Genomic DNA, 72,089 nt, shown 5'->3' with positions numbered 1-72,089 from the left:
TTTCTGCAGATCTTGTCTCACATCTCCTACTATCTATGCAGTATCTTGAATTAGATGTCCCACAGACACCTTAAAGTTAACATGTGTTAGAACTCATGTACCCCCCCAAATTGTTCCTTCTTCCACAATTCCCTTTTAATGTTAAGGGTACCTCCCCCAAACATCTAGGCTTGCAACTGGGTTTCATCCTCAGATTTCAATCTCTTACCCCATATTCAACTAGAATATACCAGAACATACCATTTCATTGTCTGTTCCTAAGATCTGCTCATTTTGTTTTTGCAACATCTCTTGTATATGCCCTCTTTTCCTCTCCAATATTGGCATCATCTTGGTAAAGGTTCTCATGACTTCATGCTTAGACTAATGCAATAGGCTTCTGCTTGATATCTATGCTTTCTCTACTTCACTCCATCTTCTACTCAGCTATAGAGGTGATCTTCCTAAAGCACAGAATTGACCATGTCACCCTAACCCAATAAACTTCATTGCCTCTTTACCACCTTTAGGATCAAATATCCTCTTGTGTTCAAAGATATTCATAATCTTCTCTCCTTCCTTCTCCACTCTTCTTATATAACTCTCAACCTTGTACTCTTCTATCTAATAACAACGACCTTCTGGCTATTCCTTGAATAAGACACTCCATTTCCTCCATATCTGGAATGCTCTCCCTTTTTATACTTTCCAGGTTTCCTTAGAGTCTCAGCTAAAAATTTATCTTCTATGGAACATCTTTCCCAATCCACCTCCCAACTCTACTGCCATTATTCTGTAGATTATTTCAAGTTATCTTGTATAATCTCATTTGTCTATAGTTTTTTTCCCAGTTTTCTCTCCCATTAGACTGCAAGCTCTTTGAGAGCTAGGAATGTATTTTATGTTTATTTGTATCTTCAGGATTTAGCCAATGGTGCATGACATATAATAGCTCGTTCATTTAGTCATTGAGAAGGCCTAGGGGTGACTTTATTATGTTTTGATCATCTAAAACAGATGAAAGAAAAGAGAGAGGAAAAGAAATGTTAGAAAAGAGAGGGTAGGAGAACTTATATCACATAATTGGGAGTACTCTCATCTAAGGCTATACAAAATAAGGAGGAAAGAGTAGTGGAAAGCAGTTGAGACTTGAATCTCACTTTCATCTGAACTGTCAAAGGAAGGAAGACTAGAAATATGTACGTAAATTGATTACTTACTAAGGAAACCAGAATGAACATGGAGAGTGTAGAAGGAAAAATAGGAGGGTAGAATAAAGAAGGAATTAGTTATAAGTAAAATAAAATTTAGCCCCAGAATTTGGACCAATAAGAAAGATTTAAAAGAAAAGCAAGAAATGGTAAGAATCTGTGATTTGGGTCTGAATCAGGAAAAGTAAAAAGGGGCAGGGTAACATAAATAGTTTGGAATAAATTATCTGCTGCTGAGCACACTCCTCTATCAACAATTTTTCAGAAAACACTTTGTATAAAACTTTTAAAAAATAACAAAGGAGCCTACAATAATATTAAAAAAAGATTGCATATTTGAGCACTTTGGATTTATGCTAGGAATGCCAGGTTGATTCTGTATTAGAAAAAACTGTAAACATAAGACCATATGAACAAAAAAAGAACAAAAAACCCCAATTATTTCAATAGATACAAAAATTGTTTTTGACAGGATATGACACTCAATAAAATGTTAGGAAATGCAAAAATAAATGGAGCTAGGGCAGCTGGGTAGCTCAGTGGATTGAGAGCCAGCCTAGAGACAGGAGGTCCTAGGTTCAAATCCGGCCTTAGACACTTCCCAGCTGTGTGACCCTGGGCAAGTCACTTGACCCCCATTGCCTACCCTTACCACTCTTCTGCCTAGGAGCCAATACACAGAAGTTAAGGGTTTAAAATAAAAAAAAAAATAAAAAAAAATAAATGGAGCTTTCCTTAATATAAGCAAAATCTATATAAAACCAAGAGCTATTATTATTTATAACTGGAATAAAATAGAAGTGTTTCCACTAAGTACAGAGATAAAGGACAGAATTATATTTTCATCACTAATCTTTAGTATAGTTCTAGATATTCTAGAAATAACAACAATACAAGGGGGAAACCCTAAAGGAATAAGCATAAGCAAAGAGGAAATGCAATTATTGCTTTTTGTAGATGTTATTATGGTGTACTTAGAGTACCCAAGAGAGTAAGTAAAAATTAATTGAAATAATAATTTCAACAAAATTTCAAGAACTAAAATAAATCCATGTAATTCTTTAGGATTTTCTATTACTAATAAAACCCAACATGAAGGGGGATAAAGAAAGCTTTCATTTTACATAACTACAAAGAATATAAAAACATTTTTAAGACATATATGCCAAGATATAGGCAGATATTACATGAATACAACTACAAAAGATTTTTAAAATAATACTGTATTTAGGGGGCTAAGAGGATAGAAAGCCAAGCCTGGAAATGGGGTGTCCTAGGTTCAAATCAGGGCTAAGACATATCCTAGCTGTGTGACGTGGGCAAGTCAATTAATCCCTATTGCCTAGCTCTTTCTGTTCTTATACTTTAGAATGAATGTGCAGTATTGATTCTAAGATGGAAGGTAGAGGTTTAAAGACACAATAATAACAATGCTTTATTTTGTTCCTCAATTATTATTTCTGCTCTTTTGCATTTGTTTGCAATGATTCTATGCCCTATAACATGGTCGATCTTTGTGAATGTGCCATGTGCAGCTGAGAAGAAGGTGTATTCCTTTTTGTCCCTATTTATTTTCCTCCACATATCAATTAGATCTAATTTTTCTAGGACTTCATTCACCTCTCTTACCTCTTTCTTATTTAACTTTTTTGCTGTCACCAATTTGCTCTCTTTGAGACAAATCCTCTATTTCTTTTTTTTAATGCATTAGGTCTCTTTATTCAGTTACTGAGATACATTTACATAATTTACTTCTCTAAGAACCAACAACTAATTGTTCTGTTCCCAAGTACATCATTTTTCCGTATTTTTATATTATGAAAAAGAACTTAAAGAAACTAAAGAAAAATGAAGAAATAAAATAAAATATAGTATTCATTCAGATTTCTTCAGTTCTTTCTCTGGAGCAAGATGGCAAATTGTCCTTGGCAATTGTCTTGTATGATACTGTGTACATTCTTACATATACTTATTGTCTCTATCTTTAGAATGCAAGTTCCTTGGCCATACGCATTATTTTATTTTTTGTATTCTGGCACTGGCACAGTTCTTAGAACACAGAAGGTCCTTAATAAAATAATTGATGATTGAAGAATTGATTATGAAGATTATGGCTATCACTTTTTTCTCTTTATAAATATTTCAAAAGAAATATTACTAATGACAGAATCACTTACATAGGAGTTAAATCTGGACTGTCAAATAACATATAGAAGATATAGTGAGGGGGCAGCTGCCAAAGATGGGAGGTCCTGGTGGTTCTGGGTTCAAATCTGGACCTAGACTTATTCTAGCCATCTGGGTAAGTCATTTAACCTTCATTGCAGAGCCCTTACTATTCTTCTAACTTTAGACTAATATATAGGATTGAATCTAAGATGGAAGGCGAGGATTTTTAAAAGGCTTATTGAATAACAAGCAAAAGGTATCTCAAAACCAGAACTTGGCAAGAGGCCACCAGCTTGAACGACTACATGCATCTGTCTGAATCAATTTCCCAAAAGACATAATACCATTCTGTTCAGGTGACCTATTGCACAGACAAGCTAATGAGCTATCATTGCCTGACAAGAATCCCAAAGCTAAAAAAGTATTCTGGAATGGACTGAACTCTGCTACTGATTTAATGAACTGTAAAAATGACTTGGGCATGAAGCAACAGCTACAGGTGGCCTTCAAATCAAATTGCCTCCCTGAGTTTCAGTTTGAATGATTGATATTTCTCACTCATGACCTATAGAATCATAGATTTAGAGAAAGAAGGGATCTTAGAGGTCATCTAGTCTAACCACCATCATTTAGCAGGTAACAAAACAAAGTTTTACAAGATGTAAATAATTCACCTTAGGGGGAAATTGTAGGATAAATATAAGACTTAAGATAGTAGATGACAGCTTGAAGAAATCTTGGATTTCATGGACATTCTATAATAGAATGAAGTCAGGGTTTTGAAAGAGACAGTGTTTTTTGATCAAGCTGAAGGGAGGAGGGTTTGGCTGTGTGGTCCTGCTTTGCCAAATATCCAAGGAGCTGACAGAGTGGGATATCACTGAGAAGATACTTCAAGCAAGTATTGTGGCCCAGGGAGAGGGAAGGTCTTGGTTATCTGCTGGTGGACAGCAGATTTATCTACCTCACTCCCTAGAGTGTTTGAGGATTAACTGTCTGGGTGTTGGACTTGTTCCTGGTTCCGTGACATCTGTGAACATCTTGGAGCACCATGGATCAGTGTAGTGAGCAGCCCACCTCTCCAGCCTCCTCTTATTCTAGTTAGAAGTTTCACTTAGTTTAGACCTTAGTTTAATTAAATCATTTGGGTTACTCCATAGTGTAGTAAACCCTTCTCTTCAACTTCCCTTATTTAATATCAATAAACCCAATTTGTTTGTACTTCCTGTCTCCTCTAAGCCATTAAGAACCCACATCTTGAAGTTACCCACATCACTGGCTTTCCCTGGTTGATAGATTGTCAGTTAGCTGACCAGTTGTCATTCCCAAACCTCCCATCCCCATTCGGTTTCCCTGTATTTACCTGTCAGTCCTTCCCTTATGAGGTGTGGGAGTGTCCCCACTTTGTCTGGCATCTAGTTATTCCCCTATCTCTGGTATTTTCTTTTTCAAGAAGCAGAGCTGAGATTTGAACTCACATCTGGTTCTTCCCAGGTCTGCACTCTTTTAACTATTCTAGACTTCCTCTAGCATAATTGCTGAAAAGCAGAGTTCAGGCTTTTTTAAGTTGGAGTAATCAAACAATGATGGCTGAACTTGGCAGTTCCACTGAAATTGCAGTCATGTGTAGCCAGGCCTAACCTAAATAAAACCAACTAAATGGAGGTAAAATCTCATTATCACAGACAAAAGGGTGGATATTTTGATTAGGCATGGCCTTCTCAACTTCATAAACTCCAGATGATCTTGCCACTTTATAACATCCCTATAACCTTAAAAAGGAAATTATTTGTTCTTTTTCTTTTTCTGTCTGATTTACTTTGATATTATTTTAGGGAAAGAACATTTAGAAAGTATGTAAAAAAAGAAGTCTCAGGAAGACTGTTTAAATAATTTAAGAGCAGGAGGTATTTCCAAGGACTCTCAGACATTTTTGGAAGAAATAATTTGAATTTTCCCTTTATATGACAGGAATAAAAGAACATAGATCTAGAACTAGAATTGCAGTTCCAGGGGATTCTGTATCTACAGGTAGAATAGTGTATTTCTTACATCTATTCACTCCACTTTCTTTTTCACTTCATTGTTTTTGTTGTTATTGCCATCAACTAAGGATATTACAATAGGGTTCCTAATAGATATTCCTATTTTAATTTTCTCTGTACTGTAATCCATTCTTCCCATGGCAGCTAGATTAATTTTCTATATGCAATTATCCAAACATGCCTATTTTCTGCACAAAATCCAAGTGGTTTCTTATTAACTACACAATAAATTTAAATTCCCTAGTTTGACGTTTGAAACTGAAGACAATCTCAAAACATTCTACTTTTCCAACACTATTCCATGGTCTGTGGCATATACTATGCCATAACCAAAATGGAAAATCAGTATCTCTTAAATATTTCTTGCTCCTTCTTCCTTCCATGCTTTTCAATAAATTTAAACCTCTTATCAAGTAAATGCCTACCGTGTGTGTGCCAGCCACTTGGAAGATATTAAAAATATAAAAACAAAAATAAGGCTGTCTCTGCCTTCAAGAAGTTTATATTCCACTAAGAGCAGATCTATAGAAGAATGCTGTATAGGGAAGGAAGTTTTGGTTTGAAGAATTATAGAGATGACTAATGGAAACACAGAACATATGATATGACTGATACTTTCCCAAAACAATCATTGTATTTATGTTATTCATTTTCCCAGATAATTATTGCTCTTTATACCTGGATTAGCACTTTTCTGCTATTGAAACATTACATATTCTTTTAAAAACTCACATGCCACCACCTGTAGGAAGAACTCACAAATTCCTATAATCCATAGTTTGCTTTTAAATAATTGGAACACAAATAGCACTCTCTCTCAGTCTCTCAAAATATTTATCAGCTATTCTCTTATCATATTTATTAACCTGTCTATAATATTTTCTTTAAATTATAAAATTCATGAGGGCAGGAAGTGTGAACTGTCTGAACTTTTTATCTGATCCCATGCATACACATGCAGGAAGTACTTTGAAATATTAAACTAAATCATATCTTATGTACTTATGACATCTTACTTTGTATTATAGTTAATGAGGTAAATGGAAAAAATTATGATGGCATTATTATTTTGAAAGAATGGGAGAGGTAATACCAGTAACTATCTACTCAATTATTTTTCCCTAAATTTACCTTTTCTCCTAAAATCACATTCTTGTCAAAGGAATCATTATTCAAAGGAACCCATGTTCTCCAGCTAGATGGCCATCCTTGACTCTTCACTCTCACTCACACTCCCTATATCAATCAGTTTTGAAGTTTTAATTATTTTACTTGTGCATCATCTCTCATACCAATCTCCTTTCTTTTCACATCACGGCTATCTAAGTCCAGGTCCTCATTATCTCTGACCTAAAAAATTGTAATAGCCTTGTAACTGTTCTCTCACATTCATAATTCCCTCCCTTCAATCCGTCCTCAACACAAATACTAAACAAATATTTTTAAAAACACAAGTGTAAACTTGTCACACTTCTGCTTAAAATGTTCCAGCAACTCCCCATTGCCCTTATTTTAGAAAAGAAGCTCCTTTGTTATTACCTTCACTAGCTGACATGTCTTTATTTCTTTGTTGATAAGACATTGTCCCTCCTCATTCACTCTACTCTGACCAAACTGGCCTACTCCATTCATTAACAATATTGCCCAGAAATTTTACTTTGTAATAGCTTAAATTTATAATAATTTTTATATTTATATATTTATATTTACAGAAATTTTATATTTGTTTATATTTATATATCATATAATTATATAACATTTTAGGATTTGAAAAGCCTCATGTGAACTTTGCAATAATCCTGAATTATACCCATTTTCCAGTTAAGGAAACTAAATTTCAGAAAGATTAAATGACTTGTCAGTTTCACCCAGCTATAAAGGAGCGTAGGTGAAATTCAAATCAAGGTCTTCATAACTTTAAGCTGAGTGTATCATAAATTCTGTCATTATCTGTGACAATAAGTGGCTTCAATAATACCAATACTGAGATGGTGATAAAAGAGAGATTTTTGAGGAGCATTAAAAGAATCTTGGCTTATTTAAAATATAGATCAGGAATTCTTAACCATTTATGTGTCATGGATCACTTTGACAGTATAGAGGAATCTATCAAGTCTTTATCAGAATAATGTTTTTAAAATTATAAAATAAAATATATAAGAATTCAAAGAAAGTAAACTATGCTGAAATAAAGTTTTATTAGAATATTTTTTAAAACAGGTTAAGGATTCCTTGGGTAGAACATGTTATGCATTTTGGTCTAATGTTTCACCCTTCAACTGCCACAGTCAGCTTCTCTGTAAAAACAAAAATACTTCTCCCAGTAAGGGGAGTCATTACTGTCCAGTGAAACTAAGATATTATTCCATCACAAAGAATCTCACAAGGGCTAAATAAATAATTAATCTTCCCATGAAAATGCTTTTCTGGGTATTTGATGGTTTGAAGTCAACTAGAAGAATAAAGCAATGTGGTTTTTTTGAGACATGAATCATTCTAAAAATGAGAGTGGCAAAATTTCTCAGACTGATGGAAAAGACAAGTATAAAATGATAGGGGACTCACTTAAACTGCATGAATAAAAAATTTATGAGTTCAAATCAAAAGAAAGATCTTTATTCATAGCAAAGCACCTATGAGTTACTTAAGTAATATTCTACTTGATAAAAACAACAAAAGGACAGCCAGCTTTTTAAAAAATGGCACCTTTTGTCTTGTCTAAGACCATACAAGTGTCAAGATTTCCTCAACAAAGCACATTGTTTAAATGTGTTAGGATAGTGTTCCATTAAATATTTATCATTAAATCCAATCCTAACAAATTAATTTTCTCCTCATTTGCTGTATAGTGGCATAGCAATCAAGGGTCTTTGTTTCTCAATAATCACTGCATCAGCCATCTCTAATTGGGTAGAGAGCTCCTGAAAAAAATTTAAAGTGAATAAAGAAATACCTCCTTCCATTCATAGTTCCTCTTATTTCCTTTCTAGGACTCAAAAGAACACTGGAAAAATCGAGCATTCTGAAGTGATGGTCTACTTTAAAGAGGAGGTTGGAGATTCTCTCCTCATTTGGTAAGTAAATGTGGTTTTCTTAATAAAGGATCAAAGAAGATAGTGTGTAGGTTGGTTTAAAGTGGAGTGAGATTACCAAGATTTTTAGAGAAACACTGGTGAAACTGGATCATTTTTACAATGAAATGCAAATCAAGAATGTTTATCCCTCTTGAAAAAGACATTATTCATCATAGAACATATAAGCAATGAATGTAAAATTTTCCTTTTGAGGGAAAAATACAACCATTTAGAACCATTTTCAAAGCTATTTATCTTCATTTTTGGTATCCCAGAATTTATAATTTACCAGGAGAAATAAAATTTCCTTTTAAATTTATTGACAATATACAGGCCATGTGATTTTGCTTTTGTTAGCATTTCAACTCAATCTACTTTATATCTGAAAAGTTCTGGCTTTAAGAGAGAACAAATCCTCCACTGGACTGAGAAAGAATAAAATGCAGGATAACATGTCCACTAAGTGGTTTGAAATAATTCTCCCTTACTCTAACGGTAATGTGCCAGTTTTTAGTGCAACCATACACTCTCCCAAATATAGACTGGAAGAAGAGTCCTGTTTTTAACAAACAATCTAAAAAGGTGCTGCCCTAAGACAATAGGTGTCTTTTTCATCTGACTCCAAGAGTTAATTGAAAGGAAGCTGCTAAATTCTGGAGTTCACCACAGCAGTTGGATTCTAATGTCATGACTGAGATTTGGGTAGGTCAAGGCTCTGAAAAACTACAGATGCCTTGATCTTCATTCCTTCTCCTCCAGCAGAGCAGCCCTATTTTGGATTATGCTTTCACTGGTCTGCTTAATCTCTTCATAAGATGATGAAGTTTTGTTGTCTTTCCAAGGGAAAATGCCGCCAGAAATTCAACCACTGAATGGAACTGATAACTTCTTTTTCCAAAAACAATAAGCAGATGGGCAGATGTTTGTGAGAAAGAAGGAAGGTAAGAGGGAGAAGAGTTTAGAGAATTACTTTGACCCTTGAAAGTATTTTGTTCTTCATAATTTTTTCTTTTTGAACTTTTCTGCAAGAAGATGTTGAGAATTGTTAGTGTATAGACATGGTAAAAAATAGGGGATAGATTTCCTGGAGAAATGAATCATTATATGTTTTCCCCCCAGACAAGGCCAGGCCCTGTCAGTATTTGTTAGTTGTCCTCATTGACACTCTGAGTATTTTTAGTCCTGTTGTGCTATGTGAGACAGCACATACCCTGCAGGGATGCTGGTGAAACTCTCAGGAGCTGAGAAACCTTCCGAACCCATCTGTCTTTATGCCTTTGATAATAAAATGTCCATGTTTCATAAGAAAAAAACAATGTCCTTTAAATTTTTGACATTTATCAAACTCTCTTAAGGATTTCTGTACCAAGTGAAATCCAAAATCATTAGGTAGAGGTGAAAAGATTAAGAAAAGTCAACAAGTATTCACTGAATGAGAAACTTCCTTCTAATCACATTCTCTTACTCTATGGGACCACAACCACGATGGATCTTTCCTTTCTCACACCCCATACATTATGGCTGCTCAGCAGATATTAAATACTGATGATAATGATAATATTTCAAACCTGCAAATATCTACAATCCACTTTCTATGGCAAGCAACATGAAATATGGTACTAAAAGCTTCCTAGAAGGAAACAGGAACAATAGTTTGACTTGCAAGAGGCATAACTCAATCACCTTTAAAGAAGAGGAAATAAAAAGACTGACAGAGTGAAAATATAAGGCATATAATTAAAGTAAACTCCTAAATCTCTTGAGATTTATTCTTACTCAGGCAGATCCTCCTACTACATAACTTATTTCCAGAGTGTATGTTAGGCACTTTTCAATAGAGCATTAACTCATTTAACATATTTCTGCTTCACTATGGGAGAAATCAACAAAATGATGCTATCCCAAAGCTCACAAGAATGATCACAGCTTTCAGAAATATCTTAAAGATTATTAGTAGGAGCCTAAGCTAAGAATAAGTGATTTCGGTCCACCAATTGGCTATTTTATTTATATCATGTGAGACAGCTGGTTAGTATGATTTTTAAAAAATAAGTTCATAAACTGAGTCAGCTATTTATATACATACAGCCTCAGGACAGTCAATCAACTACCATTTATTAAATGCTTGAAATGCACCAAACACTTTTCTAAGCTTTAGAGATATAAAGAAAGACAAAAATACCAGCCTCTTCCATGAAAAAGTATCCATTCTAATAGGAAAGAAGGATGCAAATAACTAAGTAGAGAAGATAAAGGTAATATGAAAGGGGAAGTCATTAGTAGTCTGGGAAGAAAAAACACCTCCTACAGAAAGAAGGTAAGATTTTAATGAGTCTCCAATTATCCTTTTGGTCAGATGGGTTCACAACCTCAGAGGCATCTTTTACCTCTTAACTTGCTTTGACTGATTATTTCCAACTGATTGCTAAGTCTTATTAATCTTTCTTTTATAACAACTCTAACATCTTTCCCCTTCTCTCCATTCCCTGTACTGCCATTCTAATTTAGGGTCTCATCACCTTATCACTAGACTATTGGAAAAACCTTCTAATTAATCTCCCTGTTTGTGGCTTCTCTTCCTTCTAATTCATCTTCTTCAGAGCTGACCAACTCCTATCCTTCAAATATAGGTTGACAACATTACTCCTCTACTAAAGAAGCATCAGTGCTTCCCTAACACTACCAGGATAAAATTGGCCCTTTGCAATTGGTCTCCAATCTCTTTTTCCAGATGATTTCAATTAATAATTGTATTAAGAATTGGATAGGGGAGGGATGAGGAGAGCCCTTTTATGGGAGGGTCACTTGAGATAAGTCTAAGGACGTTGGGATTCTAAGAGGGAGACATGATAAGAGAAAGCATTGGAGGCATGAGAGAACAACATATTGGAAGAATGAATATGCAGAGAACATCAAATAGGTTAGTTTGGCTGGAAATTAGAGACTTTGAGGGAGAATAATTTGAAATTAGTCATAATGATAGGTTGCAGCCAAACTATGAAATGCTTAACATGCCAAATTTCTCTTTTATCAAAGAAGAAATAAGGAACCAATGAAGCTTCATGAACAATGTAATAGCAGTCAAATCTGTACACACAATAAAAACTGAATGAATATTTGTTCTTTATGGTACAAATGGTACTAGAGCATGTAAAGACTTGAAAGTAGGGAACCTGCTAGGAATTTTTTCCCAGCATATACACATATTCATTAACTGGAATCATGTTTACATTTCTATTGTCAGCTGCAATTATTGTCCTAAATTCATTAGTTTTTATAGTTTTTAGTGCCTGACACAGATAAGATGCCTTCTTATCAATAAATATGTCTGAATTTTGTCAGGCATGCTTTAGTAAGGGTCCACACTTAACGAAATATCTTCACAGTAATGACAGCTGTAGTCAAGGCATAGGGTCTTATTTTAAAAATAATCATCTTTCACAATAGAGAAACTCTAATACTGAAAGTGTTAATTTGTCTTCCATATTTTTGGACATAAGTGTCCTCCTCTTAAAAACACACAGGTACATCCCTATATGAGGATCAAAGTTGATCAAAATATATTTGCAATCAAAGCCTTTTCTCAAAATTTATTTTTCTCATCAGTCATCTTTATAGATTCTATTTACATTTAAATCACACAAGAATGAACCATCACTTAAGCAGAGAGTATCATGTAATCATAAGAATTCTAGTGGCAAGTAGCATTCATGGAGGCGGCATGGTAGAGTTGCTCAGAAACCAGAACTCAGTTGGAATCACAATTCTTTTTTGTTTGTTTGTTTAATTTGAAAATCCTTATTTAATTAATTAATTTAGAGTATTTTTCCATGTTTACATGATTCATGTTTCTTTCCCTCCCCTCCTCTCACCCCCCTCCCATAGCCAATGAGCAATTCCACTGGGTTTTACATGTGTCATTGATCAAGACCTATTTCCATATTATTAATATTTGCAATGTGAGTGGTTGCTTAGAGTCTACATCCCCAATCATATCCCCATCAACCCATGTGATCCAGCAGTTGTTTTTCTTCTCTGTTTCTGCTCTCACAGTTTTTTCTCCTAGGTCTCTCATAGTTGTCCTGGATCATTGCATTGCTGTTAGTACAGAAGTCCATTACATTTGATTGTGTCACAGTGTATCCATCTCTGTGTACAGTGTTCTCCTGATTCTGCTTCTTTCACTCTGCATCAATTCCTGGAAGTCATTCCAGTTCACATGGAATTCCTCCAGTTATTATTCCTTTTAGCGCAATCGTATTCCATCACCAACAGATGCCACAATTTGTTCAGCCATTCCCCAATCAATGGAAACCCCCGCATTTTCCAATTTTTTGCCACCACAAAGAGCACAGTTATCAATATTTTTGTACAAGTCTTTTTCCTTATTATCTCTTTGGGGTACAAACCCAAAAGTGGTATGGCTGGATCAAAGGGCAGGCAGTCTTTTAAAGCCCTTTGGGCATAGACAAATCACAGTTCTAAAGACTTAACCTGCCTTGACCTCAATTTTCTCATCTTTAAAATGAGAGATTTGAACCACTGAGCATCTGAGGTCTCTTCAAGCTCTTTATCTCTGATCCAAAGCTTTGATTTTACAGATGAGGAACCAAGCCCCAAATGATGACATTAGCTTCAGGTGACAAAAAGAGCCCATGTCAGGATCAGGATTCTAAACCAGGTGATCTGACTCCAAATCCTTTGCATTTTCTATGGAAATCCATCCAAATAAACCATGTGCCTTAAATGTTTGACCACTTCAGTCACTACTTCAAGAGCCCGTGATATCACTGCTCTGGGAACTCCCTCCAAATCAGACTGGAAGTCACCTCAGAAAATTCAAGAGATTTATCTGTAGACACACAGCTTCTATGTGCCATGCTCTGAACAGAAACACTCCTGATGACACATTCACAAATCTATTCATCATACCTTGGTGTCTCTAATGAACTTTTTATCATAAAATACTACACACATGGTGGGGGGCAGCTAGTGGCTCAGTGGTTGAGAGCCAGATCTAGAAATGTGAGATCAAATATGACCTCAGACACTTCCTAGCTATATGACCTTTGGCAAGTCACTCAACCCCAATTGCCTAACCCTTACTGCCATTCTGCCTTAGTACCAATTAATTTAATCAATATTGTTCAGAGATAGAAAGTAAGATTTAAAAAATAATATATATATGTACTCATACATAAACACACACATATATGTTATATATGTAAAATTCTATAGGTACATGTATGTATATGTGTCCATGTATTATCTTTCCTCCCAGATTAGGTGCCCCTTAATGACAGTGCTAATATTTTAGTTCTCTTTTTATCCTCCTAGATTTCTGCACCCAGTAAAGGCCTAATAAACAAATGTTCAGTGAACTGGGTTGAACTTTCAGAATGATCATGGTCTGAACTATCTAATTCTAGAGTCATGTAACCTATCCAGAATGGCAGTGTTTGGGGTTTTTCAAACAACTGAAAGGAATTTAGCTTGATGAGTGATAATGCATTTTAAGATAACACTTAAAAGGAGCATGACAGCAGCTGTAAAATCTTGGAGTTTCTCCCTTCTCCTCTATGACACCTTGATAAGGCAATTATACCATAATTACCTTAACAAGTGGCATTACAGGAAATTATTGTCATTCTCCTGTTAAAATAACACATAATCATCAGCAAGTGAATTCTAGAATCTCCAATCAGCATCTCATTACCTGTAGTTGGCTCTGAAAGGAGAGCAATTGGTAGGCAATAACTGGCAAGATATTGGGGGAGGGAGGAAATATCCCAGAGAGGACTCTTTGGGAATTCAGCAGGAATACACCCAAGTTAACCCCCAATGATCAGATTTCCAGTTAAACAGCAACATTTATTGGTAGTTAGCTCACCCTGTAAACCTAGTGTTTCCTTTTGTTTTCCATAAATATTTCTGCCTTGCCTCTCCTGCCATTTTGATTTTTTTTCAAGACAATTGTGCTCATGGAGCTAACTGTAAATTGCAAAGCTCTGTTCTATAAATGACAACATTCCCAATCTCATGTCACCTCAATAAAAACATTTATTTTATAGCAGCCACTTCTCAATAATTGGCTTTCAAGAGCTGCTCTAGTAGAATAAGGGCAGACAATGGAAAAATAAATCCCTATAAAACATGTCTTTTCTTCTAAGAGCTAACTTTTTACCAATTATTTTAATTTATTTTTACTAGCAAAAAGGTTATGTGAGTAATGTATAATATAACAGTATTGTGGTATTTTCATTGAAAAATAATGCATAATGAACAGATAAATTAAGAATTTTTATTACAAATATTGGAGATGTGCTCCGTGTCCGATAATGAATCTAAAAACATGTAGCTTTGGATTGTTTATAATTAACAAATGAGGTAGAGAAAGCACTGAAATAGTATAGGAAACCCCAAAAAAGGATAAAGTTCTGTTCAATACCTGAAACATAGAGTTGGAAGTTATAGATTTCGACAGGCTCTTAGAGATCATCTAGATCATCTCTAAATCCTCACCTATGAGATAACTGAGATTCATAGAAGGAACTTGACTCACATCACAGAGCTCAAAGAAGAAAGATTAGAATTCAGATCTTTTCCAACTCATGTTCCTTTTACTTCAACCAAAAGGAATTTAGCAACTATAATTTGCCAGGTGCTCTCCTAGGTGCTAGTAACATTTGATCTTCGCTCTAATCATTCTCTAGTTAAACATTTAGTCTCAGGACTCCTTTACAACACTTAATAATAATTATTATTATGTAAATCATTACCTTCCATCTTGAAATCAATATCACATATTGATTCCATGGCAGAAGAGTGGTAAGAGCTAAGCAACCGGGGTTAAGTGACTTGCCCAGAGTCACACAGCTATGAAGTGTCTGAGACCAGATTTAAACCCCATATCTGGGTATGTTTGATTCTCGATCCACTGTCTGCCCCCACTTAATAATTATTGAGGACTCCTTCCTCAAAGATATTTCATGTGGACTATGTCTATCAATATTTAAAATGGTAGAAAATAAAAAAAATGGTAGAAATTCAGATATTACGGAAATAATTTTGAATACAATGACCCCTGAAACATACTTTGTGATGAACCAAGAGAATTTTAAATTTTTGTCCCCTAGAGCAAAAATAAATGACACTAGTTGTACCTACACACATAAATAGGTCTGGGTGGGTAACATTTATTAGCTTCCACAGGTGACCACAATGAAAATGTCTAGACTTATTTAATTAAGCAAGTCATACTCTCTTGGTCAAAAAAATCAGTCTCATTATTATAGTTACTCCTTGTATTTATCATCAAGATCATCTCCCTTTAAATAAAATCTCTTGCATTTCCCAAACTCTCTTCCTCCTCAGATAGGCATGCCTTGCAACAAGGAATTTTTAAAAGGGAAAACAAAAACAAAATAAAATAAAAATATTTTTAAAAAAGAAAAAGAAAAGAAAAAGAAAAAAAAAGAAAAATTAACCTAGATATCTAACAAGTCTGATAATATTGCAGTGCTCCACACCCATAGTCTTCCACTTCTGCAAAGAAGGAATGGAAGTGCCTTCTCACCCCGCAACCCCCTTTTCAACATGTTCCCTATAACCTTGATCTTTACATTAGCATTTCATTTGTCTCTTTGCTGAATAGCTGGGGACTTGTTGTCAAGGAATGTTCAGAGCCCTGTAACCATATTAGCAAATCAAGTTTCTGAGTAAAATGGGGGATAGGTAGTGACAAGGCCACTCTCCTTCCTGTCTGAGGAGATTTTTCTCATGGTGGCTGGTTGTGTGACTTTGCTCTTGTCAAAACAAACTATTAATAGGTAAAAGAACAAACTGTCACGTACAAAGCAGAGCCTGAAACTTTTCCAAATATATAGGTTACATCAGCTCTGGAGGCTGCCATAGATGGAAGGGTTGAGAAAACTGTGGAAACTAAAATATGAGACGTGACAGGAATGGCGACACTGAGCTGTGAAGGTTAATCTGCAGCCTTACAGGGCTTTCAAGGGGGAAAGCATGACTTTACACTAACCAGGGTCAGGGTTTGACACATAAAAAAATATTTCATAAAGAAGAAAAACAGGTTAAAACCCATCCTGAGTGTTCACTACAGGAGCTTGGTGGGGAAAAATTTATTAGCAAGCAGAAAGAATACAAATTAGAGCAAAGTTCAAAATTCATCCCTCATCACCCTTTTAAAAAAAATGCCTTCTATGAATTGATGAATTATGAATGAAAAAAAGGAAAAGGAAACATGAAAAAATAAAAACAAAAAGAAGACCCATCCCTGCCTTGAAGGAGCTTTTATTCTGCTTTGGGGTCTATTAAACATATATTTATGTATGGATAAAATCAAGAGAAGGCTAGAAATAAAGGAATTGTCAGGTAACTTTTTAAATTTGCCATCTGACAAAATTAAAATTTTAGAAGGAAATAAGATGTCAAGGTCAAAGTAAATAACTATAGTTCTCATACTGGTATATTGAATCTTGTTTACAGGATTCTTCATTGAGCAAACAAATGATCATAAGGAACTTTCAGTTGTGATTGGTCTTATTATACAGAGAATTGCTACCACCAAGACTGACTGAGTGCCAAGTCCTCAAAGGGAATTTCAAAAATTATCCTGTGCCAGGAAACAGCAGTTACTTGATTTAAACTCAATTTCAGGTGGAAAGATATTTGCAAATAAGCAGAGGAAAAATTACTTTTATTCTCTGAGCTCTGATTTTGTTCTGACATTACAGGAGTGAGTCACAGACAGTCATGTCAATTAGGTCCTATTTGGCTGTTTGTAACAAGACATCCACTTGCAAACAGCTACAGAAAAGAATTTTCATTCACTGTGCATGCAGGCCAAGAAATGCTGACCAGTTCTATTCCCATATCCAAATTATTTCAGGGCTGGACTATGTGACCTCCAACCCCAGAGGTGAAGGAACACCATTTATACCGCTCCTATTATCATCAGTGAATGAGGAATCGATTAAATTACTTTTCTGAGAAACCCACAAGGCCTAGTAAGTGCTTTCATAGTGAACACTTTGAAGAATTCTATTTTATGATTAAGCCTTGCCAAAGTAATGCCCTAGAGGATGTGTCTGACATTATAAGCAGATGGGGGAAAGAATGGGTGACTTTACACTGTGAACTTGGAAGTTAGTTCCTTCACACATCTTTTTTTTTTCCTTTTCTTTTCCTTGTTCTGTGGCCAGGATCCATTTAAATTATTTTTATCAGATTGTTTTAAAATGATGTGAGCATAGAATACAAACAGTTTGGAGAACTTCCAAGGCCATAACCAAGGCAAGACTTGAGAGAATTTGCCTAAGGGGCTAACATTCGAAAGGGTGCAAATAGCAAGCTTAGCACTTAGCAAGAATAATTAGTAAAAATTGGAAGCTAAGACATGATGACTGGATCCTCTTCTCTCTCCTCCAATGAAATTGTCTTCCTCTAGGTAGGTTTTATGATATTTATCTTAACTTTTAGAATTCTTTGCTGTCTTAACAACTTGTATCTATGAGTTCACTTATCACTAACTCAAAGCATATTCAGTTCAATATCCAAGATGAACGTGTATTTGAGTATAATGTGCTTTTTACCCACCAACTGTCCTTTTGCATTAACAAAACAGCAACTATATACTTAACCTAAAAGTAAATGTATGCCCTATAATGAGACAGAATAATAAGGGGGAAATAGCATCTTTATTGTTTTTAAATTGATGAACAAAACATTTTGATTGAGCTCTTTGGGAGTAACCATCTCATATCAGTCTCCCTTTATACCTCTGTCATTTTAAGTTAATAATTTTGAAATAAAAATCTTCTTTAGCAATTTGTAGGATGAATAACTTAGAACTACCTGAGAGTTTAGGTATCATCTAGTCCAGTAGTGTCAAACTCAAACAAAAGCATGGCTCAATAAACCATATATAAGGATCCCAGCTAGTTTTATATTAACTTAGAAAACCATAGAATATGTTTTAATGCGTTTTTATTTATTTTTGTTAAATATTTAACAATTACATTTTATTTGGATTCTGGCTGCACTTAGGAGTATTGCAGTGATCATGAGGCCCCCATCCTGCATGTGTGACACCTTGGATACAGTTCATCCCTTTCATTTTACAGCTAAGGACACTACACTCAGAGATGTGAAGATATTTCCCCAAAGGTACACAGGCATTGACATTAGAGCTGAATTTCAAATTAAGTTCTCCCTTCACATCAACCATTCTGTCCAATGCACCATGCTTCTTCTATATAGAAAAGAGCCTAGTAGTAACAAGACTTGGGGGGGAAAGGAGAAAATATTATAATTACTGAACTCACAATGGTAGTTATGGTAGTTTCTTTTTTTAATTTTTCCAGATAATATGTAGATGCAATTTTAATAATGATTCATTTTATTTAATATTTGTTTTATTATTCATTACATATTTATTCATTATTCATTATCTAACATATAGCAAAATATTAGTTATATAACAATATATAATAAACATTATTATTGTATTATAATATAACACATACTAATAAAATATTTTATTATATATTAACAATTTTAGCTATCACTAAGAATCATGAAATCCATAACCTCCCTAACTTCTACCCCTTCCCCTCCCTGAGATGGCAGGTATTATGATATAAATTGGAGATGTGCCATTATGTGGTACATAATTCCATGTGTGACATGTGAAAGAAGATACATATCATTTATACTAGAGAAAAATTCATGGAAGAAATAAAGTGAAGAATGGTTTGCTTCAATCTGCATTCAGAGTCCATCAATTCCTTCAATGGCTGTGACACAATTGGGAGTTTCTAATGCTATCTGGAAACTATGCTAATCTCAGGCTCCTCCAGCCTCATCCTCTTCCATTTTTTACAAGTAGAATATTTCCTATTGTTATGGATCCTCATGATTGCAAAGACCTCTCTGTTCAAGGAATATATATGTATATACATATATATACATATGTGTATATATATATATCCCATGGAAGGTTATATATATTCATAACCTTCCATAGTCCTCTAATTTGTCTTTCTAGATTAGTAGTTTCCTCATCAGGAGTTCCCTCTACCAATGAAATCACATCTACTCTTTTATAGATTTATTCTCTTCTATTGGATTCCCATGTTTTTAAAGTGTTATCTTAGATGATTTTATCATGAGAAAAAAAATTAAATAGCAGATATGGAAAGAAAAAAAATAATAAATATTCTGAACTGTTTAAATTAGCATTTGGATCTTTTTTTTTACCAAAGTGTGGTTCCTTTGTATGTAGCAAAAAATGATGAATAATAGGAAAAAGTGTACAGATATCAGAATTCTTTATATCCTATAATTTAACTACAAACATTTAAACAAATATGCTGCTCTTCTTTGAAATTCTTTTAGTTGAAAGTAATAAAATTTACTTACTTATTAAAGGGCATATCGGAACCCTAATACTTCAGATTTTCTAAAGCTGTCATAGGATAATATATGCACCCAGGGCCTTTTGAAAAAGACATGAATCATTGAAGAACTTTATTAGCCCATTGTGATCCATGATGAGCCAATATTTACCATATAATTATTTACACCTCTGCTAATAACATAGGAAGTAATAAAAATATCTTTGTGTAGGCAGAAGGATTGCAATAGGTCATCTTGAAGATTACATTTTAAGGTAGCCTCCTGCAGGTGTTCATTTCATCAAATTTCCTATCATTTTCCATACATTTATTATATTTCAGCAAAGTATAGTAATTATATGGTAAAGTAAGTTTCATAGAATATTATAAAATGATAATCATATGATTTGTGAACATGTGAATAAGGTGCTTCCATCTTTACTCAGGTTATAACAAATATTTTGGAGAAGTTCTTTATGAACATGATGATGATGATGATAAGCATTTATATATAGTATTTTAAGGTCCACAAAACACTTTTCATATGTTAATTTATCTGATTCTCACAACAATAAGGTGAGGTTAAGTGCTATTGTTATCCCCATTTTACAGATGAGAAAAGAAGTGTCAAACACCAACTTTACAACCTTAAGAGAAAAACATAATCCATTAACAAACTTGGAAGCTCAAAGTTATCCTTCTTTTTGTGTCAAATGACTAGATGGAGCCAGTAAGTACCCTCAATGGAATGGATAAGAAGAACATTTTTCTTTGACTTGTTTTAAAAATATCTACTCTATTTCTACATACTTTTTGCGCTCATTCTCACTGTGTGTGCATTTGACATATAGTATAGGGAACAAACAGAAATGTATTCTCAAAAAAATAAATTCTTCACTGAAATAACTGCCAAGAAGACACCATTTTGTGTTTTATTTCAGATTCATTTTTTGGCCATTATGTTGTCAGCAATGCATCTTGCTAGTAAAACAGTGAGATTTCCTCTTATTTCTACAGTGTTGTTGTCTTATTTCTTTCTTACTGGTATTTTTAGTGAGTGGGTAGCATTCTTAAATGCCTTACTAGTATCTTCAACTTGGAAAAACACAGAACTACTAAAGTAGTCAGAAAAACCAAGTCTTTAATCAAGAAAGAGATAGGTCCATAATAATTGGCTGCTGTCACAAAGCCAAGCACTAAAAACTACACAGAGTCAAAATCCTAGGGCTCTAGAGACAGTACCTGACAGTTCTGGAAGGAACAATATGCTAGAAGATTCTCCAAAGAATAACAGAACTTGGGGATCTTATATACTTTTTTGGGGAACTAAGGATTGGGAGGAATGATTGATTGGCTTTATTTACCATGGCTACAAGAAAATGAGAAGGATTATTAGGGAGAGGCTGATGCTTTACAATGGATACAAAAGGAAAAGGTCCAGTCAAGGGCTAGGCTAACTGGGAGAGGACTTTGATACAATGGGAGAAACTATTAGGACAAAAGGGTACTAGTCCTACCTGAACTGGGACCATTAAATACTTTAAAGTTGTGGTTCCATCTGAAATGGGTGACTCTGGGACTTCTCTCAGGGTGAGTTTTCGGATTGGGGTTCCCAAAAACCCATTTGGCGGTATTGTCAAATAGGGAAGCACAGGATGTCTGTTGTAGATCAGATTTGTCAATTATCACTTTTTCAACATTTCCACCCAAAGTGTTTCCAGAGACCATCAGAACTGTTGATTATAAATTTTTCTAATTTCAGAAGATAATAGTTTGCTTTTTCTTAATCAACATACCTTTAATAAAATATGAAAACAAAACTAGTTCCCCTCCATTTGACTTCCTTCCTTGCCCTTCCTCACAGAATGGATTTTTTGTGAGGAAATAGCTTTATGAACTAGAAAGTTCCATGGAAATGTGAATTGTTAAGCAGCTAAACAGATCAAATGTAAAAATCCCTGTTGGTTTCAGTCAGTTGATCAATAAACCAAGAAATGTTTAATGAATTCCTACTATGCACCAGGCACTAATGTTTCAGAGGACAAATGGTGAACTACAACTCCAATGTAATCATTTAAAAATTACATGCCTATTATTTTCTAGGCACTGAGAAGATATGAAGACAAAACAACTAAATGCCCCCTCCGCTCAAGGAGTTTAGATTTTGCTGGAGCTATTTGACCTCTAAAGATAACCTGAAGAATAAAAGAGGAAAACACAGAAGCCATTAAAAATATGAGGTGGGGAATGGTAGTCTCAGGAAAGATTTTATTCCCTAAGTATGCAGGAAGAATATGGATGAGACTTCTGATATACATACAGTTGATCACCTGGCTGCTCTTTCTCTAGGATTTAAAAATGCTCCTTTCTAATCATGGTCATTATTTGCTCTCTATTCCATTTCAATATCTTTAACTGGTTCAACATCTGCATAATGCCCACTAGCCATAAGTATCTTGCTAAGGATCTCTCTTCTTCCTTCTTCCCTCTATCTAATATTACTTTGATGATTTCATCAGTTTCCACAGGTTCATTGGCCTTCTCTGTGCAGGTGATTCCCAGGTCAGTATATCCTGCCCCAGTCTATCTCCTGAGATCCTGACCTTTCTCCCCAATGGTCTCCTGGATGTCCCACAGACATCTCAACCTCAATATGTCCAAGAGAACTCATTTTCTTTCCTCACAAACCTTATCAGCTTTCCTTCTACATGTCCAAAATGGAACCCATTATCTTCCCCCCCCCACAAACATTACTTTCACCTTCCCAATTACAATATAGGGCAACATTATCCTCCAAGTCACTCAGGCTCAAAAATCGCAGTGACATGTTTGACTCTTTATTCTCACTCCCCCACCAAATCTAATAAGCTGTCAAATGCTGTCATTTTTACTTTCACAGCATCTGGTCTCCTCTCCACTCACCCAGCTATAGACTTTGTGTTAAGTCCTCACTTGCTCTTACCTGAATTATTGCAGTAGGCTCCTAATTCAACTCTGATTCAATCCTGTCCTTATTCTCAGCAAATCTCCACTAAACTGCCCAAGTTATCTTTTTAAATCATAGGTCTCACCCCTCTCCACCCCATCCTCTACTCAACAAAATCTTGCCTTTCCTGATTACATTCTGAATCAAATATAAATTTTTCTGTTTTGAATTCAGAACTTCAACCTGGGACCCTTCCTATTTTTCAGGTCTTCCAATTCTTTATGATTACTTGATGGTCCAACAAAACACTCAATCTCATATCTCCATGCTTTCCCACTTGCTATTCCCAGTGCCTGGAATATTATGTCCATTTTCTTCTACCTCTTTGTTTTCCAGGCATCTTCAAGACTTGTATCAAATCTTACATTCTATAGGCAGCCTTTCCTTGTTCCACTGATCCCACCATGTACCACCCTACCACTGCTAGTGTCTAACACTTTCAGATTACTATATAAATGGATATTTTGAACCTTGGACTTCATCCCCATAAGTCCCTTAGTATTTCCCCAAATTCCCTTTAATCTCTCCTGTACCTCCACATTTGCATGCTCACGTTACTGTTTTATAAATTCCGTTCTCTCTCTCTCTCCCTCTCCTTCTTTCTCTCTCTCTTCTCCACGAGTGTGGTCTGGGAGCCTTGCCTTTACTCTAACTTTTTGTTTTAATAAATCTTATTAAATATAATAATTAAAGTATTGAATATTAATTTTTAAAATTCATATTACCTCTGATATTTCTGTTTATATCTTGAATGTATCTAGTTATTTACATGTTGCCTACCTCATTAAAGGTAGACAGGTGGCAGAATGGATAGAGTACTAGGCTTGGAGTCAGGAAGACCCAAGTTCAAAGTGAACATGCCACTTAACGCACTTTGTTTTCTCACCTATAAAATGAGCTAGAGTAAAATGTGCAAAACACTCTTTGCCAAGAAAACCACAAATTGGGTCACAAAGGATCATACACTATTGAAAATGATTGATCTACAACTATCAAAATAGAATGTGAGCCCCTTGAGGGCAGAGACCATTTTTAAAAAACCTCCAGCACTTAGCACAGTGTCTCACATATAGTAAGCACAAAATAAATGCTTATTGTCTGATTAGCTGATTTGATTATGCCTTTTATTTTCATTTACCAGTTTTACTTTGTTACAATGGAAGATTTTATAAGGAAAAGAAGTAGCAAATCAGAAAATGTTTGAAAAATTATATCAATGACTTGTTTATAAATGTATTTATAAAAAATTTAAAATGCTATTACAATTATTGAAGTTTTCTGTAAATATACATATATATATATATTTATATTTAAAACTATATAGCAAAAAGACAAGAAAAAGGAGCTAGTTCCATGTCTACATACTAACACTGATATGATACAGTCCTTTGATTTGCCTCAACTATGTCTCTAAAACTATTAGTTTCCACTATTTTTTTAATGACCTTTAACATTTGATCATGGTAATTATGGACATTCCTGTTTCAATCAAGCTAAGCTTTCTTGGTCTGGATAGAAATAAATGATAAAAAGACTTGCAGTACTAAGTCATGAATAGTTTATTTTCAACAAGCCTTGACAAATGTGTCCCCTTAGGTTAAGATATGGGGAAAACAATGGCTTCTAAGAGTAATAGGCATCAAATCCCAATTGTGATACTTATTAACTGAGTGACCCTGAAGAAGTCACTTAATTTTTCTCAGTTTCCAAAAGCCTATCTATACAATGGGACTAACAATATTAGCACTATATATCTAATAAGGTTTATATTTGGGATAGGTAAGGGGCTTTATAAACCTTACAACTCTAAATAAACATAATATTATTAAACCAATATTTGCATTTCTACATGTAAAAACATACACTTCCATTTAAACTACAATATAGAAACATTTTTGAAATTCCTTTTTTCTCCTAGTCACTTCTCTCTCCTTTTTTCCCTGACACAAAAGACAAATTATTTATTCCAAAGAATGATCTAACCACACCACTTCACTATATCTAAAGCCTTCCCTATCTGGGCTCCTGTGTATCTTTTCAAATTAATTCTTGAACTCATTAGTCCAACCTATTCTTACAGAGGAATCCTTTATGTAAAATCCCTCAGAAATAGCCATTCTTCAGGCCTAGAGATGGGAGGTCCTAGGTTCAAAGCCAGCCTCAGACACTTCCCAGCTGTGTGACCCTGGGCAAGACACTTGACCCCCATTGCCCACCCTTACCACTCTTCCACTTACGAGCCAATATACAGAAGTTAAGGGTTTAAAAAAAAAGAAAGAGGCATTCTTTTTCCATCTGATAACCTCCACTGAGTGAGAAATCTTATATAAATCCCATATATAAATCCCTCAAATACTGAGTGACTTTTATGTATTAATTAGAAATTTTGTACCTTTAGACTCCATCTCCCAGAATTCTTTCCCCGTCCCAAAATTCCTTTAGCCTTTTCTTTACCAGAGTCTTTATGCTATTGTTTATATAGTTCTACAATCTCCTCCCTCTCTCTCTTCTCCCCGAGTGTGCAGTCTGGGAAAGCCTCTCTTTACTGAAGGTTATTTTCTTTCCTCTGCTTTTCAAGTGATGTTTTAATAAATCTTATAAAATATATTACTTGGAGTATTGGTTAAAATTTAATTCTCACATTCCTCTAGATCTGGAGTTCTTAATGGTTTGGAGTGTGCGTGCATTGTGTGTGTGTGTGTGTGTGTGTGTGTGTGTGTGTGTGTGTGTGTGTGTGTGTGATAATTCCCTTTGGGAGTGTGGTTCTAAAGTCTGTGAACTTATTGTCAGAATAATGTTTTTTAAGTGCATAAAATATGTTAGGTGACAAGGAGCCTCAGTGGGTAAAGTGCCATGCCTAGGGTCAAGAAGATCTGAGTTCAAATTTAGCCTTAGTTACTTGCTAGCTACATGACCTAGACAAGTCATTTAATCTCTGTTTGCTTGATTCTTCATCTGAAAAATGAGGAGAACAATAGCATCTGCCTCCCAGCAATATTTTGAAGATAAAGTGAGATCATAATTTAAAAAGCACTTAGCCCAGTACCTGGCACATAGTAAGTACTATATCAATTTTAGCTATTATTATTATTATTTTGGAAATTAATCATATATTTTTTTTACTTTAAAAGTCCATAGGTCCTTGATTAAGAACATCTGCTCTGTGATATTCTCTGGATAGCCAGGGGAGGTGACACATGACTTTAATCTCTGCTATTGAGGTATATGGAACTCGAGTTCTAGAGTTGTGTCTCAGTAGTTCTTAAGCACATCAGGTGTCCCTACTAAATCCAGGACTTAATATGGTCAGACTCTGAGTCTAGAGAACAATCAAGGTTTTAAAAAAGGGTGAACTCAGCCATGTAGTAAAAGGAGGAGGTCAAAGCTTCAATGACGATCAGAAGTGGCCTAATACACTTCTGATGAAGCAATGAACTGATACAACCATTCTGGAGGGCAATTGGAAATGGCAAACCATTCCAGTATTTTTGCCAAGAAATCACCAAAAGGGGTTACAAAGAGTCAGACACAACTGAAGACGATGTAACATCTCCCACTTCTGCCATTCAAGTAGAATGTGAGTTCCTTGAAAGCAAGGATTGCTTTTATATATATATATATATATATATATATATATATATATATATATATATATATATATTCTTAGCCCCAAGCACAGTGCCAGGCACAGACTGGCCACTTGATAAGCTCTTCTCCAATAGAATTCTCTATCAAGACAAAATGAATGCTTACTTCCAAATCCCGGCTTTCAATAACTTTCCTGATAAAAATCCTCACATCCTCCATTCCTTTTGTCAGAACTGATGCTTACTTACTGCAATTTACTTATTATGATCACTTATTACAAACACCTTCTCAAGTCACTGAGTGAGAAAAACACATTTTGATGGAGTGCTGACTCCACCCATCACACCCAAAAAAAGGGGCTCTCACAATTTCTTCATCGATCTCTTTATTCTCTGGATATTCTCAATATTCTACTTTTAAGGGGGGATTTAAAGAAATAAATGGAATTGTGCCTCTAAAAATAGCTTTTCTGTTCATGTTGTTGTTGTTCTACGCCAGACCAACTTTAATGGCAAGTTTTCACACACCCTGTCCACCTAAAAGGGCATCTGATATTTAAAGAAGGAGATTACTGGCTTCCAGAAGCAATTCTGCTCCAATTTCTCAGCTTTCAGAACTTGTGATTTTCATATTCATGCATGCAAAAACCCTGCCGAGGCCTATGCTAGGGTAGTTGATAAGACACAAAGGTGAGACTAATCACTTTCTGTGGAATGAAGTCCCTAATTAGCACTCTAATTATAAAAAATTGGATTGATTGAGTAGTAATTTTCGAGTGTATTTCACACACAAAAAAATTAATCTGACTGTGAGGTAGTAGGACCTCTGGAAGTCTTAAGTATGGTTTCTGTCAAACTCAACTGGGGAAGGTAGGATGGGTAATGAAAAAAGGCATCAGTGCAGAGCAGGAACATGAAGAGGAAGATAAAGGCAGGCTCTTTTCACAAGTAAGTGACTCGTTCATCAGGGCCCCTCTGTCACCTGCAGCCAGATGCTGGATAGATGCGCTGAATTTCCTTGGCAGTAGCATAAATAGTGGGGCCTTCCTCCCCCTCCTCCAAGTGGTTCAAGGGCCTCTAAAGCTGGCATTGAGGTGAATTATAAACTAATTGAAAAGGCCTGATTTCAGAGACTGTTTCTTGGGGACAGGAACATATGTATAAATTTTCACAATATAGAAACAGATTGTTTGGGTAGGCTGGGCCCTTATTGTTTTGAGCTTACATTTAGGAGGTATAACATATGGAATAAGTTGGAATTTTTCTTCCAGAAGCACTTTTTTGTGTGCCCCATTAATCTTGAGCCTATACAGTTGAGGTTTTAAAAGAGTGTTTTCCCATTTCATATACACAAAGAAGTAACTTATGTTGGTGACACACAGTGTATGCCAGCTTACAACTTATGGGTACCTAACTCAGTATTTTGCTGGCTTACAAAAATGCCCTTCAGCTTAGCTACTTTCTCAAACTACAAGGGAACATGGAAGAAATATGATATGGTAGCTGCTACTGCCTTAGTTTTTTATATTATGTGGGGATCAAATCCTGACTCTGCCACTAACTACCTGTATGACCTTGGAAAAGTCACAGACTCTCTTGTCCTCAGTTTCCTCTTCTGTAAAATTAGAGAAATGAACTAGATGATCATCAGGCCCCTACCACTTCTAGACCTGTGACCCTATAATAAAGGACCATAAACCTCCTGTGCAGCTCTAATTCTATGATTTGAATGTTAGACAAATGAAATACATTTATTTTCCTGTTTTCTACCATTATGGTATATATTTTTTCTGTTTGTTTCATCAGACACTTAAACAGCTACTTATCACTACTTACTTTTCTTGAAAATCTTAGAAAAGTACTCCTAGAACCAAATTGCATACAATTAGAGGTTTAAATACATAACTTTTTAGATGCTTCTATGTCAGACATCTGTATTTATGAGAAGACTCATTTTGAAAAGTGAAAACCCCAAATAAGAGATAACTGTGGACAATCTCCAGCATGCTGTACCTGGAATTTATAAAAGGTCATTTTGGAAGACGCACCAGTAGGCCTGAAAATGCTGATTTATGAACTTATTTCATTGTAAATTCGATGAATTAGAGTGGTAAGATATTTGTGGCAGAGAGACTAACCAACAGGTTATTAAAAGAGTCAAGAAATGAAGTGATGGGGGCTTGCACCAGGGTGGTAGCCATATGAGAATAGTGGGTTCTACATGCCAGAGATATTATAAGGGTAAAATTAACAAGGCTCCAGAAAAGTTTTGAAATGAGAAGTGATGGGTCAAGGATAAAACCTAGGTTTTGATCATGAGGGTCTGAGCATATAGTGGTACTCTTAGTAGTAATAAATAAGTTAGGAAGAGGAAAGGTTCTGAGGGAAAATTAATTTAGTTGTGGACACGTTAAGTTCAGTTTGTCTATGGGACATCCAGTTCAGTATGACCAACAAGGAGTTGAAGATACAAGACTGATCAGCAATTAGATCTAGATAAATAAATTTGAGAATCATCAGTATAGGAACCATAATCAATTCCTTGGTAATTGATCATATCGCCAAGTGAAAGACGAGAAAGAGAAGAAAGAGAATCCAGAACAGAACTTGCGGGATTCTGATAGTTAGCAGGCATCATCTGAAGGAGGATCTAGCAAATGAGACTGAGGAATAGGACAAATAGGTAGGAGAAGAACCAGGAGAGAGTAGTCTCACGAAAACTAGATTATCCAGAAAGTGATTGACAGTGTCAAAGGCAGCAATGATGGTCAAGAAGGATAAGGACTGATAATTTAGATTTGGCAGTTAAGAGATTGTTAGTAGCTTTGGAGAGAGTATTTTCAATTGAATGATGAGGTTGGAAGCTAGCCTATAGATACTTTAGAAGAGAGTGATTGGAAAGAACATGAAGACACCTAGTGTAGCCACAAAAGGAAGAAGCAAAATGAGATGAAAGCTAGCAGGGATGGATAAGTTGTGAGGATAATATATTTATACTCTATCCAGCATTCTAAAAACAGTTGAAGGGTTCTCTGAAATCCAGCTGACCTGTATCTTCTATTGGACTTTCATCATGTTTCTATAATGTTTAGAGAGAGATAAAGAGAAAGATCCAGATCTAGGCAAGCCCAAATCTCACAACTGATTCTTTTCCTAGTGTCTACTCTCTTTTCCCTGTTGTATCTGACTTCACTTATTTGTCCTACCTCTCTATGTCTTGCCTTTCTTCACCTAGAAAGAGGGCAGAATCTCACTAGCTCTAACTGGCTTTGCCAAGTAGCCAAGGGAAATGTTTTGCTGCAATAAGCAATTCTAAGAAGGCAAATAACTAAAGCCACAGAATTTCCATTACAGCCTCATCAATTTTCTTCCCTATAAACTTCTTGAGCTCTACTTGCAAAGATCATCTTCCACAGTGCAATTAACTAAAAGGGCTAAGAGGACAAAATGACTTTTGCTGCTTAGGCAGCCACAGTCACTGGTGCTCATGAAAACAAAGTACTTGTATAATGAAGACTCAGCCCTATGGCTCTCAATACTTCATTTCCAGGGCACAGACATTATCAGGCCAAAGGAAATTCTCAGCTCCTCAGATGGGGTTAAAAAAAATTCTTTCTTTCTCAAATTTTGTTTCTCTGACCTCCTGGTATTTTCATGCAGGTATTTGTATATGGGTTCTTTATAAATACCTATTGGTGGACATATTGTAATGAATTTTTATTATATCTTCTTTTATGTTTTTGCTGTAATAGCCTCATGAACACATTTGCAAGTGAGAAATTATTTGAAACAAAGTATATTTTTAAAGTAAACACACTGAGGATCTTGAATTGTTTTTTGTCCTTGTTACAAAAACAATTAAGAAAATAACTATATTGGACAGTTGGTCAGAATGTTTTTAATCAAATACCAGTTTTCAAACAGATATAAGGGGATCTGGCAAAAAAAAGAAGAAATAATATTCCTCAAAGAGTCCAATGAATCTGGGACATAGATATGAATTCTACCTCTGAAGTTTACTATCTGTGAAGCCTTAGTCAAGTCATCTAACCTCCTTCAGTTTTAGTTTCATCATTTGTACAATGAGGGTGTGATGTGATGACCTCTGAGGTCTCTTCCAGCTCCAGGTCAGTGGCCTTATGATCCTATGATCATCAGTGAACAACCCATCCATGCCTGCCTCTTCAGAGTAAATTATTCTTTTCTATATCCTTTTCTAAATTTGCTAAATATTCAGGTATCCTTCCTTGCCATTACAAGGAAAATAAAATAAATAGTAATTGAAGGCAGCCAGATATTAATCTGTGTTTTCAATTCTTCACATATTTGAAGGATACATAAAATTCCTCAGTTTGATATCTTTCACTTTCTAGTATGATCCATTTTCCTGCTTTGCTATTCGTGATTAAGTATTATAGTTAGAAACTGCCCTGGCATCTGTTACATATTCCTTAAGTCAATGTGTCATTTTCTTATGTGCATCTCTTGATACATTTTAAACTATGAGGGAATATTAAAATCCTAAATTTACATTTTGTTCTATAAGTAAGAAAAAATATTTGTAAGAATATGCCTTGGGAGCCCTTATGGATATCCTACTTGATTTGAGACTTTTCTTGACCACAGTTTGATGAGAGCTAAAGGATTAAATGTGAAGATGAGATAGTTGAAGGTAGTGAGGCATCTATGACAGAAATGGCAGCTAGAAATATGATAAAAGACAGAATAAAGAATTAAAAAATTGACAAAGGTTTTTTTTAATTCTTACCTTCTGTCTTGAAATCAATACTACATATTGGCTCCAAGGCAGAAGAGTGGTAAGGGCTAGGAGAAGCTAGGAAGTGTCTGAGGTCAGACCTCTCATCTCTGGGCCTGACTCTCAATCCGTTGAGCCACCTAGCTGCCCCCTGTTCTTGTTATCTAAGCTACTCATGAGAGCAGCTAGGTGGTCCAGTGGATAGAGTGCTATGCCTGGAGTTGGGAGGACTAGGGTTCAAATCTGCCCTCAAAACCATTTAGCTATTTGACCCTGGGCAAATCAGTTAATCCAGTTTGCCTAACCTTTGCCCTTCTGTCTTAGAGTAAGACAAAAAGTAAGATTTAAAAAAATAAATAAATGAAAATTACTCATAAAATTCTTTAAAAACCAGCTAGAATAGTATGAATACATAACTACAAAAGACAATGTAAACCAGGGCTAGACCAGAATGGAGGCACAAAGAAGAAATGAGAAAGAAGTGAGTAGAAGGAATCAAAGACATCTTTATGATTTTAAACTTCAAAACTGGGAAGATGGTGGTGCCTTTAACATAAAGTGGAAAGTCAAAAGTAAGCGCAGTTTTGGGACTTAAGATGATGAGTATATTTTCAGATACGTTGATTTTTGATGTATGATTTAGACACATATAAGTATAGAGCTAAGCCTGATATTTTTAAGAACTCTAATTCAATGAATCTTTTTCTTCTTTTTTTTTTGCTTGTTTGTTTTTCTTAGTATTCTTCCATACCTGAGTCTTATTTGAATGAGATATTGGATTATGGTCTCCAGATTATATTATAGTCTCATTTCGGGTAACGTGGCTGATAGGACATTCAACCCTTATAGAACCTGCATCTTAGTATGCTTATTTTTTGAGTAAGATACCCCTGATTAAAGAATATACAACCCTTAACTGGTGATAAAAAGTTCAATCCCTATACTTCACTTAATCCTGATCTTGTCCATCTCTTTTGTCATTAGTCTAAAGGTCTTAAAGATTCATGATTGTCCCTGACTCTTTTTTTACAATTCAAGAATATTCATAGTTATAATTTAAAAATGGAGATTTTAAACCTTGGAATTCATCCCCCATAAGTCCCTTAGTATTTCCCAAAATTCCCTTTAATCTTTCCTGTGCCTCCATATTTGCATGGTCACGTTATTGTTTTATAAATTCTGTAGCTCCTCCCTTTTTCTCTCTCTTCCATGTGAGTTGAGTGGTGAACCTTCCTTGTTTTCCCTCATTCTCTAGTTAAGTATTAATAAATCATTATAAATATTATCCTTTGGAGATAGTGAATATTAATTTTAAAATCTACATGATTAAGGTTGATTCTTCCTCTCCAATGGAACTTAGCTCCTTCACTGATTATCCTAGCCTCATGCCCATACCTAACTCCTGCAGGATCTCTTTGACCTTGAAAATACACATCACCATCCCTAGCACTCACCCATATCATATCAGCTTTGTGCCACAGGCAACATTAGGTGGCATTTCTTTTTTTCTGTTTGACAGTTCAAGTTCCCTGTTGGAATATCAAATAAGGTTGGTTTTGTTGTTGGTTTTTTTGGTTGTTGTTTGTAATTTTAAGGATGTCTCCAGTGAAGTTCTTCTTCATAGGTTTCCTTTGATGATCCTCTTCTGATCTCTCTCCCTGCCCTCTGGTGAATGACTTTTGTGATCCAGTTCTCAGCATCCCACCATCCCTGATGCAGGTACATAAAAGAGACCAGGGCAGGTCTCAGAAGGTGTTGTCAAGAATGTCACTATTTCTGGCATTTTAACATGGAATCATTGCAGACCAGCCCTAAGTGGCATAAAGGAGCTAGATACCTAACAGTTTACCTTACAATGTACAGTCTAGCCAACTGTATTGGACCCTCTCCAGAGGCAAAGAGGGCACCATTGGGAGCAGAAACAATAAAGGAAGCTGTCAAAGTCACCAGATTCCCCAAAGCTGCTTATTTCTGCAACAGATGCCTCACTTTTCTCACTTTTCTCTCTTCTTCCTTCTATTCTTTCCATTTGCTCTTCTCTATGATGGATGGTTTAAAAACTTGGGCCCATGACCCAGAGCTGGCTCTGCTTTTAAAGGCAGGCTATGAATAGTTTCAGAACAGAAGAGATATTGGCCCCATCAATGTTCTTTTTGCCAATAGCTGCTGGCTCCCTGTTTCATTATATTTATTGCAAGTTAAGGTTTGCACAGCACCTTATAAATGCTATCTCATTTGATCCTCACAAAAACTCTGGTGAGAAGGTATGATTATAATTCCCATTTTACAAGTGAGGAAACTGAAGGTGAGCGACATGTCCAAGTTCACACATCTAATAAGTATCAGAGGCAGGAATTTAATTCATTAATTAAGTATTCTAATTAAAAATCCAGTTTCTTCCACACTATGTCACCAAGATGCCATCACTAAGCTTATTATTCACACAAAATGGAATTTTTTTAAAAAAAGTTAAGTATCCTACAGATTCAATTAATGGTGATATGATAGGAGTAAATAAACAAATACACAAACACCATTTATTTTTTTTATTAAGAAGCTACCAGATCTATGGAAGGAAATACAACCCCTTCCCAAAAAAGGAAGAATGAAAGAATCATTAGATGTTATGGAACATCATGATTTTAGAAATGAAACTGAGATTTAAGGAGGTTTAAGGTCTAGAGGCTTTTCTAAGTTCTAAGTATCATGGGTGGGATATGAATTCAGAACCTATGACTCTAGAGTCAGGGTTCTTACCACGATATTACTTTCTTACCTTATCTCTCTTACCCTACTTATCACTTTGTTACACTTACTACTGTATCATTTTCTCCATCCTTGCCTTTAAGGATTATATTTTATTAGATGGCTATAACATCTGAAACATAAATACAAACCATGTAATTTAGGCAGGGGCATATTTTTTTTCCTTTAATAATAGGGTTTGTTGGGGGCAGCTGGGTAGCTCAGTGGATTGAGAGTCAGGCCTAGAGACGGGAGGTCCTAGGTTCAAATCCAGCCTCAGATACTTCCCAGCTGTGTGACCCTGGGCAAGTCACTTGACCCCCAGTGCCCACCCTTACCACTCTTCCACCAAGGAGCCAATACACTGAAGTAAAGGGTTTAAAAAAAATAGGGTTTGTTGTTTTTTAACAGATTTTTCTGAATACCTCACACCTCAGTTTTCTGTATCATTTCTATATCATTTACCTGTGTTGGCATTCGAACAAAAAAGGTATATGAAAAGGATAACATAATTAAATGATGCTTGATGATTTTTTTTCTCAGAATTAGCATTGATAAGGGAAGAAATATTATTAGGATTTAGCCCTGTGCATTTGACCGTATATCACAGATTTCTTCGATTCAACAGCATACAAATTAGATAAGTACTTTAAAAATAAAAGTCTTATGAGTTATTGCATTTTCAATAAGTAATGAAAATGGGATTCAATTGGAAGATGACTTCTATTACCATGTAAAATGAGAGAGTGTAATTGAAAACATTGCTAAGAAGTACAACTTACATTTGCTCAAGGAGATCTGTAAACAGCATTTTTTAAATCTTCCAGGAATTCCCAGAAAACAACCTTGTTAGAAAAATTCTATTCATGTTTTACTATTTCTCTATTTTAAATAATTCAGTGGTGCACAACATACTTTTTGTGCAGTTCATTAATTTTCAGAGTCCACAGGTCTATAGGACTCAATTTCTTTAATCATGCATGTAAAATTAATTATTAGAATTTTTAATTTTTGCTGATTTCAGCATTTTGTAGAAATACATAACAGCCCTCAGCAAAATATGTATCATACAGCAGCAAGAGGAAAAATGACTATGACTTTTCTGAAAATGAATTTTCTGTTTCAATAACTTGTGCTCAAATCATTAAGGCAAACACATTGGTTTTTCTTTTTCTTTTTTTTTCCTTTGGTCATGTCTTCAGCACAAAGTCAAAAATAACAATTTACAACTTGCCAAGACTCTGAAGAGTTTGATTTTCACATGGATGGGGCAATTAGTTTTTGGAATGAAGGCTGCAGGCCATATTTTGCAGACAAAATCATATCGATCCTGTTACTTGTGGGAATTTTCATTCCAGCAAGGTACCAATGTTAGACTTAAAAGATGCCTAAAGAACTAGTTGTCTTTTTTTTTATCAGTTTTTTAAGGATAAGAGTTACTTGTGTTAATGGTCACTTGAGACAATACCAAGGATCAGAGAAAACAATTGAACCAAAGAAAGGAAAATGCTGCCTGAATTATTCAGTTAATTATATTGGTCAGGTGCTAAGTTTCTGAAGACTGTGAAGAACTGATGTAAGTTATAAGGAAAGGAAAGAAACCAAAAGAAGGTAGAACAAAATATATTTTCAGACTTATTTGCCAGCTATCATAACAATCATTTAAAACCCAACTATATTGAATTGGGCAGCAAGATGAACCAAGTAAGAGCTCAATGTGCAAATATTCATTTGCAGATAAATTATTGAATATTTAACATCAGTCTGTAAAAGATCTGCTATTTGGTTAATGCAACACGAGTGGCAACTTTATCCACCAATAGAGATCTTAACTTATCTATGACTTAATAGAGAAGTCCTAGAACATTGATGAAGCACAGAGCAGTGAGGTGATTTCCTCAGGTTCCCAGTTTGTTGTTGCAAAAGTGGGATTGAAACCCAGATCTTAACTTCCAATCTCACTTCTTTGTTTACCAGCCCCATGAAAATATCACTTTCAAATGAGTCATTGATCAATCCTACACAATACGATTGCATAGCCCAGATTGTTAGCCCCAATTTCTTCCAGGACACAAACCAGCAGAAATAAATAGTCAAGACTCACCATTTTCTATGCACTCTATGATGCTGTTACCTTGACATATCCAGTGACAGCTTTCTTTTGTAATTAGGTTCAAGGTTGTGTGATTTTTTTTAATACTAAAACACTTAAAAATTCTAGAAGCAAACTCAATTTTCTTCTTCATTAACTCAGGATGGAAACTATTTGACAGATTTGGTGGTCTTACATCTCAAATATTTTCTCCAGAAGAAAGAATATCATCAGTTTCCTTCCCTTCCTCCCCTTCCATTTTCCTCTATCTATTCCATGTTGAATGGCATCCTGGGAAATTACCACATAATTGTTTATAAGTCACCTGTTTGAAAATCAGTTAGATAGTAAATACTTTCAGTTTAAGCCTGAATTCTTCAGACTTCTTGGTGCCTAGTACTACCAAGTGATGGGTGCTCAGTTAGTGCCTAGTGATAATATCTTAAAGAATGAATGAATGAATGAAAAGTGCAATATTACATTGGTTATTATATGCTAAGCGCTAAAGTAAGTGCTGGTGATAGAAATGCAAAGGTGAGAAAGTTCTTGCCTTCTACAAGCTTATTTTCCCAAGGAACAAATAACATTTATAGAGGAGAAATGGCTAAGGAAGGACATTTTAATCTAGGAAGCCACAATGATAGTAAGTGGAGATGACATATCCTTTTCTAAAGCAGTGGTCCAATTGTGGTTCCTAAGCCAAGAGGTTAAAGATGAACATGGAGAATTAAGTGTCATGGCACACAACAAGATAGCCAGAATTAAAAGAAATGGCTGTATGAGATACAAAAACTAGCCGGGGGTTGCTATATAGAGCGAGGTTATGTGAGTGACTCACTAACCAATCAGAAGTGATAGCTTTCCAAAAGTGAATGGACTTAAGCCTTTGGGCTATGGATTGTTAGAGTTCAAGTGGTCCTAAAGACATGAAAAATGAAGGATTGGGAAACTGTCACACACAATCTCCCTCTCCCATTATATAAACTTATGGCCCTAATTGCACAGATGAGAATAATGGCGATATGGCAGGAAGAGCCCTAAATTATGTCAACATGTCAGCAAATGACTGGGAATGATGTCCATAGTTACCCTAAAAGACTCTGAGTTTTAAAATGCAGGTCAAGGCAGATAGTCAGCTTGCTATAAATTCCCATATTGCATCCTACTCCCTGACTTGAATCTCCACTTTTGCATGTAACGTCCAAGCCCATCTTAGTTCTCAGTTTTTGATATTCCAGTTTTCCCTAACTTCATCTCACCTTTGATTTACACTCACATCAGTTCCCCATTAGATTCTGCTCTCTGCTGCCTATAAGGCAAAAATGAACTCAGTCTGAGTGTTGGTCCTACTCTGTAGTACATCTAAGCCTCCACAAGATAATGTAGAATCATAGGACATGAGTATTGGAGCTTCACATCTGGATAGAAGCTTAGAGATAATATGGCTTAATCCATAGAAATAGAGATGAAGAGATTGAGATCCAGAAAAATAAATGTAATATATGAGCCTAGATGTTGTGCAATTGTTTCAATCATTTCTGACTCTTTGGGACTCTTTGGCAAAGACACTGGGGTGGTTTGCACAGCTAGTATGTATCTAAGGCCAAATTTGAACTCATAGAGATGAATCTTTCCAACTAAATACATGCACACATGCACATACATATGCACATAAAATCACTAGCCCTGTGATCTGAGGAAAATAATTTAATTTCTTCTCTGAGTTGAGAAGGAGGGAAAGAAAGAAAGAGAGGGAGAGAGAGGAAAAGGGAGAGGTAGAGAGAGAGGGAGAGAGGGAGAAAAAGAGAGAGAAAGAGAGAGAGAGAGAAGGAAGGAAGAAGGAAGAGAGAGAGATATAAATTGACATTTACTTGTATCCATATACATATGTATATACATATATATATGTTTACATTAACTGATTATATGTAGTCTTTGTATATATTTATATATACATATATATATGAAACATCCTACATTCTTTTACCATGCCTTGTAGTCAGATTCACATTATATTGCTCTTTAGAAGAGCTTATTAAAAACACAATCATAGGTAATATCATACAATCTCTCTTAAAAACAATTTTATGTTACATTAAATTATCCAAGTATCTTTCTCTCCCTCTTTCCTCCCCTTCCCTGCACTAGAAAGACATATTTTGGCAAATATATATATAAAACTATGTCTTGCTTTTTTCTATTTAATAGTTCTTTCTCTAGAGGTGGACACGCACAAGTCATTCTTAAACAATATTTCTGTTGCTATAGAGCAGGGGTCGGCAACATATGGCTCTTGAGACATATCTGGCTTTTTTGAGGGCCAGATATGGTTCTTTCTGCAGGAGCCATAAAGTCCATTTTTTTTTTCAGGCACTGTTACAGGAGCACGCACGGTGAGCACTGTACGGTTCTCACGAAATTACATTTTAAAAAATGTGGCATTTATGGCTCTCATGGCCAAAAAGGTTGCCGACCCCTGCTATAGATAATGTTCTCTTGGATCTGCTTGTTTTACTCTTCATAATTTCATGTAGGTCTTTCCATGTTCTAAAAAATTAATTTGTTTATTTCTTAAGGCATAGTAGTATTAAATCACAATCATATGCTACAACTTATATAGCTAATTCCCCAGTTGATGGATATCCCCTCAATTTCCAGTTCTTTTTACCACAAAGAGAGCTGTTACAAATACTGTAAAACATATAGGTTCTTTTCCTTTTCTCATGATCACCTTAGAAAGCAGACCTATTAGTGGTATAACTGGTCCAAAAGCTTTATAATTCTTTGGCTGTATTTCCAGATCGCTCTCCAAACAGTTGGATCAGTTCATATTTCTGCCAACAGAGTATTAATGTTCTCATTTTTTCACATCTCCTTTAACATTTATCATTTTGCCCTTTCATCATTTTTACTAATCTGATAGGTGTAAGGTGATATGACAGAATAATTTTGATTTGCATTTCTCTAATTAATAATGACCTACAAGCTGTTTTCATATCCCTATATATGGCTTTGATTTCTTCATCCAAAAATTGTCTGTTCATATCTTTTGACCTTTGATCAATTAGGAATGATTCATAATCTTATAAATTTGACAAAGTCCTCCATATATTTTAGGTATGAAACTTCTATTCTCAAAACTGTCTATAAAATGTTTCCTCAATTTTCTGATTTTGTTCTAATCTTGGCAACATTAATTTTATTTGTGCAAAACTTTTAAGTTAAACATAATCAAAATGATCAATTTATTTATCACAATTCTGCCTCTTGTATATTCATAAATTATTATTTTATCCATATATCTGATAGGTAATATATTCCCTATTTTTCTACATCATTTATATCACCATTTAAGTTCAGGTCATACATTTATTTTGATAATAATACAATCTCAAAGAGGTTCATGAATGGCAAAAGCTTCATACTACTCCTGATAATGACAGCAAATTTAATGTTAGAATATTTCCTGATAGAGTTCATGATAAATAAACCCCAAAGACCCTACTATGGCAGTGATCAAGTGTCCAGTGAAGGCATATGATTTCTATGGCAAAAGGTACCATATCAGTACACAATGGATAATAAGAGATATTTGGAGAAATAAAGGCAATCTGACTTGGTGGTTAGGAGGCTTGCCTTGTAGATAAGAAGACTTGGGTTCTCGTCTTGTCTTTGACATATGCTGGTGGTGTGACCCTAAGCAAGTCATTTAACTGATCTTTCAGTGTTACAAGCAAGTTTCTAAGTCTTAAAGTTACAAAATGGTCATCAATCCACCTATTTAAAGGCTTTTCTTCACTGAGAATTCCCTATTCCTTATACCTATGAAATACACCTTAATATTACCCCTCTTTTCCCCCAAAATATACAAAGACTAGAAAAAATATCACATTTTCAGATGTTGACATACTGTCCACCTTTAAGAAAGTTCTCTCAGGGATGCAAAAATGACTTTAGATTTTCCATTCAGCTCCATCTCCAATTGATTTGGGGACATTAAGACATTGACAGATGGTTTGAAGATTCATAGCTTCAGATTTTAATTTCATTACAAGCACAAGAGAGAATCCTTGAAAGAGGTAAAAGCAGCCAGGATTTTAACCAGGGATAGCCTTGAAGAAGGTGATAAAACATAAATACTAGTAATATTTTAAGGTTTTTATATATGTTTTTGACACAAGACAGTTCCATTAATGCATATGGTATGAAGTACAAATATAACTTTAATCTAGCCTTACATAGCATTCATAAAGGTACTGCACATTTCCTGTAAGATGAATTCTTATTTATTGTTAAAATAATCATTTGCCCCTCCCTTACTGTCAGTAATTGACCTTGTAGAAACTTTACAGGTCTCCATGGCTTGGAAGAAAAGAACACAGATAGGGTGCCATTGAAATGTTCTCCAAATGCAGCAGTAACTTTAGGGATGCTCTTGCAATACAGTACTGTAACACTGGACCTCCTGTTGGGATCAAGGACTCCCTGCTCATTTGTACTTATCCTCAGTGCTAAGTACAATGGCTGGTTCACAATGCCATCACTGGGAATAGAACTGGGATGTGTCAATTCCCAATCGAAAAAAGAAGAAAGAACTGTTTATGTTCAGTGTTACATAAAAAGTTAGAGATATCTAGAATTTTCATTTTAGAAAGAATCCCATTTTTGGTATTTGGAGCACAATTCATAGTCATTAAAAAAGTATAGCATATTCCACATAAATTGGACCTGATCAATGTAATTTTGAAATAATGTTATTAATTATGTCATACCCCATCAATCAATAAAATTACTAAAAATATACATTTTTGAAAGCCAACTTTTTAGAAGAAAAGAAAATGGCAAGAATAAAATCAAAACAGTCCATTTCACCAAAGATTTTATATTCTAATGGGGGAGACAATGTGCACACATACAGGTATGAACAAAACACATACAAAACAGGAGGGATGCAATATTTTAGGAGAACATATCAGCAGATGAAGGGATCAGTGAAAGTTCAATATACTGATGCATTTGACAGGTGTTTGGACAATTCTCCAAAAGGAATTCTTCTAAAGAAACTTCTAGGTTGGCAGCTAGGTGTTACAGTGAACAGGGAGCCAAACGTGGAGATAGAAACCCTGAGTTCAAATCTGACGGTCACTTCCTAGATGTGTGACTCTGGGTGATTCACTTAACCTTGTTTACCTAGCTCTTGTCCTTCTGTCTCAGAGTTGTTACCAAGAAAAGCAGGAATTTTTTTAAAAGAAACTTGGTTACATGAGTAGAAATACACCTTTGCTAAGCATTGTTGGACTTGAAGTTTTGTTGTTTTGGGTTTTTTTGGTTCAATTTCCTAGCCATGATTTCCCAAGTGCATGTTAAACTGCAAAGAGTAGATTTTAAAGAGACCACAAAGAGGAAGAGGAAGGTGGAATGGAGAGAGAAGTGCTCTAACTCTGCCCCAGACAGATTATGGAGAGATGTGGACAGAGTGGGACAAGTAGCAGCAGTGCTGAGGCTACTGACTGACAGGTGGATTCCCTTCAGAGGAAATAAAGAGAGGAACAAAAACTGTTGTATAAGCTAGCAAAGGAGAAGTTTTGAAAAAGGCAAATACCTTATGGGTAATGTGAAGGAAATATATTCTCTTCACTCAATTTTCATGCCACTTCCCTTGTTTAGTCATTAGAAAACACTGATTTACAGTAGACTTTCATGTTGTAAGCTGAGCTATAGCCCTTATTTTGACTTTTACTCTCTCTGTAAATCAGACATGTCCCATTATTCAAGGTCTGAGCATTCAGTGGGACAGTTCTGGGAGTTTTAGTAATAAGAATATTAATTAGAAAATTGGTCTGGAAACTACAATCCCTGGTTCATTGTTGGAGAATCTCTCTCCCTCTAACAAGAGGCATGTTCTATGAACCATTTCTGTTTAATTTTCTTGGATATAAGCTCCAAAGCAGAAATGTAAAAAGAGTTCAGGATCTATTGCTCACTCAGACTAAAAAGTCTAACTTTTACTGTAATCCCTCCATCAATGCTACATGTAGTAGGTGGACCTTGATCTGAATCTTGGAAGAAACTAAATATAGTCTCTAAAGTGATAGAGTATATTGTAGGTATGAGGGGGTGGCCCAGATAAAAGCAATGAAAAGAGAAATGGGATGTCATATATCTAACAGCAAGAAGACCAATTTGACTGGATGAAGATGATGGTGGTGGGTGGAGGGTAGAGGGTAACAAAATAGAACAAAATCAGTCTGAAGAAATAGGTCGAGGCCACGTTGCAAAAAGTTGAAGTTTTTTAACAAATTAACATTAATTCCTATTTATAGACAACCTGAATTTTAGGGAGCTCTGGGTTGTGTTCTTGCCTCAACTACTTATGGTATGAAGCCAGAAAAGATTCAAAGTCAGTAGAATACTGCAGATTTCCCCCTTTACTTTCCCATTTCCAGTTCCCCATTATGTGTTACCTTTCCCTATTAGATTGTTAGATCCTTGATGTCAGGTAGTATCTCATTTACTTTCATTTTTATCTCAGTGCTCAGCAAAATGCCTTGTTTGTTGTTTTTCAGTCCTTTTTTAATTGTGTCCAACTCTTCATGAGCCCATTTGTTTTCTTTGCCATTTCCTTCTCCAGCTATTTTTATGGATGAGGAAACTAGGCGAACATGGTTAAGCAACTTGCCTACATTCACAGAGCTAATTGTGTGAGGCTGGATTTGAATTCAGGAAGTTGAGTCTTCCTCACTGCAAGCTGGTACTCTATCCACTGAGCCACTTAGTTGCCTATAGAAAAGTACTTGATACATGGTAAATGGATAATCAATGATGTACATTTTCTCTTTCTCTATTTTTCTATATGGTTATGTATCCATGTATCTATCTATACTTATCTCTATAGATGCATATATTTATTTATACCTATCTTTATCTCTTTACATGTGTATATATTTAAGTGTATATGGGTGTGTGTATGTACATATATATGCATATATATATATATTTGTCTTTTTAAGTGGTTTTTGGCAAATTCCAACTTTTTTATGTTTTTTTTTAAACCCTTAACTTCTGTGTATTGGCTCTTTAGTGGAAGAGTGGTAAGGGTGGGCAATGGGGGTCAAGTGACTTGCCCAGGGTCACACAGCTGGGAAGTGTCTGAGGCCAGATTTGAATCTAGGACCTCCCCGTCTCTAGGCCTGACTCTCATTTCACTGAGCTACCCAGCTGCCCCTAAATTCCAACTTTTAGTGACTCCTTTTGAGGGGTTTTCTTGACAAAGATACTAGAGTATTTTGCCATTTCTTCTAGGGAAACAGAGACAAATGGAGTTAAGTGACTTGACCAGGTACGTACAAGTATCTAAGGCCATATTTGAACTCAGTAAGTAGTCTTCTTGACTCTTAGATCATTACTGTAATGAACTAGCTAGCCACCCTATGTATGTATGTATCTATCTATGTAGTCTCCTCTTGCTGTATCTACCTCTATATATCTATAATTGGTTCCTTTTCAGTTCTTTTATTTACCTTGCTCTCCCTAACTCCAACATTAAAGAAGACAGCTCTTCCATCCTTCTTCATGACTCATAATAACCACTAGGCACACATGTGCCTTATTCATTGCTTCTGAGCTTAGGGGAATACTCTTCACTAGATCAGATAATTCCAGAGACAGCTCACATAGCTTCCCTCTCTGCTTTGCCATAGCGAGAACTCACATATACAAGCAAGAGTTTGTTGTTAAAAGTTATTATCTTCAGAGAAAATAGTCATATTTTCATGTACTTGTCATTGCTGAAAAATCTTCAAAATGATTTCAAAGCTTATGTCACAAATTCTTGAATATTCTCAATGATGATAAATCTTCCTTCTTTGAAGAGGATTGCAATTTTTGGAAACAACCAAGTTATTTGAAAACAAATCTGTTGAGTAAAATCTGTTATTAAAATTGGTAATAGTGTTTCTGTTCTAAAATAAGAAATGATTTATAAATTAATGAAACTACCTTTTCTTGTATGGACCATAAACGAGACCTGAAGATTAATTTCAAATGTGTTGACTCAAAAATATTTTTAGCAATGAGGGTGGCATCTCAGTGGGGAAAAATAACAATAATGAATGATGTCTCCTTCCTCTAAAGTGACTTCTTTGAATAAGAAAGCACTTATTTTTACATCCAATCCAATTCAATCCAGCAAATATTTATTAAATACCAAATCGGTACAAGTATCTGTGTCTCATCAGAGACAAAAACCAACAACAAACCTAGTCTACCTCCTCATAAAGCTTTCTACTATGATCATACAACATGAAAACAATTAAGTATTTACAGGATATTTTAAGGAAGACTATACACCACTACTTAGGTGGATCAGCAAAGACTTCCTACAGGAACTGGTACATGAATTGAGTCTAGAAGTTATCTAGATGTGTTAAGAGGTAGAAATGAGGAAAGAGTTCAATTTAAAAATGGGGGTCAGCATTCTGAGTTGAAAGAACAAGTTATCATCCAGTTTGACTAGACTAAACTGTATACTAGTCTTCAGCCTCAGTTTCTTAATCTGTGAAATTTAAATGACAAGTTTATCTCCAAGGTCTTTTCTAGGCATAAAATCCATGACTCAAATCATTCTTTTATCTTGGTTAGCCTTACACGAAAAAAAGAATAATTTTATTTAATTTCTCAATTCAAGTAGAATTCATGAGACTAATTATGGGAGAATTTATGAAAACTACACATAGTTTTAAGGATATAAAGAGGCTGCCCAGCTGAAACATCTGCAAAAGTTGAAGGCCTGAAGAGACTAAAAGAGAAGACATTGAAAAGTGAAGGAGAAAGTAGTTAGATGAAAATAGTCATTCCCCACCCTCCACAGGGTGCAAGACTTGAATTCTTTATACATGAAGAGGTCAGGGAGATCATGAATGTCCCTTCAGAAAATAGAATATAGTCACACTATTGTCCCTAGCCACCTATCTGTATAAAATATATGGTAGGAAAAAATATTGGTCATCATGAGGTAACACAGAAATGTTTGTAGAGGAAAGGGAATTTGGAGGAGGAAGAAATTCATCTAAATGGCAAGTTCTTTTTCATTTCCTTCTTGGAGGTTACCACTAACCCCATATCTTTGAGTCAAACCCACTGAGTAAAATGTCATCTTTTTTTCCTAATTATACATTTGAATAAACTATTCAACTGAATAAACATTTATTAAGCATTTTTAAGAGTCAAAAGGAAAACGCTTCTGCCAATCCTAAGCTAAGGATCATTGCCCTAGCTGAAACAGCTTTTGTAGCACTTTAGCTAAAAACAGTACAGTAACACTCCATCTGCTCTAACCCTCAGCCTAGCCAGTAGATGATGGTGGAAAAATACAGAAGTTGTTCAAAGGAGAACAAGTCCAAGAAAACAGCAAATTGACTAATTCAGCAGAAATGTCTAGAAGCACCAGCTTTATCCAAGCTACTGTCCAGTAGCTAGCCTGGCATTATCCAACAGCAACTGTTCAGACTGGATAGAGCTGTCCACTTGTTCCAGTAACCATAAAGTGACCTGTTTGACCCAGACCAGCACCAGATGAGCCCATCTAGCTGAGACATTGTACCCTGATAAGAGAAAGCCCATCTGAACACTGGAGAGATACCCTGGCCTGGCAAGAATCAAATCATCAATATAATAAAGGCACACATCATGAACTTTGTGAGGATCCTCTGAAAGGAGGTGTCATCAGAGTACTGATGTTCTGAAATGATAAATTGCCTGGGTCATATGTATGTAGGGAGGGAGGGAGGCAGAGAGGGAGGAAGGAAGGAAGGAAGGAAGGAAGGAAGGAAGGAAGGAAGGAAGGAAGGAAAGAAAGAAATTACATGGAAAGGTATAGAGATGAGAGCAAAGGATTTTATAGTTGGAAGGAACTCTGGCAGTTATTAAATACAAATTCCTCTTTTTATTCATTAGAACATTGAAAAACACAAAAGATGAAGTGGCTTTCTTGTGGTCCTACAATAATAAGTGAAAGCACTAGGATATGAAGCCAAGTTTTGTGGCTCCAGAATGAGTACTCTTTCCATTACAGTACATAGTCTCCCAGTGAGATCATGTCTCATATCTTCTATCATCATCTTATATTACATCCTGAGACATATAGCTATGGTTTAGAAATGGAAAATTCTGTATAAAATCACATTTTTATATCTGCAATAGGGTGTTCTTTATGAAATAATCAGCATTTAAATCTGCATATCAATGGCCTATGAAATGAATCCAGAATAGTAATTGAAATGGTAAGACACAGGGGGATGAGATATGCTCTGCTTGTTGATATTTCCTGTATTTCTTTTCAAGTAATATATTTTGTTCCTACTGAAATGCATACTTGAGGGTTTCATCAGTAAGACACCAAGATAGAAAAAAGACAAAGAACAACTAGAAATCCCTTTTTTGGATGACTTAAACTGATAGCTCATTTCTGATTTCATTGATTTTTATTCCTTAAAGCAATCTTTTATTTTCTAATGTAGCATATGCATTCTTCAACAACACTAAAGAACACAATACCCTTTCTTGCTCTACTCCCCCCACCCCCACCCCATACACACACGCAAAATCATCAATTCTGTTTTAATCTTCCAGGAGTGCTGAAGTCAGACAATATGCTTAGCTGCAGATTTCATGAGCAGTGGTGGAAGGAAATTTACTAAACAGCATTAGACTGCTTCCTTTAGGCTTTTGGATCAGTCTTTCAATCTCCGGCTTGCACCCCTCACACACTGCAGGAACTGGGCTATGTGTGTCGGTACCACCACATGTCACAGAGTGTGCTCCATTGATTAACCATGAAAACAGTAATGAAACTGTCATTGATCCCTGAAATGGCTCTTCTGAAATCCTTTAGGATTTCCACAGGGTCACTACTCATGTTCGCTTGTGAGGATAAGCTTCAAGCCACCTGACTGCTTGCTAACTGCCATCCATAATAAACTACTCACCTTTCCACTGTAAGCCTAACTACTTGAGTCCGGTGGACAAAAAATAAATATAAAAATCCACAACTGCAGAATCATATTTGGCACCATAATGCAGGGTTTGAGGATTTGAAATCTGGAAACCATTATCTCCACGCACCAGAATAGAGCAGAAATAGCTCAAACTCTAATTCTAAAGGCTCCAAATTTCTCTTCAAATATTTCAGCTACATTTGTAGAAGACTTTCTTAATGTTTCCAAGGGCTTTCACATGTGAATCTCAGTTTATCCTCAAACAGATATAGTGAAGTAATTGGTTTAAGGTGAAGATGTAATTATAAATTCTTGGGCCTGGGGTAAATGTATTTCTGGAGGTAGGGGAAAGCACCAAAGACAGTCTCCAAGCCATTTGAACAAAGTTGTGCCAGGAGAGGGCATAGTTGACTGTTCTTCAGATAATCTGGCTTTTGCTTCTGTGGCACAACCTAGTGTATCCCTGGATCCCTGGGAGAAGGAAGCAGGGTTGGGGTGGATAGAGTCAGTAGGCAGGAAAATGAGATAAATGATAAGAGAAATCTTAGGGAATTCTTGAAAGGCCAGATGATGGAGGACCTTGGACAGGGATCGTAGAGCACATGGTCTTACCAGTATGATTATTTGCATGGTATAGAATGTAGCCCATCCACACTTTGTCCTTTGAGCTTTCTTCATGCTTTCAATAAATACTACAAAAGATGTTCTACCCAGGCATTTGGCAGCCTTCCTGGATCTTTCATATTTCCCAGATATATACCAATGCAGCATTCAAGTCACTCTACTGTTCTTTCTATAGTGACTGATCTATATGCCCTCCAGGCATTCACATCCCCAATGATATACTTCATCACCACTTTTCTTTCACAGATCAGATCACTGAAAATCTACTACAGTCTATCTATCCCCCCATGCAGCTTTCCATTGATATTTGGGCCACCTGGCATGTTTGTTCCTCTTAGATCATGATGTTTCTTGTTTCATAATTATGTGTTACCACTGGAAAAATATGGGAGTTAAAAATAAGATCTTTAGGGTGAATAATACAAGTGGAAAACTGGATAATATAAAAGTAAAGTATCAATGAAAATCTCTTGAGAAAAAATGGGCTTTAGAGAGTTGCATTAAAAGCATAGTATACTTTTCCATTTGAGAACCAGCTCAGTTCCCTCCTCTTATTCAATTCTGATCCCAAATCATTGCCTTTTTATCTACAGAACTGATCTACGATGTATGTATGCATTAATAAACCCAATAGGTTTATCCTATTCAAAAGTCTATGGTAATCTGGCCAACATACATTTTAAATTAGTTTTGTTCTTTCAGACTGGGCTACTAGCACTGCATCAGTGTCAGGATCTTGTCAGGATCTTAAAGGAAAACCCAGAGGCTGGGCTCAAATTAAAAGAATTGGAAAGGAGCAGGGATTCTGTGAGATTTTAGATCTTAAGGCCAACACCTGTAGGAGGCTAGAACTCAACTGGGTCACAAGGGAATGATATTAGGAATACCATAAGATTAGAGTTATAGTCATGTAGGTCTAGACATGAATTTTCTAATGTACTGGTGGAAGCTGATGCATTTTAATCCTCATGTCTTGTCTTGGGATCTAATGTAGTTTAGACTTTCATGGTTAGTTTAGAATTTTTCTGAACATCATTTCTAATAAGATCTAGCTTCTATCTTTAAAGATAGAGATGAAACAAGTAAGCACTTGGTTTCTACAGTGATTCACCTTTGGGAAAAAATAATATATACTCTGTGAGATGCCTTTGCTCTGTCATAAGACAAAACACCCAGAAGACCCTTAGGCTGTAGGCCAGGCCATCTGTTCCTTCAATGCACTAATAGAAACTGAAAATTTTCCTCTCAGTATGTTACTGACCCCACTGTTTGCCAAAGGGCAGGGGAAGGGGTTGGAATGAGGAGAGAAGAGATACATTTGTCAGTTTTACAGCTGACTTTTTACATTTCAAAAAAAATCAATTAAGCATTTTCTTTTCTTACAAATGCAGTAAGAGAGAGAATAGTGAGGGGGTGAAAGGAGGGAGAAAGGAGAGAGGGAGAGGGAAAGGGAAAGGGAAAGGGAGGAAGAGAGAGAGAGAGAGAGAGAAAGAGAGAGAGAGAGAGAGAGAGAGAGAGAGAGAGAGAGAGAGAGAATAGGTTATTGCTGTCCTTGGAGCTTATTACGCTATTAGGACTTTTAGAAAAAAGACATGAAAAAGTGATTTAATTTTTTTCTTTAAGCTAATAGTTTCCAAGGTGTACCTGAAAGCCTGGAAATTTATGTGATATAGTGCTTACCACATAACTAAGAAGAGGGAAAAATAAAACAGTATTCCTAATTCAGTCTCCTAATGTAGCCAGTGATGTGAATGGTTCAAGGTCAGAACATAGATTACCTTTCTCTCAGTTTTTCTTTCCTGAAATGGATTAAAGATCCAGTGAATAACATCACTGCTTTTCTACACAACTCTAAAGAGATTATTTCATCTGCATGAGCTGTAAGACAGGACTATTATAATACAAAACTTTAAACATGAAGACAATTGCTTTCTGCTTTCTTTTCAAGGCTTCTGATCTGAGCTCACCCTCAAAATTTATGTTTTAAGATTTTATAGATTTAGAATAAGGGAACTCAGATGAAGTCTAGTCCCCTCTCTTCCTAGTATATTACAGCTGGAAAGGACCTCTATTTCAAGTACCTCATTTTATAGATAAGGAAAGTAAGGTCCAAGCAAGTAAAGTGACTTACTAAGAGTCTTATAGATAATGTGTCAGAGACAAGATTTAAACTCATGTCACAGTATTACAGATTCAGCACTTTCCATTAAACCACATTTTTCTGTGCATTTTGAGAGAACTAAAATTTATTTGGAATGATAAATCATGTTAATATAAACTTGGTTAATAAATATATTAATAAACAATAACATAATTGATATATTTAAAATGGAATCAGTACATCTCAGTTTTCATCAGCACCTGCTAAGGAATAAATACCTCACCATTCAAATAAATATTTTTCCTTTAAGCTTAGACACAGAAATACATCTATACTAGCCTGGGAAAAAGTATAAAACATATCAAGTTTTTGCCCAGATCATAAAGCAAACAAAATTTGTGCTGCAGGAGACTCTAAGAAGTTTGAGAAGCCTAGTTTTATGTTTCCCAACTTCTATGCTTCTGGAAAGAGGAAAGTTTGAAAAGATTGTCCTTGCAGTTTTTCCGGTCCAGCTGAAACATAAAAGCTTGAAGGCTCTTGGGAGAGTCTGTACCCTATTTAGATTTCAAGCTTGACTCAGATACCAAGTATGTTTGAGTAAGCTTGAGATTAGCATCTGCACTCCTTAAATGCTGATTGAGCCAAGGAAGTTTTGAAAGTTCATTTTGTACTTAATTTTAGGGACTTGACAAGATAGAAGTGCATAAGAAAAAGACATAGATGTTTTGCTGGATCACAAACTTATTAAGAGTCAAGAGTGTGTTATGGCTCCCAAAAGATCTAAAATCATTTGAGGTTATTTCCCAGCCATCTCCAAACCATGTCACTCCTACTCTGTTTCTCTTCTATTTCCCAGTAAAATTCAGCTCCAGGTCTGATGGGATATTGGGCTCTGATAGGTGACCTTTCACCTTATTTTGCCAAAAATCAAAACACCATATCACTTCTCTATCCTCTCTATCCACCACCACAGCATATACATGCTTTCTCCTTCCATTTCTACCTCAATTACAAATAGCTAGGTAGTTCGTTGTGCCTAGAAACAGGAAGCCCAAGTTCAAATTCAGCCTCAGGAACTTATTAGCTGTTTACTCTGGGAAAATAACTTAACCTCTTCATTTCTGTTTCTTCATCCATAGAATGGAGATGATAACACAGTACCAGATTTGTTGAAAGGATAAAATGAGATATTTGTCTAGCTATTGTTGGTGTATAAGGTTCAAGAAGAGAGGAACTGTTCTGCTTCTTTATTAAATTGTATCCACAATGCTTAGTATAGTTCTTGACACATAGTAATAGCTATTTTCTCATTTTTTATACGAGGGTGTCATAATCCTGCTGTCCATTACACCTATAGAATCTTGTACTTATTTCTGGGAACCATATTTTAGCATCCACATTAGCAAACTGGATGGTGGCAAATAGGATCGTCATTATGTGAAATGAGGAACTGGAAATATTAAGTATATTGAAAAGACTTGGGTAAGATATGACAACTGTCTTTAAATATTAGATGAGTTCAAGGAAATTTAGTAAAACTTTCTTTGAATGCACTCTACGTTCAAGTTACTAGAGAAACAATGACCAAAAACAAAGTCCCTGACCTCAAAAAAAAAAAAACATGTTATACTCAATTCATAGACAAAGATAAGTAAATACAAAGCAATTTGAGAGGGATAATGTTTAGCATCTATGGGGAAAGGGAGATCAAAAAAGGAACTATCAGAGATAAATCTAGAAGAAAGACAAGGAAAAATAAAGTCAGAAATGAAGAGGGGTTATATTTCAACATAAAGGATTGACTACAGAAGTGGTTAGAAACAGGAAATAGCTGACAAGTTTGAGTGATAGCAAACAACAGTACCTCCTGACTAAAATTAAGTAGGTTCAATAAAGCAATTAATATAGAATAAAGCTATAAAGGCTGACTGGAATCAAATCACTGAAGGTCTTAAATTTTTCCCCCTTTTTTAATGTGGATACAATTTTTAATAATAATTTTATGAGATTTTTGGGATCTATGTTCTCTAGCTCCCTCCCATCCCTCCCACTACCCCAAGATGGCAGGCAATGTGACATAGGTTCTCTATGTGTTGCCATATAATATATATTTCCATATCCATCATATTGTGGGGGGGGGGAATTCCTTACACTATAGAAAAATTCATGGAGGGAATAAAGTGAAGCTTCAATGAAGCTATGCTTCAATCTGCATTCAGACTGTCAATTCCTTCTATGGTATTGGATAGACTTTTTTGTCTTCAGCCCTTTGGGTTGTCCTGGATCCCTGCAATCATGATACTGATTAAATCATTTACAGTTGATTATTTTACATTTTTGCTATTATTATGTACAACATTCTCTTGGTTCTTCTCAGAAGGGCCTTAAATTCCAGGCTAAGGAGTTTCTATCTTATGCTAAATGTAATAGAAAAATTGCTGAAGCTTCTTGAGCATAAGAGTGATGGCCAGATGTGATTTGATGTCAGCTGTAGAGGGGATCAATTTTAAATGGGAGAAATTGAAAGCAAGGATACCCATTATGAGGTTATCACAGTAGTCAAGGAAAGATAATGGGGGCTTCAACCAGAATGGTGGTTATGTCAGTGAATAGAAAAAAGATCAATGTGAGAAATGTGGATATAGAATTCAAAAAACCAAGCAACTGATAAAATATGGAGAATGAAGAGAAAAGTCAAGTATAACTCTAACGTGTAGAAAATGGTACCATTGATCACAATCATAAAGAAGTTTGAAATCACAAGTTGCGACATGAATGAGATATCTTACATTTAGCAGGGTACAAAGGTCATAACTAGAACTGATGGGAGTAAATTAAAGGGAGAGATATTTCAGTTCAATAAAGAGATACTGAGTCAATATGAGGGGGCATTTTTAACAATTTGAATTGTCCAACAGTGGAATTATATGTTTTCTCTTATTGAGTTCTTCACAATTAGAGTTTTAAAAGGATATATAGGAATTAGACTATTCAGGGATTTCTTCAAGGAGATTCATGGGGTAATATATCACAAAATCACAAATTTAGAGATGAAAAGAACACTAAAGATCATCTAATCCAAATTTCTCATTTTAAAGAAACAGAACATGAGACCTAGAGAGTAAAATAACTTGCCAAAGGTCTAACAGAAAGTCAGTATCAGAAGCAACTTGGTAGCACAGTGAATAGAGTGCCAGCCTGGGAGTTGGGAGTACCTAGGTTAAAAAATTTTTTTAAATTATATAATTAGTAACAACCACCATCAACAAAAGACACTTAAATAAACATGCATAAAAATTATGTGTTTAACCATGAACTCCATATTATTTACAATTTGTTTAAGATATGTAAAGTATATGTGTGCTAATATAAACATCCACTTCTTTGGACTTCCCTTTTAACTTATTTTATTTTGATACTTTTTTCCTCTTGATTTTGTGACAGCTTTTTTAAAAAATGTGTCTATATTTTTTATCATTCTTATTCTCATCATATATTTCCTTTTATTTATTTTTTCACTTTTAGTCATTTCTATTAACATAATTCAATCTAACATAATACATTCCAACATCATATTCTATTCAACCATTTCTCCCAATCATTGAACTTGTGTTATTTCCAATTATTTTGTCTATACAAACAAAGGTTCCATGAATATTTTCGTACATACATAGCTTTTTACCTTCTCAATAATTCACTTAGGGTCTAATCCTTATAATAGGATCCCTAGATCAACAAACATGAACAACTTCACAGCTCTTAATGTATATTTCAATCTTGTTTTCTAAAAAACAATTCACAGTTGATCTAGCAACATAATGTTAGGTCTATTTCTCCATGTTCCTATCAACATTTATTTTGATGTACATAACCCTTTTGGTCCTCAGTGAACATGTATTACCAGGGCCATATTTAGTTAGATTGGTCCTTAAGCAGCAGACATAATCTGTTGCCAGGACCATATTCTTTCCAAAACCAAGTTTTTTCCAGCTTTTAGTTCCAATGCCAGAGTCCTTCAGGAAAGCAGGGTTACCTCCAAAGTTTGATGAGTGTTTTGAAAAATGTTTATGCTCTCTAAACCATTGTTATACCATCATACTATGTTTGGATTATGTATATGCTTAGATTTAAATCTATAAATAGCCTCATGCAAATAGGATGGTGCTCTCCAGATGTCTATCATATTTAACTTATATAAGGTTCTATTCCTCTCCTTAACTTCTTATTATTTAATTTTTGATAGTTATTACTACCACTGCCTTCTCTGGATCAGCTGAGGTTAGTACATTCTGCTCCAGCCTCTTACCTACACTCTATATGTGCCTTTCATTTTCAGTGTGTTTCTTATAAACAATACTTCATCAGGTCCTAATTTTTGATCCTTGCTGCTAACCATTTCCTTTTCATGGGTGAATTCATCCCATTTATACTCATTATCATAGTTACTAGTTGTGCATTTGTGCATTTCCTACTACTCTGTTCCTCCTCACTGTTTGTCCTCTCTTCCTTTCTTTCTGTAACAGACCTCCTCAGAAGTTGAATTTCCTTTGACAATACCTCTCCAATTCACACTCCTCATAGGTCCTCCCTTACCCTCTTTTCTTGCCCTCCCAGTTAGAAACAGGTCTACCTTTTTATTCTTATTCTATCTATCTTTCCAAAAATCTCTTCCTTATCTCACCTATCATGCCTTCTTATTATTCCCTAAGTCACCCAAGGGAACTCTCAGTCTCTCCCTTATCCCATTTCCCTTCCCTCCTCTTTCTGTGTACATTAAGAAGATTTTTACCCTTCTAATTGTGTATTTTGTTCTCTTTTCATCACAGGTCTAATAAGAGTGTGGTTCTACTACCACTAGCCCTGTACTCTCACTATCATTTTAGCTCATTCTATTACATTCACCTCAACCTTGAGGAGATGTACTTCCCATCTATATAAGCCCCTTCAAAATACTCAGACGATGATATAATTCCCAGGAGTTAGAGATGACATTTTCCCATACTGGATTCAAAAAATTTGACACTTTGGGTTACTTACAATTAGTCCTTTTTTACTTTATATGTGTCTTATAGATCAAATTTCCTACTGAGTTTTAGGTTTTTTTCCCCAGGAATAGTTGAAACTCGCTCCATTTTTTTACCTTTTAAAATTATGTTCATCTTTGCTGGATGTTATTCTTGGTTGTAAGTACAGTTCTTTTGCTCTACGAAATGCTATGTTCCATATGCTACATTCTTTTAATGTGGCTACTAAGTTTTCTATTATTATGACTGTAGCTCCATAGTATTTAAATTGTTTTTTTTTCTTGTTGCTTGCATTATTTTTCCTTAATCTAGAGTCTATGGAAATTAGCATTAATGTTTCTGTGTTTTTTCTTCTTTGGGCCACTTTGAAGTGGTGATTGGTAGATTCTTTCAATTTTCATTTTGCCCTCTGATTCCAGAATTTCCAGGCCATTTTTGTTCATGATTTCTTGGAATATGGTATCTCAACTTTTTTTTTGATCATAATTTCCAGGAGTCCAAAGATTCTTAGATTGTCTCTTCTAATCTATATTTAATGTCAGTTGTTTTTGTGATGTTTCATATTATCTTTTATTTCACTCTTTGGATTTTAATTTATTATTTCTTGCTTTCTTAGTAAATTTTAGCTTCCCTTTATCCAATTCTAGTTCTTAATACATCATTTTCTTCTATAAGTTTCTGGATCTTTTTTTTTCTATTTGGATGATTTTTCAAAATTTTCTTGATTTTCTTGCATTGCTCTTACTTTTCCCCTATTTTTCCCCAACCACTCTCATTTGATTTTCCAGGTCCTTTTAAAGCTCTTCCAAAAGCTCTTTTTGAGCTTCTTACTATTTATTATATTTCTTTGCACTTTTTGAAATAGGTATTTTTACTTCACTATTTCCTGATTTTGAGCCAAGGTCTTTTCTGTCTCAATAATAGCTATCAAGAGTTGAATGCTTTCTCCTTTGTTAGCTCATTTTTATTTATTTTAAAAAATTTTTAGCAACCAGGCCCCAATTGACTTAATTATTGTCTTTTTGCTGGAGTCTCACAGTTGAGCTATGTTTCCTCTGACTTTAGGATTTTGTGTGTGTGTGTGTGTGTGTGTGTGTGTGTGTGTGTGTGTGTGTGTGTTCCCTTGGTTCTATTTAGTTATTTTAAAGTCTAGGATAAGATGTAATTCCCATGTTCCCTGATCAAGCTCAGGGCAGTTTTTCCACTGTAAGTGCAATCAGTCAGTGCACTTCCCTCTGTGGCAGCCACCAGAGATTCCATTCTCCTTGGAGGGACCACAACTGATGAGGAACTAATCCCTCAGAAACCACATTGACTGGTGTGTACTTCTTCTTTACTCCTATTCTCCTACTGCCACATCCTTAGATAGATCAGTCTGTGTTCCTCAGGCCTCCAAATTCTCTCTCTCCTTTGTTAGCAATGAGGCTTGATTTCATGCCCCTAGGACCCAGTGCCCATAGACTCTGTGGTGCCCACTCCCTTAGTCCCAAATTGTGGGTCAATCAGTTCTCCAGAGCTAAGGTAGCAACAGCTGCTCACAGGGCCCTTTTTGTGTAAATTCCAGTGGTATTCTCAGGGGTGAGATCTCACAGACTTGGTAAATAAGATAAGATTGCTTATCCTGACCTTCAGGATAGTCTTGTGGATTCTACTCTTTTTTCTGTTCCAGGGCCAATAGCACTGGGATCGAAGCCGGGGAAACCAGAAATCTTCTCCCCCAGTTGTCCTTAGCTACTCAGTTTCACTCTGGACTCCTGTCTGTTTTTGCCATTTTTAGTGTTGATTTTATAAAGTTATTTTTGGTTGTTTCTGGAGAGAATAAGGAGGGCAAGGAAGCTTCAGGCTCTAATCTGCCATCTGCCAAAAATGCATCTTCCCTGGGTTCAAATCTTGCCTCAAACACTTCCTAGCTGTGTGAATCAGGGCAGGTCACTTAACTTCCATTGCCTAGCACTTACTACCTGTTGTGTGCAGATGCAAAGCATGGAATCCCTGCAAAGGTACAGGGATAGCCTCATCCAGAATTCCAGGGGACCACCCTGGAGAACTTTGGGTGAGGGGGCAGTTGAGAAGGGTTGAAGACAGTTAATTTGTGGGAGTGGATGTGAGCAGACACTCTGCTTGCTTCTCCTGACTTGAGGGTTCACCTGAGGTGGCCATTGTAGCATAAGCTAGTGGTTTCTATTCATAGGGTTAGCCTGTTTGTTATTACTATTCTTCATTAATATAATTACTTATGATTTGACAGTAAGATATTTATCATTAGCAAGAGAGCCAGTTTTAGTTAAGTGCTTCATCCCCTCCAGTGAGGAGAGGGGAAGGGCGACATCAATTTAACAGTTCAGGGTCACCTTTCCTTTATTCAAATACCTTCATAACTTTTCTAATTTTCCTTGTTATTACTTAATATAACCTTTATCTTCAAATCTGTGCCTGATAATTATTTGGGGAAAATACTCACGACTCAATCCGGACAGCTAGTTTGAATCCTGTTGGCTGCCAGTTTAAGAAGATCTCCTCTGTCCTCAACTGTTAGATAACTAATTTCTATATACTCATCATACTGACCTGTGAGGAATATAAATTTAAGAAAAGGAACATCAATTGGAGTTTCAGCCATAACTGAAACTTACCAGAAGAATCTTATTCCTGTCTTCATTACCAACTGAAGCAGAAGCAGTTAGAGGGGGAGGGGTTTGAGAGCCAGGAATGTTTAGCCCCCTCCTTTCCTCACTGAAGCCTGTCAATCTCTGGCTCTTGACTTAAAGCTCTATTTGGCCCTGACACATTTATCTGCTTCTCCAAACTATCTGTTATTATCATCATAACATACCCTTCTGTCATAGAATTATACTGAAAGAAAGTAACTTGTTTGTTTGTTTGTTTTATCTAAGTATACACTGTAATAGCAATAAAGTACAATGATCAACTATGAATGAGTTAAATATTATCAACAATGCAAGGATCCATGACAACTCCAAGGTACACATGATGAAAAAGACTTCATACATGAGAGAAGGAACTGACAGAAATTAAATGGAAATCCAAACATAGCTTTCTTCATTTTATTTCCTCTGTGAATTTCTCTCTAATGTAAATAATATGTGTATTCTTTCAGTGCATGATGAACATGGAAATATATATATTGAATGATGATAAGATATGTTCAATCTATATTACATTGTTTCCATCTTGGGGAGGCGATAAATGTTGGTGAAAAGAAGAGAATATGGATACCAAATATCAGAAAATGATTATTTAAAATTGTATCAAAATGTAATCTGTATAAAAATTAAAATAATAAAAGATTCTGGGCTCAAATTCTTGTCTTCTTACTTAAAACTCACCACTCACTTAGAGATAATATTTAATGATCTCTTATAATCTCTTCCCCAAATCACATTTTATTATTTTATACTGCCAAATCTTCATATCCTGATTAAAATTAAGCCTAATTGAATTAAGCCAAACAAATGGCTGTATTTTTAAAGCTCATGGAAATATATAGAGAGTTCTACTATCATGTCTTAAAATTATACAGAAGAGACATTAGGTTCTTACACTGGGCATATTCTTGTGCTGAAAAAAAAATTTTTAAGAATAATCTTGGCAATATACTATATCTGCTCTTTAAGGATGCAATGCACTAAGTATGGAGGACTCATTATTTAATGAAGAATATATATATACACACACACATACATATACATATTATAAAGAATGTTTTTATCAAAACATAGAGAAAAAATAGAAGTTCCTACCAAAACTTTTTATATATAAAACAGGAAGCCAAGAAGAGCTCCTGTGTGCAGGATATTTTAATTCTTCAGTTTAATTTACTTCCACCAGAACAATATAGATTTCTTACCAAGCTTGAAAGATTTCTGATAGCTGTAGATTTGTGACAAGTATACATCAATTCGTAGATTTTTTAAATGTCATGCAGCAAATGGCTATACAGCAATTCATGTGAATCCTATATAATAATGGGTTTATTTGCTATTGTCAATAACTGGGCTATTGTTAATTTTGGGGATTTTGGTACTGTCTTTAATGTGCATTATCTAATATATAACTGTTTTTATAAATCTGCTCTTTTGTAAAAATCAATTGCACTCATACACTGGTTCATGAACAAGTTTAAAAAGGAAATAGATCTCATTTTTTTGGTGAGGAACCTTTGTATTCTACCTCTCCCTGGCTGACACAGTGTGTCACTGATTCTAAGCTATATATTTTTTATTTTTAAAACTTTTTATTATTTTTCCTTGTATTTGCAATGTAGTATTTGAGTACTTTGAAGTACATGAAATCAATATTACTCTTTTTTTATTTTGCAGTAATATAAGTTTAAAGTATATTTGTTCTCATATTAATGTATATGCAAACAGCATTAAACTATAGAAGTAATGCCATTAATTGTTTTCAAAAAATGGGACTTTGTTTAATCATTCTGTCTGATTCCAGGAAAAGGAACAAAAAGAGCCATTACACAGTGCCAAAGAAGCACAAAGGTAACCTGCATAGTACCAATTCAGCACAAGGTCAAAGAGAATAACCAATCCAGTGGGGTTGATGTAATTTTACGTAAGGAGAAGGAGATTTTAAACTTGTTTGGGGTTCTAGGTTGCAGCTGTTTTGACATATGCCTGAACCCCATCAAGCACCTCACTATGGCTGCCATCCTGACTCCAATAATCTAGTCCTTTTTCTGTCTTTCATAGTGTGGTAAAATTTTTGTAGTTCTGGCTACTGATTGGGTAAGTACATAATTACATGAATCACTTTAATTGGGCCCTGATTCAAGGACCTGTTATAGTTTTATTTTTTCTTACTTAGATTTTTTTAGACATAAGACTTTGACATTTTATATTTCATCCACAAGTTATTTTTTTCTCTTTTATTTGGATTTTTTAATTTTTTAAAATTTCTTTTGCTAATTTATTCATATACCTTATATGTCAGTCATAAATCCGTGAGAGATCTCTGTGTTATTATCCACCTTGGGGGGGGGGGAACTATGTTATTATTGTTAACTTTGGTTTGAGTTTGAGTAATTTTAGGATAAGAAACTTGCTACCTCCCAGAATCCAGAACACGAGCCTATTTAGAGAAGGTGCCATGAAGATTCCTGCAAAGGCCACATGCTATACCAGAAGATCCAGATGAACTTTGGGATGTAAATTTGAACTATGGGGGGGTTGAAAGCATTTGTTCTGAATGTATACTTTTATGGCAAAGGAGACTGCCCCTCAAATTGGCTTTTAGTCAATGTAGCAATCATTGCTTTTGTTCTCTTTTCCTTTTATCTACAAATTATTGCAATTTTAAGTAGATTATGTTTTTATGATCCATTGGGGAGACTGGTCTCCCAAAGGATCACAGGGAGGTATGTATAAATGGAAATTTCGAAACTTGGACTTTATCCCTCATAAGTCCCTTAGTATTTCCCAAAAATCCCTTTAATCTCTCCTGCACCTCCACATTTGCATGGTCACGTTAGTGTTTTATAAGTTCTGTAGCTCCTCCCTCTTCCTCTTTTCTTCACAAGCAAGGCTAAATTTAGTTTAGTACCTTTTCTCTCTAGCTTTTTTACGTTAGTTTATTATTAATAAAACTTAAAATATATTTAGTTAATGAATATTAATTTTCATCTTTACAATATATAGACAATAATATACTTTGACTGGTACCAAAACAGAAGATGATTTACATGACTGAAAACATTAGTCAGAAGTCTTGCAGATATAATAAAAAAAATAGGGTCTGTGCTAAGTCCTGGAAATTAGTGAGAAAGATAGAGTTGAAGGCTTCTTTAGAAACAGAAAAGCAGGAGTTCCAATAATTGAAATTGTTTGGGAAAAGAATTTGACCATAACATTTCTAAGGCTATACTGCAAACCCAAGCAACTATAGGAATATTGACAATAAGTCAAGAATATATAGAAATTAGGGTAAAAGAAAGTCTAGGTCAGTGATGGGCAAACTTCTTAAAGAGGGGGCCAAAGGAAAGGAAATGCTCATCTTTCAGTCTTTCTAAGGCAACTCTTTCGAAATTTCATTGTATTGTATCATACTCATTGTATTCATCATATTAGGAATAATGTTGCTGGCCGGATAGAACATTTCAGGGGGCTGCATTTGGCCCACTGATCATAGTTTGCCCATCACTGGTCTAGGTCTTTTGTTCATAACACTACAAAAGTTTATTTGGTTAGCAAAATAATGAACAGATCAAGGATTAATATGAAAGAGGCTTTCAGGAGATGTCTACATGTTGGTTATAGCTAGACAGTACTTTCTCTGCTGCTAATTTGAGATCTCTGCCCTGCCATGAGAACATAGGCAAACTCATAAGTATGTCTTTATGGTTCCTTTTCCTCAGTGGATCCAATTTGTCTTTAGGTTTATTCATATTTCCTCATTAGTTTGTATTTAGTCCTGCAATTATCACCTTGTTACTTTCTCTGAGGCAAAGTGAACCCTAAACCATTAAAGTCTTCCATATTGGGTGAGCACCAAAAATGTCATTTCATAAGACATATCAGCCTGAACTATTGATGATGTCTTTGCAACAAGAGAACAAAAAAAATAATCATAGCTCAATATTAATTATAGTCTATGAGAAGGAAGACAAATGCAACAAAGACCTTGGTAAGACACTCTAAATTAAATTGGCAAATAGTGTGTCCCAAAAGTCTTAGTGTAGCTTTAAGCTTTAGGAGTAGATTAAAATTCCACAAATACTTTTTGGGATGTGCTACACATGATGACATTTTTTACTTCACTATCAATAAGCATAAGGAAGAACAGTGGAAATATATATATATGTATATATATATATTTTATTATATAAGAAAACATGGTTTAGGTATCAGAAACAAAAGAAATGACAGCTTGTTGATAATAGCTTCTATATAACTAATTTCTTAGAGTGAAATATCAGGAGTCATAAGCTTCAGATCACATCTCAAAAAATGAGGTAGGTTATTCTTTAATGGGCACTAAAAGCCTGTTATTGACACAGAAGTCTTTCCTGACAATACTGCCCATGTCTAGTTAAATTACTAACAAATTAAATTATTAATAATTTAAAAATTATTAATGAACAAAAATCAGAATATAACAACTGAAAGTATTAAAGTGACTAAAATATATGACACAGTTAATGTCAAACTGATCTATTTATTATTTATTTAAATATTTTATTTTTTTAGAAAAATTTTCCATGGTTACATGATTCTTGTTTTTACTTTCCCCTTCACTACCACTCCCATATCCAATGCACATTTCCACTGGTATTAACATGTGTGATCAATCAAGACTTACTTACATATTATTGATAGTTGCATTGCTGTGGTCATTTCAGGTCTACATCCCTAACCATGTCTGCATTAACCCATGTGTTCAAGTCATTGTTTTTCTTCTGTGTTTCCACTCCTGCAGTTCTTCTTCTGAATGTGGGTAGCGTTCTTTACCATAAGTCTCTCGGGACTGTCCTGGGTCATTGCTTTGTTGCCAGTAGAGAAGTCCATTACATTCAATTTTACCACAGTGTATTGGTCTCTGTGTACAATGTTCTTCTGGCTCTGTTCCTTTCACTCTGCATCAATTCCTGGAGGGCTTTCCAGTTCACATGGAATTCCTCCAGTTTATTATTCCTTTGAGCACAACAGTATTCCATCACCAGCATATACCACAATTTGTTTAGCGTTTCCCCAATTGGAGGGCATACCCTTGTTTTCCAGTTTTTTGCCACCACAAATAGCGTGGCTATAAATATTTTTGTACAAGTCTGTTTATGATCTCTTTGGGGTACAAACCCAGCAATGCTATAGCTGTATTGAAGGGCAGGCAGTCTTTTAGAGCTCTTTGGGCATAGATCCAAATTGCCATCCAGAATGGTTGGATCAGTTCACAACTCCACCAGCAATGCATTAAAGTCCCAATTTGGCCACATTCCCTCCAACATTCATTACTCTCCCCTTCTCTCATTTTAGCCAATCTGCTATGTGTGAGGTAGTACATCAGAGTTGTTTTGATTTGTATTTCTCTAATTATTAGAGATTTAGAACACTTTCTCATGTGCTTATTGATAGTTTTGATTTCTTTATCTGAAAATTGCCTATTCATGTCCCTTTCCCATTTATCAATTAGGGAATGGCTTGATTTTTTTATACAATTGATTTAACTCCTTGTGTATTTGAGTAATTAGACCTCTGTCAGAGTTTTCTGTTATAAAGATTTCTTCCCAGTTTGTTGTTTCCCTTCTAATTTTGGTTGCATTGTTTTTGCTTGTATGAAAACTTTTAATTTAATATAATCAAAATTATTTGTTTTACATTTTGTAATTTTTTTCTAACTCTTGCTTGGTTTTTAAATCTTCCCTTTCCCAGAGATCTGACAGGTATGCTATTCTATGTTCACCTAATTTTCTTATAGTTTCCTTCTTTATATTCAAGTCATTCACCCATTCTGAATTGAATTTATCTTGGTGGAGGGTGTGAGATGTTGATCTAAACCTAATCTCTCCCATATTGTTTTCCAATTTTCCCAAGAGTTTTTGTCAAATAGTGGATTTTGTCCCAATAGTTTGGCTCTTTGGGTTTATCATACATTGTCTTGCTGATGTCACTTACCCCAAATCTATTCCACTGATACTCCCTTCTATCTCTTAGCCAGTACCATATTGTTTTGATGAGTGCTGCTTTATAGTATAGTTTACTATCTGGTACTGCTAGGCCACCTTCCTTCAGGTTTTTTTTCATTATTTCCCTTGATATTCTTGATCTTTTGTTCTTCCAAATGAAATTTGTTATATATTTTTTTCTAATTCAGTAAAAAAGTTTTTTGGTAGTTTGATAGATATGGCACTAAATAGGTAAATAAATTTGGGTAGAATGTTAAATAATAGAGGTGATAGTGGGCATCCTTGTTTCACGCCTGATCTTATTGGGAAGGCTTCTAATTTATCCCCATTGCATATAATGCTTGTTGATAGTTTTAGACATATACTGTTTATTCATTTTAGGAAAGGTCCTTCTATTCCTATACTTTCTGGTGTTTTCAATAGGAATGAATGTTGTATTTATTTTGTGTCCTGCAACTTTGCTAAAGTTGTTGATTATTTCTACTATCTTTTTAGTTGATTCTCTAGGATTTTTTAAATAGACCATCATATCATCTGCAAAGAATGATAGCTTAGTCTCCTCATTGCCTATTTTAATACCCTCAATTTCTTTTTCTTCTCTAATTTTTGCTTGTTAGATTGTTGATATGGTCAATTTTGGGGTTGGGTTTCCTAATGTTGAACCACCTTTGCAATCCTGGTATAAATCCCACCTGATCATGATGGATAACCCTCTTGATCACTTGCTGGAGTCTTTTTGCTAATATTCTATTTAAGATTTTTGCATCTATGTTCATTAAGGAGATTGGTCTATAACCTTCTTTCTCTGTTTTTGATCTACCTGGCTTTATGATCAGCACCATATTTGTATCATAAAAGGAATTTGGTAGAACTCCTTCTTTGCTTATTATGTCAAATAGTTTGTATAGTATTGGGATTAGTTGTTCTTTGAAGGTTTGATAGAATTCTCTTGTGAATCCATCTGATCCTGGGGATTTTTTCTTAGGGAGTTCTTTGATGGCTTGTTCAATTTCTTTTTCTGATATGGGATTATTTAAGTATTCTATTTCTTCTACTGTTAAGCTAGGCAATTTATATTTTTGTAAATATTCATCCATATCACCTAGATTGCTCTATTTATCGCCATATAATTGGGTAAAATAGTTTTTAATGATTGCCTTGATTTTGTCTTCATTAGAGGTGAGGTCTCCCTTTTCATATTTGATACTGATGATTTGTTTTTCTTCTTTCCTTTTTTTAATTAGATTGACCAGCACTTTTTCAATTTTGTTTCTTTTTTCAAAGTACCAGCTTCTAGTCTTATTTATTAATTCAATAGTTCTTTTACATTCAATTTTATTTATTTCTTCTTTTAATTTTTATAATCTCTAATTTGGTCTTTAACTGGACATTTTTAATTTGTTCCCTTTATAGTTTTTTAATTAGGATGCCAAGTTCATTGATATTTGCCCTCTCTAACTTGTTAATGCATGCACTCAATGATATAAATTTCCCCCTGAGTACTGCCTTAGCTGCATCTCACAGAATTTGGTAGGATGTCTCATCATTGTCATTCTCTTCAATGAAATTATTTATTGTTTCTATGATTTCTTCTTTAACTAACTGGTTTTGGAGAATCATATTATTTAATTTCCAGTTAGTTTTTGATTTGCTGGTTCATGTGCCCCTAATAATTATTAATTTTATTGCATTATGATCTGAGAAGGTTACATTTATTATTTCTGCTCTTTTGCATTTGTTTGCAATGTTTCTATGCCCTATTACATCGTCAATCTTTGTGAATGTACCATGTGCAGCTTAAAAGAAGGTGTATTCCTTTTTGTCCCTATTTATTTTACTCCACCTATCTATTAAATCTAATTTTTCTAGGATTTCCTCTCTTATCTCTTTCTTTTTTTAAAACCCTTTCTTTCTGTCTTAGAGTCAATACTGTGTATTGCCCCCAAGGCAGAAGAGCGGTAAGGGTAGGCAATGGGGGTTAAGCGACTTACCCATGGTCACACAGCTGGGAACTGTCTGAGGCCATATTTGAACTCTTATCTCTTTCTTATTTATTTTTTGGTTTGATTTATCTAGATCTGAAAGAGGGATATTTAAATCTCCCATTAGTATGGTTTTACTATCTATTTCTTTCTTGAGCTCTGCCAGTTTCTCCTTTAGGAATTTGGATGCTATACCATTTGGTGCATACATATTGAGTACCAAACTGATATGTTAATATAACTTTTGGATGTCAAAAATTAGTAAGAAATAGATAGAAGAAATGATACAGAAACAAATTAAAACCATTTTCTAAAATGTTGTAACCAATATAAATGAATCACCTTAATAAGGAGACCAAAACAATTTAGAATCTACAACAGCTAGAAAATACTTGACTTAGGTGTCAAGAAAAGAAAAATGGTAGTCAAAATACTGATTTACATTATTTTTGTAATATCTTAATGAAAAGGATTGTGGAAGTCCTTGAGCAGTTTCACCGCATAAAATATTGAGGTAAATTAGAAGGAAAATAAGTTTAAGGAAAGTTTTGTATGAGATCCAACTAAATAGTCAACCAAAAGGCATTAAAAATAAATCTAGGGGGGCAGCTGGGTAATTCAGTGGAGTGAGAGTCAGGCCTAGAGACAGGAGGTCCTAGGTTCAAACCCGGCCTCAGCCACTTCCCAGCTGTGTGACCCTGGGCAAGTCACTTGATCCCCATTGCCCACCCTTACCAATCTTCCACCTATGAGACAATACACCGAAGTACAAGGGTTAAAAAACAAATAAATAAATAAATAAATCTAGAAGGAGAGAAATAAACTGGCTTTTAAAGGGAAAAATATTTAATTATGTTTATAAAATACTCTTCAACAAAAATGACAATACAATCTAAATTAATATACTTATTCAATGCCATATCAATCAAATTACAAAAGAAGTACTTTGTAAAGCTAGAAAAATTATAATAAATTCATATGGAGAAGCAAAAGGTCAAAAATATCAAAGAAATTAATTTTTAAAATGTGAAGGTAGCCCAGTACTACCAAGCCTCAACTATATTACAAAGTAGTAATCATCAAAAAGATTTGATCCTGGATAAGTAATTGAGTAGTTGATCAATGGAATTAAATAAGTACATAATATACAAAAATGAGTGAGCACAATTTTCAAGTATTTGATTAACCTGAAGATCCCAGATTTTTTTCAATCTCATGGTCAGTGGACTCACTTCACTGAAATTCTGCTACTCCAGTCTAAGATATGCTACATTAGTAAATGGAAATGACATTAAAAAAAACAGAGTGGGAAAGCATCTGAACTATATCAAGCATACTCAAAAGGACTATGTGGAGATGAAACAATCCTAAAATAATTGAAGTATTGATTTTCAAGGTATGTGGAAAAAGGGAAGAATCCAAAGGTATGTGAAATGCATAGAAAGGATGAATCTCAAACTTTAATAATATGATAAAAAAGCAGCATGTGGCTTAGTATTCAAACAAGTTGTCAATATGGGAGAATATCAATAAGAACCAAAAATCCTTGACAACACCTAGAAAAAGCACATTTATGCACATGATATTCACACAGACCACATCTTTACATTTAAAATATATAGTAAATATAAGAGTACACTGTGTTCATTTTTTTTTAGTTAAGAAGACATTTGGTTTGGTAAAGTAAAATACCATTTCAAAGTCTCTATGCCAAAAAAATAACATCCATGCCTATGTCTTAAAACATATACCACATCCTAAAAGATATATAACACTGTTAAAATAACTGTGTTCTTCAATCCACCTTCTTGTCTTCTAGAGAATGCAAAATTCATTAGCCTGTCAACTTCTTGGGAGCAAGAATTATTTTTTCCCTTTGTTTGTATATCCAGAAAAAATGATTAATTAATATTTGTTGACCAACTACATATTGTCATTAAACTGAAATTGTAATTATAGGCTAGGAAAGAATATGAAAAAATTATGTAGTTTTTATCTTTGAACCAGACAACATACTGAATGATTTTATTAACTCTCCAGTGTCTTTTTATGGATCACCTCAATGAACATTAAGAATATATCTTATAGCCACAGGGTACAACATCAGTTATTAATATTCTTACCTAGTGTGAAGCTCAATTTTTAAAAAGACCTACCTTAATTTATATCAGGCACTTACTTTATACGTCCATTTTAAACAGCATGACTGCTGATTCATTGCAATTCAGATATATACTCTTAGTAAACTAAGGAGAAGGAAGGAGATTGGTTGAGTTACTCTGTCAGTAACATTTATTGGGCTCTCATTGCAGAGCATTTTCTTCAGCACCATGGTGAGGGGGAAAGGGACAAATCCACTCATGAAAACAATCTTCATGGAAGTGTGGCTTTTTTCTTTTCTTCCTGGCCATGATTAAATGAATAGACAATCTGTTTATATCCTACCTGTTTTGTGAATAGGGGAAATATTCTTAAAATCCATACAGTCCTTATAGACTAATAATATCCCATTATATTTCTGTAAAACAATTTGTTTAGCCCCCAATGAATAGGCATCTACTTTGTTTCTAGTTCTTTGCTACAATAAAAGGTGCTACTACAAATGTTTTTATGTATATACAATTTTTTTTGTCAATGATCTCCTTGAATCATATACCCACCAGTGACATCTCTGAATCAAGGAGTATTTTAACAAATTTGTGTAATTCCAGATTGTTTACCAGAATGGTTGCAATAATTCATAGCTAATTCTCAGTTGTTAATTCAAATCCTTCTATCATCTCCTCACCTCCATTTTCTTGTGCTTATTTGTCTTTCTTTTCTTTTTTATAAGAAAATTTATTTTCCTTGATCCATTCAGTAATTCTCTTCCATATCTGACTGTTGACCTGTCCCTATCTTTCCTATAGTCAGTCTCCACTAGGACACTATTCCCAAACACTTGAGGTCTTCATATAGTGGCTGACTACTAGTATTGGAATAAATGGCCTTCAATATACTCTCCAACTCAGTGATTATGTAATTCAGGAATATAAATCATTCATCTTTTATAGCACCTATCTTCAACATCTGTCAATAGTAGGTGCCTATGAGATATTTTTGGAATGGAATGGAACTGAAATGAACCAAATTTCAACTTTTTGTAGGAAAAGCTAATATCGTTTGTCTTCTTTTTATCTTCAGGTTTAGCGTAGTGGTTTATATATTGTAAACACTTAATGAACTGAATTCAAGGGTGAATGATCTTTGCCATATTAGAGAGCAAAAACGACTAAACTGAGAGAACAGGTAGAGCCTTTCTGTGCCTTCTCAAATACAGGAGTATGGATTTTGAGAATATAATGCTAGGTGGCAGGTGTGTTGAGCTGGACTTAGCATCACTGATGACCTATATTTTGGGGCTTCTTGCATTTATCTACATGGACTTAGGAGACAAATGAGATGCATATCCAACCCCATTGTATAAATGCTTGATATAAAATAAGCTAATATATCTGAAATGTAATCAAGATATATTTCACATTCACTTTATTTGGATTTACTGAATGAATATTCCCTTTTCTCAAAGAGATCTCTAGATAAGTGATTTAACAGATGAACATTATCAAAATTGAATTATTTTTCTGAGTTGATCTCACAAAGTTAAAATCAGTCATGTCAATACTCTGAGAAGTCTGCTGTTGTTGAGTATGAAGGCATGAACATGACTAAAGAACACTGACAAATAGTAAATAATAAATAGTAAATAATTACTAAATAGTAAAATTCATACTGCAAAAATTGTGTCAATAAATTCACTGCATCTACAAAGATGAGAAACATTCAGAACTTTACTGGGTTCTGTGGCATAATAGAAGCCTTATTGAAAATGTTCCAGTGCTGCCTTCCCAAAATATAATCATTTCCTTTGGCTAGGTTTTTGTCCTTCAGGCAAATATCAAATATTCAAGAATTATTAAGAAAAACTTTAAAAAATAAGTTACCTAAAATAATTTATTTCTGATCATTTTAAAAGCACACATTTGGGGAAAGGAAAAAATATGTAGTTCGATTCGGTTGGTAATGGACATTTTCTTAATTCCATCCTTTCCACTGGATAAGGTTTAAACACAGAACTTTCATTTAAACACTTTCACTAAAAAGCACAACTGATTACAAAGCAGGCCCTTTAGAAAAATACAATCAAGGAAGTTTCCTTAAGAAACTTATGTGCTCATGAGGCAGTTTTACTATACCATGTATTGGGAAAAAGTGATGCCCATATTGGGAAAAAGTGATGCCCAAGTACAAAATAATAGTGAAGTTTCCCTCTATTATATACAACAATTCTTCAATGATAATACCATAGGTAGATTTTTTCATACCATACTAAATTTTAAAATAAATAATGCTGGTGGTCAGATGATATTCTAGTATGGTGAAGTGGATGTGAAAATTAATAATTTCAAAGTCACTACTAATTTCTTTAATAGATAACATTCATCAATATCACAAGTTTGTTTTTTTTTTTAGTTTCAGAGAACTTAAATCAAAAGAAGTCAAAATGATTTGTTTTAGCTTCATTAAATGAGTGACATATATTAAAATAAGTTAAAATTTCCTAGGGAAAAGGAGCAAATAAATGGTAGACTAAGTACAAAATCTTAAAGGGCAAGTTGGTTATTTTCAGAGAAATTATAACAATTAGAATACAATTTGCCTTTTTCATCCAACTTTTAAGGCATTTAATACTCACATATTAAGCCTTTTTCCTAATGACTTATCAGTTTTAAATACTTTGTGGTAATGATTTATATAATTTGAAGTGGTTATTTTCCATACTTCATTACTTTCCCCCAAATGATCATTGATTTGATAATTAGCTGATATTTTAAAGCCTGCAGACATGACGTCCTTGAAAATGTTTTAAATATCTTTTTCTGAGTAAAATACACTCATATGTCTATATATAAACACACACATATATATATGTTTATATGTATACATATAATTAGAAAAAACTTATTCATACAGAAATAAAGATTTTTTAAATTGTAATTGTTGGGCAAAATATCCTGTTGAAGAAATCAATATTTTACTCCCGAAACTCAGTGGTAAAATGGAGGAAAAAAGAACAATGAATGAAAAAGAGTCATGGGACTTGACTTCTTGCCTTGGCTCTGTCATTACCTACCTGTTAAGGACTGGCTGTTAGGACACAAAGCAATTAACTTCTGGCTGAGTTTCAGTTTTCTCATCTATAAAAAGACAGAGATGAAAAAAAGATTTTTAAAGGTACTGCAGAATTTAAATATCACAGCACTGAATGAAACAATGATGATTTTTCTTCTTGTTGGTGTTCAGTTGTTTCAGATGTGTTCAACTCTTCATGAATCCATTTGGCATTTTCTTGACAAAGATATTAATGTGGTTTGCTATTTCCTTTTCCAGCTCATTTAGATCAGGAAACTGAGGCAAACAGGATAAAATGACTTGCCTAAAGTCCCACGGCTAGTCTAGATATGTTTTCCTGACTTCAGGGCCAGCACTCTGTAACTGTACTACATGACTGTCCCAACTATTATGACAATAAACTTTAAAATATCCCAATTTTCCTATTTCTTTTACTATACTTTTGTCTATAGTACTAACTGAACTGCAGTCAGTAGTTTCATTTATTTCAATGATTTAACCTACTTTCATATTAAAAGAATCCCTTCCTTATAATAGAGTGGATTATACAGATTGTCTCATAACTCTTTATAATCATTCATTGAACAGGAACATGGTTGCTTGGCCCTTTGGGGCTAAAAGGAAAAGGGTCATTGATTCTCTTCAAGGGAAAAGTTTGCAAATATGAATTCTTTGACCTAAAAAGTACTTGTAATCCTGCTTTAAAATTTAAGTCCCTAAATAAAGTAAGCAGCATGTAAATGTCTTGATTGCTGAGACTTCAAATTTTTTTTGTCTTTGAGTCCCTAAGGTTTAACAATGACTTGGATATAGGAGATACTTTAAAACACTTATTAAATTGACTGATTAAATTGAGGAGAGTGGCAAAGGGACAGATCTGTGTCCATAAGAACTCTGTACCTTTCTAGAATAAAATTCAGATTCTCAGGCCCAGAGATAGGAGGTCCTGGATTCAAATTTGGCCTCGGATACATCCTGGGAAAGTCACTTAACCCCCATTGCCTAGCCCTTAACACTTTATTGGATTCTAAGACAGAAAGTAATGGTTTTTTAAAAATTCAGATTTCTATTCTTCTTGTATACTTTAGAATATGTATAGACTTTGTAATGCAAAAGATGCAAGAGAGGCTTTTGCTCTTGCAAGGGGCCAACTGAAAACTTCAGAGCGGAAGGACTAACTAGAGCTCTGCTTTGGCTTTCCATTTTGCTTTGGCCTATGCTTTGTCTCTGGACAATTTGAACCTAGCTAATTTCCATGGACCTCTCCCTGACCTTCTCCATATTATGTCCCTGTTTGCCTGCCTGTTTTCCTGGGGCTATGGGAGGCAGGGTGGCTTTTGGGTTTTTAGTGAATAGACTTTGTGGGTTTATTTTTCACCAATACGCAAGTAGGACATCCTTGAATTCAAACTATCCCTTTAGTATTCCCTCTACTTTAAGAGCAGCCAAATCTTCCTTGGCTGAGAGAAGCAGGTCCTTCT

This window comes from Gracilinanus agilis, chromosome 5, assembly GCF_016433145.1.
Source record: "Gracilinanus agilis isolate LMUSP501 chromosome 5, AgileGrace, whole genome shotgun sequence".
NCBI lineage: Eukaryota > Metazoa > Chordata > Mammalia > Didelphimorphia > Didelphidae > Gracilinanus > Gracilinanus agilis.
The sequence above is the reverse complement of the archived record's forward strand: the minus strand, read 5'-3'. Positions refer to the sequence as shown.